Source organism: Amyelois transitella, chromosome W (genome assembly GCF_032362555.1).
Source record: "Amyelois transitella isolate CPQ chromosome W, ilAmyTran1.1, whole genome shotgun sequence".
In the NCBI taxonomy this organism is placed as follows: Eukaryota; Metazoa; Arthropoda; class Insecta; order Lepidoptera; family Pyralidae; genus Amyelois; species Amyelois transitella.
In genome coordinates, this window is record NC_083536.1 from 2,119,768 (window position 1) to 2,191,856 (window position 72,089).

The 72,089-nt window shown below is 37.2% G+C and overlaps 3 protein-coding genes and 1 pseudogene across 3 annotated transcripts; 1 reads left to right on the top strand and 3 right to left on the bottom strand.

The window, feature by feature from the left end:
* The first annotated feature begins 4,323 nt into the window (after positions 1–4,323).
* Positions 4,324–8,957, top strand: LOC106134695 (uncharacterized). The gene is made up of 2 exons (XM_013334799.2): positions 4,324–5,522; positions 8,852–8,957. Exon 1 carries the CDS (start codon positions 4,554–4,556, stop codon positions 5,448–5,450), a length of 897 nt encoding a protein of 298 aa, XP_013190253.1. The 5' UTR covers positions 4,324–4,553; the 3' UTR covers positions 5,451–5,522; positions 8,852–8,957.
* A 2,223-nt stretch (positions 8,958–11,180) lies between these two features.
* On the bottom strand, positions 11,181–24,523 carry LOC132904046 (uncharacterized). Its single transcript, XM_060953974.1, has 3 exons — positions 23,977–24,523; positions 11,956–12,125; positions 11,181–11,240 (listed from the first exon to the last, which is right to left on the bottom strand). The coding sequence occupies exons 1-3, from the start codon at positions 24,521–24,523 to the stop codon at positions 11,181–11,183; spliced, it is 777 nt and encodes a 258-aa protein (XP_060809957.1).
* A 1,976-nt stretch (positions 24,524–26,499) lies between these two features.
* LOC132904047 (uncharacterized) lies at positions 26,500–35,609 on the bottom strand (annotated as a pseudogene).
* Positions 35,610–68,536: 32,927 nt separating this feature from the next.
* On the bottom strand, positions 68,537–69,285 carry LOC106139110 (uncharacterized). Its single transcript, XM_060953975.1, has 2 exons — positions 68,661–69,285; positions 68,537–68,553 (listed from the first exon to the last, which is right to left on the bottom strand). Exons 1-2 carry the CDS (start codon positions 69,283–69,285, stop codon positions 68,537–68,539), a joined length of 642 nt encoding a protein of 213 aa, XP_060809958.1.
* Positions 69,286–72,089: the final 2,804 nt, after the last annotated feature.

Genomic DNA, 72,089 nt, shown 5'->3' on the forward strand with positions numbered 1-72,089 from the left:
TACGGATCAAAGGTACTCCTTGTCCATATCCTTCCGCGACACCAAGTGGTCCTTCGAGCCGGATCCCTATCTGCTATCCTCACATTACTCTTCTTCAACGCAATACTTCTCACACGCTATTAATATCGTATATTTTACTTAATTCCAACGCACCACGCAACGCATCTCATTACTACATACTTAACTACCTACATTACGCTACACTTTCATTCGCTTAAACACTCATAAACTCATATGTTTCTCTTAAATATAATAATTTATTATCTTATATATTCACAATAGAATATATATTACGCATAACAAATATTCGTTCAATTGTATTTTTCGAGATAATTTGATATTTTTTGTTACGAATTTGCGTCAAATTATTTATCGACATCGCCGCCATATTTATTTTCACCGATTTATTTTATAAATTTATTTTCTAGTTTCATTAAAGTAATTTTTTACATATTTTCAATTTAAAATGTCGAAACAAAAGTCTGAATGTGCATATTCTCCCGAAATTGTTCGATTAACAGCAAAAAAGGAACATCTTTTTGCTATTATTCAAGACGCATATACACTTAGTAAAGATATTTCCGATGAAACAAACAAAGAGCAGTTCTTGATAATGATACAGTCGCTTGAAAAAACTAGGACTGATTTTATGCAAACGCTCGATGATTTAGCCATAGCTCAAATCTCTTTTGATCCAAAATCAAAACCGGATTACTCCAGTATGAAATCTTTTGACCAACTTTATTGTCATATTAAAGCTTGCGAAAATAAATACAACTGTAAGATTTCCAGGTGCGATCAAAAGTTTGAATTGTTGAATAAGAAATTACCCCCGCTTAATTTGATATCATTTGATGGTACCCCCACAAAATGGTCACTCTTTTATGAAAACTTTAAGAGTTTAATTCACGAAAATCCCCGCTTGACGGATGCGGAGAAGGTTCAGTATCTGGTAGGCAAACTAACAGGTAAAGCCCTAACAGTATGTTCCGGTATACCTCCCACGTCAGACAATTATTTGATTATTTGGAACGCGCTTTTGGAGAAATACCAAGATATCAGAGTCCAAGCGTCATTTTATATTGACCAAATGATTAATTTTAAGACTGGCCAATCGCTTGATACATTCTTGGAGCAATTTTGCTCGGCCGAATCTGCGTTACGCAGATTAAAAATCGATAACTTGTCCGATTATATTTTTACGCATATAGCACTCAATAAACTTGACAAAGAAACAGTAAGGTTATTTGAGCAAATGCATTCATGTGTTGAGATACCCACTTTTTCTCAAATAACGCAATTTGTCAATCATCAAAACAAGATACAAACGCTTCGTTCGTCTGCCTATACTATGAACAAAACGCTACCCTCGAACGCTAATAAAAATACTAACAAAAATAAAGCAACGCATAATTATTTCGCTAACACCGAGCAGATAAATACCAAAACAGACATACGTAATTCTAATTCTAAAAACTCACTATCTTACAATTGTTTGATATGCAATTCTCAACCTTCACACGCATTGTATAAGTATCAATATTTCTTGAATCAGACTCCAATTTCCAGAAATAATTTAGTCACTAAGTACAATTTTTGTATTAATTGCCTCGGATTTCATAATATTGCAGTCTGTCGTTCTCAACGTAACTGTAATATTTGTCAGCAAAGACATCATTCTTTGTTGCACATGCATGATACTCAAAGTGCTATCACACCGTCTAGTCACAAGGCGACGTCAGTGAGCTATCCGTCTCACTCGCACGCACCGTATTCAGCCCCTGTTGCCGATACGCTCACACAGTCGAATTCTATGCAGCAAGTACACGCAGACTCGAATATGCGCGCAAATTTAAATAATGTTGCGCTGTCGGTTGTTACTTCGTCTCGTTGTAATGAGCTAGGTAATACCGTTGTTTTACCTACTGCTTCCGTTTATGTTTTTAATAAGAATAAGCGACATAATTTACGTCTATTTTTAGATTGTGGATCTATGAGCCACTTCATCACAAAATCTTGCTGTGATCGATTAAATTTAAAAATAACTCCCGCTTCCTCCTCGATTAAAGGTATCGGTCAGACCGAAAGTGTATCATACGGAGTCACTACTCTGAAATTCCATTCCCGTTTCGATCCTATGTGTTCGTATGATATAATTGCGCGTGTTATTGACTCGATCACCGACCACCTACCCAACTATGAGTTAGATATTTCTAAATTAACTCACTTTAGTGACTTACCAATGGCTGACTATAATTACCACACGCCCGGCGAGGTGGATTGTTTAATTGGTAACGAGCTCTTCCCGTTTCTGTTAGGAAGTGACAAAGTGACTTCACCGCATTCTTCCGTAGTTGCGTTAGAAACTACTCTTGGATATGTAGCCATGGGTAAGGCTGCTGTTACGCGCATCAAGCCCTGTCGCAATGCTAATAATAAAACTTTTGTTTTACTGAACAAACCTCAACGCTAGAATCAATTACTCAACGCTTTTGGGAACTCGACAATGTCCCTCATAAAATTCATATGAGCCCTGACGATCAGGCCTGTGAAGAAATCTTCAAGTCAACTTATTCTCGAGATAGTACCGGTCGTTATACTGTGCATCTCCCGTTTAAACATAATCCTTCAGAATTAGGAAATTCTCATTTTATCGCTAAACGCCGTTTACTGAATTTAGAGAAAAAACTTGATAGTAATCCTGATTTACGTACAAATTACAACGACACTTTGCAAAGTTATATTGATAAAGGTTACTTATCTAAGGTTGAAAATGCATCGTCAGATGATAGCTCTTATTATATTCCGCACAGAGCTGTTTATCGCCCCGACAAACTCACTTCGAAAACTCGTATCGTTATTGACGCCAGTAGTAAAACTACTAGTGGAAAGTCCCTTAATGACCTTCTTTATACAGGTCCAAATTTACAGACAAGTATATTTGACCTTTTATTAAATTTACGCATGTTCTCTGTGGCCCTATCTGCAGACATTGAAAAGATGTATTTTCAATTGAAACTTACTCCCACTCATCACGTTTTTCAACGTATTTTATATCGATTCGATTCTAGATCTGATATCGATACATTCGAGTTCAATCGTGTATCTTTCGGTATATCAAGTTCCCCTTACCTTGCCATGAGAGTCATTCGCCAGCTAGCTGCCGATAGCCGCGATCAATTTCCTCTCGCCGCCACAGAAGCTGAAACTCACATGTACATGGATGATTTCATCACATCTATGGATGGCGTAGACGTCGCTCTAAAGGCCAAGTCCGAGTTGATCCAAATGTTTGCCTCTGGTGGTTTTAATCTCACGAAGTGGATTTCTAATAGTCCCGACCTCTTGGACAAGTCGTCCGCAATGCAAAGTGAAGACGTCATACAATTTGATACTAACGCTTCAACTCCACATAAGATAGTAGGAATGCAGTGGTTACCTACTACTGATCATTTTCAATTCTCAACGAACGCTGATATGCAAGAGTGCACCAAGCGCTTTATTCTCTCGATTACTGCGCGCTTGTTCGACCCATTAGGGCTACTAGGCCCGGTGGTCACATACATGAAACTGCTCGTTCAAGAATGCTGGATGGCTGGCCTTGATTGGGACGATCCAGTGCCTCCCGCGATCTTAAATAAATGGACACAGTTTCATAATGAACTTGCTTATCTAGAACAAATAAAAATTCCGCGACATGTCGGATTACGTTCTCCGCATGTCATTCTAGGTTTCGCAGACGCAAGTGAAAGGTGCTATGGCGCTAATGTGTACATTCGCGTTAGTCAAGACTCATACTCACCCGGCTCTGTCCACTTGCTCGCTTCTAAGTCTCGCGTAGCTTCAGTATCTAAAATGCCACTCGCACGACTAGAGCTGTGCGCCGCTCTTCTTCTCGCTAACCTTCTAGACGCCGTTAGACATACTCTTTCTCAGAGATGTCATATCAACGAAATATACTCGTTTTCAGATTCATCTGTGGCGCTTACGTGGTACAATATAACTTAATAGTAAATCAACTACCCCCACAGTTTAACGTTTATTCATTTACAAGAACAGTAATTTACAAGATAAGTTTTGTTCTACAAGTATTGCTATTCGAGATCGATATCGAGACTTCTACAGCAAATCGTGTGCTGAGCAGACGTGTTACTCGTTAATTTCCCAATAATTGAACTTGATTTATACTAAACTCGCGTTTAAATCAACGTGTACAAGTGCGAAAATACAAATAGCAATATTTATTGCACCTGCGACGTTCTACGGCAAGTTTCGTGGCACGGCAAGTTGAAGCGAGCGCGGGGACCGCATCTTCACCTCCGCGAAAGGGTCAAATATATTATTCTTCTCACTCCGTTGTGTGCATACGCTACGACCGCAGCTACGACTAGTGCCGAGTGATACCGAATGATTCCGGCTGACGCATGAGCTTGAAGCTACGACCCAATACCTACTACGAGTCTACGACAGGGGCGCCTTTGTACTGCTACGAGAACGCTTAGCTACTTGTTACCGTTATTTTGTTTTGCTTTGACTAATAGCAGACTTAAAGTATGCCTAATTTAATGCGCTCTCCGCCACTAAATAAGTCAGTAAGTTTTTCGGAAACGGACATGGATAAGGTGGGCCAGTTTTCTGGATCTTTGGAGGATGTTATTAACATTACGCAACGAGATAACAAACGGCGCCGGATTACGGACGAGTGCATGGATAGCACCTCAACAGATTTACGGACTATAGTTAGAGAAGAGTTATGTAATATAATGAAACCCCTTCAACAAGAAATAAAAGAAATTAAAGATTTTAATAAACAAATTCAAAATTCTATGGATTTTCTGGTGGAGCAAAATAAGGAATATCAGACGAAGATAAATGAGCTTGAAGTGCAATCTAAGAAAAATAGAGATTATATTAACATCCTGGAAAGCAAACTCGAAGATATTCTTATAGCGAGTCGTAAAACAAACTTTGAAATAAAAAATGTTCCAAAGATGAACCCTGAGACTAAACAGGACCTCATAGAAAATGTCACAAACTTGTTCAAGACTGTGGACTGCTCATTACGAAATTGTGACATTAAGGACATTTATCGAGTGAGAGGAAATCATCCTGAAAAGAAGAATACTCCAATTATTGTGGAGACTAACTCTGCTATTTTAAAAGCGGAATTCCTAAAGAAGGTAAAATTTTTTAACATGAAACATCAAAATAAATTATGTGCCAAACACATGGGCTACAAAACGCAGGAGGATACTCCAATATTCGTATCAGAACACCTCACAGCAAAAGGAACACGTCTCCATTTCCTAGCCCGTGACCTCGCTAAGTCGAAGAGTTACAAATTTTGTTGGACGGCTTATGGAAAAGTATTCGTTAGAAAAGATGAAAATTCTCCAATAATAAATATTAGGACTGAAGAGCAAGTCCAAGGCTTATTCCAAGATAAATGACTATTTTTGCAGCTTAACGTGTGTATGAATAACGATGAACTATATGTACGTCTATGGTTAAACTTAATGAAGGTAATATTTTTTATCTCAATGTTCTTAACAAATTTGAAAAGACAATTATCACTCACAAAATTCAAAGTCACTCAACAACTACTTAAATATCCATACTTGATTTATAACAATAATAAATTAAAGCAATTTTGCTATTCATTTGTAATACATGCATGTTTACTATTTAATATTAAAAATGTCTATGTGTACACTGCCTTACTTTTGCCTAGTCTGTTGTTGTTAATTGCTAACTCTAGGGGTAACATACATATCACTTATGATAATTTCAGTCTCTTATTCTCACTTATATGGAAAACTTTTATTAGATATCAAAATAAGCTGATACAATCATATAATAATAATTCATTTATAAAAAAAATTCATTTTATTACATACCATCAACACGGCTTTTGGACTATATATACATATATATATAACAGTTATATACATATATATATAACAGTTATATATAACAGTTATATACTTGAAATATACAATTCAAATATATATTTAATTTATTATAACGGATCTGTGCACTTTTTGAACTTTCGGATTTTTTCACATTTGGTGAAAGTATACACCTTCTGTCATTTGTCTAAACAGCCCTTATGTAACTATTTCTTAAATACATATTTACGTTTAAAACCGATTGAACATCTAAGTATGCAAATAATGATAGTAAAATCGTACAAACCACAAAATTCAGTAATTATTAAAATGAAATGCATTTACTGTATATGTCACATCGGCCTTATTTTGACGTGCAGCCTAACTTATTATCATAATGGATGAACGATTGGTAACGTTAAATGACATAGACAATATGGAGATAGCCACTTCCACTATTTGTAGCCCTAGTGAATTTAATTCAACTATTAAAGTAGACAAAAGGGACCTTACTGTAATAACACAAAATATAAGAAGTATTGATCACAACTTTGACGATTTTACCCTTACTTTGGCTACTTTAAAGACTGATATAGATGTTGTTATATTGACAGAATGTAGATTAAATGATAATAAAAACATACCTCAAATGATAGGCTATTGCATGTATCATAGTACTCGTCACTTAAACCAAAATGATGGTGTTGTTCTCTATATTAAAAATACACTTAGGCACGAAGTGAAGGAAATCATACTTACCCATGCTTCCTGTATTCAAGTCGATGTACTGGGCACTGTCATTTTAGGTATATATAGGTCTCCATCACAACAAAATGCCGAACCGTTCATAAATTCCCTAGAGTCCCATCTAATATCTTTAAATTCTAGAAATAATATAGTTGTCGCGGGTGACTTAAACATAAACATTAAGTTTAAAACTAAAGAAGAATCTCATGAACGCAAAAACAGAATACTGTACCAGAATATGTTATCTAACTATGGGATACTTGCAGGACATACTTTTAAAACGAATGATAAAAATTGCATAGATCATATAATGCTCAAATTAAATAAAGTAAAACATACCGCACGTATAGTTATTTTAGAAACTAGTATAACAGACCATAAAACTGTTTTTCTCTCCATCTCCTCAGTACCGCGTTGTTCACAGGTGAATAAATCTAGAACCAAAACTGATTTCGGAAGTGCCGTAGTTGCGTTGGAAAAAAGCAATGTTAATGACTTACTGTTCTGTGATGACCCCACAATAATAATAGAGAAGTTAACTAAATGTATAAAAAATTGCTTGGATCAAAATTCTGTTACCACTAATATACCTAAATCTAAAAGAATAATAAAACCCTGGATCACCCCAGGAATATTGCGTTGTATAAAAAATCGGAACAAATTACAGAAAGAATGTAAAAATAATCCTGGGAATGAAGTTACTAAAGTCATTTATAAAAGATATAGGAACTATTGTAATAATCTGATTAAAAAATTAAAACGAAATTATGAAAAAGAACTTTTATCAAAATCTTTAAATAATAATAAACAACTTTGGAAAAATATTAGAAGCATTACTTATACTAACAAAAATAATAGTCAAAACTCTGAATTGTTGCATATTAAACCCTCAAATCAGGAATCTGTTAACTATATAAATAAAGTGTTTGCAAATGTTGGTAAACAATTAGCTACGCAGATTCAGACAAGTTCTGAAGCTGAACTTAATACAATGTTACATAATATTCCACAACAACCTAATACATTTGTGCTACTGCCAACGGATTGTGATGAAGTGAGCGGTGTACTGATGGGTCTCAAATCGGACAGTGCTCCTGGATGGGACAACATATCCACAAAATTCCTGAAACTAGGTAAAAATGTAATTGTTCCGATTCTGACTCACCTAGTAAATCTTTGTTTTTTGAAGGGAATATTTCCGTTGCCACTAAAAAAATCCATTATCACACCTATACATAAGAGAGGTAATAGAAACGATGTCAGCAACTATCGGCCAATATCTATTCTACCAGCTATATCGAAAGTTTTGGAAAAATTAATTAACATTAGATTAATAAATTTTCTTGACAAATACCAAATACTTTCGTCAAAACAATTTGGCTTCCGACGAGGAAAATCGGCGGAAGATGCAGTAATTGAGCTGACAACTCTGGTTGCACGTAATTTAGATCTAGGCGTCAAATGCTCTGCTGTATTCCTGGACCTGAAAAGTGCTTTCGACACCGTTTCTATCCCCATTCTTATACGGAAGTTAGAACGAATAGGTATCAGAGATGTGGCACTCGCTCTGTTTTAAGACTATCTGAGTAACAGACAGCAAACGGTTAAAATTGAAAACTGTGTGAGTGAGGTAGAAAATGTTACATATGGTGTTCCTCAAGGGAGTGTACTGGGTCCCACCCTGTTTCTTTTGTATATAAATGATCTCTGTGAAATGAATATTCCAAATGCGAAAATCTTTTCATATGCGGACGATACTGCCATTGTCTTCAGTGGCACTACATGGGATAGTACACGTACACACATTGAGACAGGGCTAGCCCAGGTAGCACGCTGGCTCAAAAGTAATTTGCTCACTCTTAACACTGCAAAAACTAATTACATCTGTTTTGGTATTGACTCACGAAATCAACCTAATCAAGGTTACCGTATAAAAATCCATTCTTGTAACCAAAATACTGATCTTCCTGACTGCTGCTGTCCTATCATCGACAGAGTAGATAAGGTTAAGTACTTGGGTGTACTGGTTGATCAAAGATTATCATGGTACCCGCATGTAGATCACGTAATAAATAGAGTGAGAAAGTTGTCCTGGATATTTAAATCATTACGTTATGTGGTACCCAGAGGTTTAGACGTACAGTGCTCATCCAAAAACCTTCTGAACAATATTTATATATCACTTGTGCAGTGCATTCTTATTTATTGTATTTCAGTTTGGGGAAATGCTGCAAAGACTCATTTTATAGGATTAGAAAGAGCACAGAGATTCCTGATCAAAATTATGTATTTTAAGAAAAAGCGATATTCAACTGAACTCTTATACAATGAGTGTAATCTGCTTACGGTTAGACAGTTGTATATTTTGCATTGTGTACTGTATAAGCATAAAACTACAGAATATGATCCTAAAGTTGAAACAAGAAGAAGGAGATACATAGTAGCTAAAATACCACAAACTAGAACATATTTTGCACGAAGACAATTCTATGTAATATCAGCCCAATTATATAACAAAATTAACAGAGTAAATAATATATATAGAAAATTGTATAAGGAATGTAAGTTTGTGATTACTGGATGGCTTAAAACGAAAAGTTATGAACAGACTGAGGCTTTACTATAGTATAAGGATAAATGTATATTAACATAAATATAAAATATAGTTTACCTTAGTATACGAATCTAACACTTTTTCAAATGCACATTATATATTTTTTTAATTACCTTACTCGTACTTTACAAGGTTATTTTGCTTTTATGAAAGAGCGGAGTCTCCTGGCACAGGCTTGCACGCTTAAAAGGAGACTCCAATCATATTTCTTGTGTCATGTGCTTTAAGAAATAAACGATTTTGTATTTGTATTTGTATTTGTATTTGTACTGAGATTAACTCAAAACTTCCCGCTAAGCATTGGTTTCATGTAAAAGGCATTGAAAATCCCGCAGATATTATATCTCGCCCTGTAACGCCTAAAGCTCTAGTCAACAATCAATTTTGGTTTAATGGTCCCAATTGGCTAAGCCTTAGTTGTTCTGATTGGCCATTGAAACCTTTTACGATTAATCCTAATGGTTGTTTAGGAAATTTAGAGACTAAAACAATAAGTTTAGTCGTTCAAAGTCCTGAAGATATTCAGACTTCTCATCCAATTGAAATTATGGCTGAAAGAATTTCAAACTGGTTGAAATTATTACGCTCGGTTGTTTATATGTTACGTTTTATACAAAAATTAAAATCTCAACAACCTATTTCTGTACAAGATTTAGAATTTTCTGAACTTTATATAATCCGCTTTGTTCAAAATAAGCATTTCTCTAAAGAAATTACCGCTTTGCGAAATGGGAAATTATCTGATAGTTCTCTACTCAAGTTAAACCCTTTCATCGACAAGGAAGGCCTTCTAAGAGTCGGTGGGAGATTATCAAACTCTGAACTCGATTTCGGTCAAAAGCATCCCATTTTATTACCTTCTAAAAATTTAATAACTCAATTGATTATTGATTATTATCACGTAACTAACCTTCATACAGGACCTTCACTATTACTCGCTCTTATAAGACAAAAGTTTTGGATACTATCCGCCAGAAACTTAATTCGTCAACGCGTACATAAATGCAATATTTGTTTCAAACTTAAACCGAAATTCACTTACCCTCGCATGGGAGATTTACCTACCTTTCGCATTTCAAAAGTTAAGTGTTTCGTTAATACTGCTGTAGATTATTTAGGCCCCTTTTTTATTACACATATTCGACGCCGTGGAATCAAAAGCCACAAGGCATATGTTTGTCTATTTGTGTGTCTCGCCACCAAGGCGTTACATTTAGAATTAGTTTCTGATCTCAGTTCAGAATTGTTTGTCGACGCTTTCAAACGCTTTATAAGTAGAAGAGGTCCGGTTTCTATGATCTATAGCGATGGCGGAACCAACTTTATCGGCGCTAAACGAAAACTTAGTGAAATTTATGATTTATTACAGTCCACAGCTCACCAAAATTATATCAGTAATTATTTATTGACAACTAAAATTCAATTTAAACATAGCCCGCCGTACGGTCCTCATTTTAACGGTCTAAGTGAGGCTAATGTTAAGAGTGTTAAAACTCATATACTCAAAACTGTAGGCTCTCAGATCTTAACTTACGAAGAGTTCACAACTGTCTTAGTTCAAATAGAGGGTTTGCTGAACAGTAGACCCCTTTGTGTGCTAGGTACTGAACCTGAAGCAACTGCTCTCACTCCAAATCATTTTTTAAATGTTACTCCTATAAAATTTCTTCCCGCTGAAAATTACCTTGAATCGCCTGATAATCGCTTATCACGTTATCAATTGTTATGTAAACTCACGCATGATTTCTGGCGCCGTTGGAGCCAGGAATATCTCACTTCCCTTCAACAAAGAGAAAAATGGACTAAGTCCTCAGAAAATATAAAACTGGGGACTGTAGTCATACTCAAAGACAATAATACGCATCCTCATTGTTGGCCCCTGGGAGTCATTACAGATGTTTACCCGGGTAAAGACAATATAGTTCGAACCGTCAAGGTTCGCACTTCTTCTGGGAGTTATATACGTCCAGTAATCCGGGTTTGCCCATTGCCTACTCAGTAAATATTATTTCCTAGATTTATATATTTTAGGTTGTAAGTTTTAATTTTTTTTGTTATTACTTACGTATCTACTAAAAAAACTTGCAATTGTATTCATTCCTAGTTCCTGTATGTTGTTTCATGTAATATAGAGGAAACCTCTAGGCCGGCAGACTTGTCTTCGCCAATTATTTATTTTTTAATATATTTTTTATAAACGCAACACTACATACACGCACTCTTTCACGCACGCACTCAATCCTATTCCTGTCCCACTCTCACTCCTTTCACAAATGTCAAAATAATTTAAAAAAAAAACGTTCTAATTTCGTCTCCGCGCGCAACTGCACCGCTCTCTGCATCGGTTGTGAATATTCGCAAAATTCATCAAAGACGCTAAAACTTTATTAATTACGCACCCCGGGGTTAGTTTGTGAAGTGCAGTGATTTGTGTTTCCCAAAAACTACCCTTTGGATCGTGGAAGATACCGGCGCTGGACGAGAGCTCGAGTTACGGATCAAAGGTACTCCTTGTCCATATCCTTCCGCGACACCAGTCAGTTTGTCATCAAAAAAGACTCCGAGATCCTTAATCATATTCTTTCGGCAAAGTGTTTATCCTTCCAGCTGGTAGCAGAAATCAATTTTGTTGTGTTTGTTGGTTAAAGAGATAACACAACATTTTTCTATGTTCAAGAACATTTTGTTGACTCTGCACCAACTTACAATTTCATCAAGATCCCGCTGAAGCAGCTTACAGTCCTGGATGTTGTTAACGTTATGGAAGATTTTAAGATCATCCGCATACAGTAAGCAATGACAAGAGAGCCTATCAACCAGATCGTTGATGAAGATTAGGAAGAACAGTGGGCCCAAGTGGGAACCTTGAGGGACACCTGAAGTAATATCAATGGGGTTTGAGACATATCGTTTAACAGCCACAAGTTGGCTTCTGTTGGCAAGATACGATTTAACCCATCTTAGCACTGAGCCATGGATACCAAACCTTGCAATTTTTTGGCATAACAAATTATGGTCAACCTTGTCAAAAGCCTTGCTATAATCCGTATATATACTATCCACTTGTCCCCCCCTATCAAAAACCTCACAAAGATAATGTTTATATTCTAATAAATTACTAATAGTAGATTTGTGTTTAATAAAACCATGCTGTTTATCTGAAAGCAAAGGTTTTACTTGATGGTAAATACGATCATACACAACAGATTCAAATATTTTAGTCGGTTGGGATAGGATACTAATCTGCCTATAATTCTTGCAATCAGAAAGTTCTCCAGATTTATGAATTGGAATTACATGCGCATTTTTCCAATATGACGGAAACACGCCAAGCTGCAATGAAATATCAAACAATAAAGAAAGTGGTAGACCACCTCCTGCCTGGTACGAGTGAGGAACTCCGAGACACTTATTGGAGATCCTTTTAAAATAGTTTTCTTATTCCACACAGTGGTTCTGGCATCTATTGATTTAAATCGGACAAGAACTGGTCTTGCACGATCCGGCTTAGTATTTCCTAAGCGGTGACATACCTTGATATGACTACTTACATCAGTGAAACCGAATTAATCAGAAAGAATGCTACTCAGTGTATGTGTGATATTTTCATCAGAGTCCTCCTGTATGCCATTAAACAGCAAAATCTTCCTACGAGCCCTCATCTCAATTGAGTCAATTCTGCTGCTCAAATTATGGATCTGCTGTTGTAGCAGAAGGAAGATTGAATGCACAATATTCTTGAAATCGGAGTACTCTTCCTGCAACTGACTAACCTCCGCTGCAGGAGTGATGGTGAGCCGCTTCTCAAAATTGGCCATGCGATCAGCCAGTGACTTCTCCAATAATATGCATAAAATTTTAAATGGCCTAAAGTATTTTTTTCTCGAATACTTATTACCGTCATATTATAATCGAAAGGTTTTTTTTTCATTTACTTATTATTTAAACCCCTAAATTATTATCCAAAAAGTGCAAAATAACGGCGCGAAATTCAAGATAGCAAAACGCGCCACCATTGGTCGAACAAAATGTGACGTCATGCGGCACAACATTGAATTTATCGGTATCGAAGCTCCTATTGTGTAGTGAGAAAAATAAATATTTAAAGCTGTTTTCTTGTGCTGATTGTAGTGGAGTTTAGTTTAGATTAGTAGTAAATGTAGAACGATGACTGAAGCTGGTTTTGTCAAAGCACAATCGGACAATCTACCGAAAATAGATGCATTTATGATGACATCATATTTTGCATCAAATCCCGATTTTACGAGCGCAGAAATCAGAGGAGTGAAAGCTGCAAGGTAATTATTATGTTACATAAAATATTTTAGCCCATAACATGGATTTTTATTAATAAATGCATACAGCAGTTCACTTATAATACACCAAAACATAACCTATACATATCCAGTTGTCATTGCTCTGAAACTTATATTTAACCGAATTTTCTAATGTTTAATAGCTAATGCAAAACGTACTTTTTACTAATTCACACTATGCTGTACCTAAATAAAGTATACTTACGTTAAAATGATCTTCACAACAATATAAACGCGATTTAGGAGATACATTATCCCTTCTCATCACCTTACACCACAGTTTTCGTATATTCGTATCGTCTGGAATACGAAAAAACAATTTGTCTGGTGTTTTTCGAGTAGTATTTGTGCACTTTGGTACTATACAGTACTTATAAGATGCCTTTTTGGCTTCTTCCATGATTTTAAAGTTATCAATACTGTAAATAAGTACGAAGTAACTGAAAAGTTCACAGTAAATAAACACTGAGAGTGCCGCGTGACGTCACGCAAAGCGCGCGCAAAATGACGGCGTTTGAACTGCTCAAATAAATTCAAAGTTTTAAATTTCATTTTGAAAAATATCTAGACTTTTTTGAAGCTTAATTATATTTTTTTCTACATTACAATGAAGTAAAATATTGATTTATGACAAAAAAAAAAAAAAACATGAATATCCCCTATTGCTTCTGTGTCATCTGTATTTGCTCCAATTCAAAATTATTTGATGTCTCCATTATGATAAGTTGTGTTGTAATGTGGGAGTCCAGATAGGCAGGCTAGCGCAGAATTAATTATATGTACGGTCGCGTTCATAATTGCAGACATAGTTCGCAAAACATTATAGCTTGCAGTCACCACTATCACTCACACATTCACACAAATAACACAATAAACAACAAGCGGTGAAGCGTTGGGTAACGCGCCATCAAGAAGAGGGTAGTGTAAAAAGTCGACCGCGCAGCGGCCGTCGTCCGCTTATCAACACAGCGACACGCCACACAGCGGAGATCCATGGTGGAACACTATGAAAATAATGGCTTCATACCGACCAGAATATTTGCGGAACAGTTCGACACATCAGTGGTTACTGTTCGTCGAGTTTGCATCGTGAGGGACTACACCACAGACAGCCAGCAAGAAAGCCGTATTTATCCGAAATAAATAAGCAAAAACATTTAGAATTTGCTCGGCAGTATTTGGATTTTGACTGGAAAATAGCGATATTTACGGACGAAAAGTTCGTTTACGTCATCGCAACACGGTAGGCTTCATTTATGGCGAAGAAATGCAACTCGGTATGAAGAAAAAAATATTGTGCCAAATATGGAGTCTGGACGCATATCTGTAAATATGTGTGCTGCTGGACCTGGGGAACGGGTGTGGATAGCAGGACGCGCTACAGCTGCTCATTATGTGCAAGTGCTGGAAGAAACCATGTTACCAACTGTGCGGTGTATTTATCCGATTGATGATATGCCAACAATATCATTTGTGCAAGACAACGGCCCTGTGCATCGAGTCCATATAGTGCGTGAAAGGTTCTGCCAGTTTATATTAAAACTACTAATTACTTAGATAGTATTTTAAGGACAGCTTCAATATCTTTTCTTTATGAAAACGAATAATTGAGCTGTAACCTTAATAACAGGAGATAAGTAGATGATACAATTAGTGTTATATGCTGTATGTATAGCGTTATATAATGATCATTATGTAAACAAAACTATAGGTAAACTGTTTCAATAAAATTTACTAATTTTAATTATTGAATGTTTTATTTTGCTCCCTCTTGTTTAATATTTCTTGCTGATTTCCGTGTTTGAAGACACGGGTATCGTAATTCTTAGAATCAGTTAGTTAGTCAGTCAGTTACTTAGTTCAAATGGCACCTTGAAACATTAAAAATTGTCAGTAAAAATATTTTTTTATTTTTTAATAAACAAAAAAAATAGTAACTAGAACAAGCGAGTGTGAGCAAGCGAGATTATCTAATATATCTTAGATCTCACTTGCTCACTCGAAGTAATAAAATTGCTACCCAATAACTTTTAAAGGAACCACTACCTGTGTTAGGGTCGTGTGCAGACAAACTTTCAACCTTATTGAAATGACATAAGTCTGGCAGTCGCAGGCTTCCCTCTATAGGCAAATCTTATTCAAATAATGAGAGACGACGATATCTCGATCGACAATTATCGGGCCCAGTTCGGCCATCGTTGATTACCGTCTCTTTCTGTTTTGTTATGTTATATGTCATAGAATAATAAACTGTTTTACTTAGTAATCATTGGTATTAAAGACCGTATTCATTTGATGGCATATTTATTCTTTTTAAATATTCATATGTGTGTGTATCTAGTGGAACCACAGTGCACGCTATTTTAACCCGTAAGAATTTTAAAACTATGACTGCAGATATGAACGTGATCGTACATAAACTTAAAGTTATTGATTATATGTAAATGTCAAAATTATATATTGTTTATTATTTTTAATCTTTTTAATAAACGGAACAGCTGATTTTTAGGTCTGTTATCTGCAACTACCCACAGCAAAAAAAAATATACAATCATCTAAATAGATAAAGCAGTGAAGACCTTGTAATCCTGAGAGGACTGTATTCATAAGTCGCTGGAAAGTTGAAGGGGCGTTTTTAAAGCCGAAGGGCATGCGTGTAAATTCGAAGTGTCCCAATATACCGTTAGTAGTAACGCTGAAGCCAGTTTTGGCAGTGTCCTTGAGGTCTAATAATAATTGATGAAATCCGGAAACTAAATCTAAGGTACTGAAGTACTTAGAGTGACCTAGTTGATCAAGGATATCTGTTATAAGAGGAAGAGGGTAAACCTCTGAGACAGTGACGTCATTAAGACGACGGTACTCAATAACAATTCGCTATTTCTGTTTACCGGAAGCATCTAGCTTTTTGGGACAACCCAGACCGGGGCATTCCAAGTTGAAGTTGATGGACGAATTATATTTTGATCAAGCATTTTCTTTATTTGTTTCTCGACTTCATCTTTATGGACTTCAGGAAATCTATATGATTTTACATGAATAGGGGCATCCCCTGTATTTATAGAATGTTGAATTGTTCTAATAAAAGTTAGTGTTCACCATCAAGGTGAAATATGTCGGTGTAATTTGATATACAATTAAGTAGAGCTTTTTTCTCTTCAGGATTTAAATGTGAGCATCTTATTTGCTGTAAGACTTTTTGTGAGCGATTAATATTTAAATCATTAATTTGATGAATTAGCTCATTTTGTTTGTTATCACAATTAGACAATTGATGCTCAAACGGATATAATTTTACTTGAAAATTACTAAGTTCAATATTTGACTCAGTGGTATTCAAAACAGAGACGTTTACTCTATTATTAGATTTAATTTTTACTATACAATTAGCTAAAAATATACCGTTATTAATTTTTTGATCTAATATTAGGGCTTCACTTTTCCCTTTAAAATCCGAAAGATTCGAAATTGAACATTCTATGACCATTTCTGACCTTGCAGGAATAATGTAAGATGGTTTACTAAAATTAATAGGCAAAACATGACCTTGTAGTTTTAAAGTACTTGTTGAGTACTGAATATCAATTTTAAAATGTTGAATAAAATCGTTATCTATAATACCATAATATTGTAGGTTAATAGATTAAATACAATTTTGTTTTTAGGTGAAATTCAATATATATATATATATATTGTTAGGAAATTATAACACGGGCGATAACTGAGTAAGTAGAACTTTATTAAATCAATATTAATTCAACTATATGACAATATTTCGTGAGGAGCAAGTTCACAGTACGAAGTCTGACAAAGCAATAAATCTCGGGCGACTGCGCGGTCACTTCGTTAGCTCGCCACAGTAGCGCCCTCTTCGTAAATCGTCACCGTTGTATTTTTGACTTCCGGCTCGATGCAGTGGCGCCATCTTTTTCAATTTTTCGAAGTCAACAGCCGCCGGATATCACGATTGCCAACACGGCCATTCTGCGCGGTGCCTGTCCCAGGCGCCTCCCGAGTCTAGATTAAATGCTGAAACATAAGTATATATTAGACTGCGACACTTAATAAAGGTGTAAGGTAATGCGGTCATATTGTTGCTAATATCACACATAAATAATTGTTTCCACATTCGTTTATGTGTTAGAAAACTACTTGCACTTAAAGGGACTCTGCCGCACTTAAGAGACCAAGTTAGTCTTCCACCCTGCACAATAGAGCCACTTGCACTCAAAGGGATATATACCACACTTGAACGTACCAAGTTCACTCAAAATTGTGCCTATGTATGTAACTTCCAATATATTTACAACAATTCTTAATGTGTGACATAAATATAAGTTAAAGCATTTTATCTTGACTCGCAATTTACTTACGTGTACCTCTTTTTTTTTTATATTTAATAAACTTAATTATTATGCCTGATGATAGGGTAAACCGTATAGCTATTGCCCACTTAAGGACTTCAAACACTTTGGCTTCAAACAATAAAAAAAGTATTATAAGTTTCAACCATTTATTATTTTTTTCTTATGTCTAAATAAAATCTCCATCAAAGTGTTAACGGTTTTTAGTCAAAACTTACATGGCTTAGAAAATAATAAAACAAATTTAAAATTATCCAAAAATGTACAGTTATTGCCCATTGCTTACACTAATTGCCCACATCACAGCACAGTAATTGCCCAGTACCTTAAAATTATAAATTAGACTTTGAACTTTTGTCACTCCTTCTGATGTTCTTCAAAAATGCCTTCCACCAACCATCACCTAGCCTATTTTATAAAAACGAATTAGGGCGCGGGTTTTCTTCCAAAAACTTTTGCATGGAGTCTAAAATATCTTCTTTATTTCGAGGAAATCCTTTTCTAGCCGATATTATTATACAATCCTCCAAACGACTTTCTTCAGACAGTTAATATAAGTGACTAGCTGTGCTCGCAACTTCGTCCACGTGGAATAATTATTTTGGGCATTATTGAAGCCCTCAAGGATGAATAATTTTCCCCGTTTTTTTCACATTTTCTATTATTTCTTTGCTCCTTATAGTTACAGTGTGATATTATATAGCCTTAAGCCTTCCTCGATTAATGGTCTATTCAACGCAAAAAGAAATTTTCAATTCGAACCAGAAGTTCCTGAGATTAGCGTGTTCAAACAAACAAACAAACAAACTCTTCAGCTTTATAACATTAGTAAAGATGGTCCTGTAGCGATAGATTTAAAGCTTACTTAATTGAAGTTGAAGCGCAGTCAGAGTAAGAGAAAAGGGGAAGGGATATAAGAAAAATTGAAAGATTTTCATTACTTCTTAGGTTTCCGTACGTCTGAATACAAAAACGGAACCCTTATAGGATCACTCGTGTGTCTGTCCGTCCGTCGCTTACAGTCAATTATCTCCGAATCTATTAGACCGATTAAGTTGAAATTTGGTACACATATCAATTCCTGTGACCCAAACACAGAGATGTGACATGAGCAGATGAAATCTGTATACGGGGGGTCATTTTTGGGGGGGAATAGGAAAATTAAAAAAAAAAAAATCTGAAAACTGCATCGTGTGGCATATCAAATGAAAGGTCTTGTTGAGAAGATCTTAAATGTATTTTTTGTAATTTTAAAATAAATAGTTTCCAAGTTATTCAAGAAAATAGACGAAAATTGAACCCCCCCTACTGAACCTAAAATTTTGAAAAAAAATACAGAAATTAGTTTTCTCCTTATAGATTATAGGAAAACCTATAAGAAGTCCATGATATTAAAAAAAACATGGTAAATCACTCAATATTGTGCGTACCAACTTACATTTGCAGGTGGAATGTGTGGGAGAACATATTTTAGTTACCACAAACAAATTTGGGTCAGATTTAAAAAAACATGATAGGTAACATCGTACGGAACCCTCTTCACGCAAGTCCAACCCGCACTTGTCCCCTTTTTTAAGTGTATAGGAACAAACGGGCCAAAAAATACAATAAACTTGACTCTTGTCAAACAGACATTTTTAAATTTACTTGTCCGCCGAATTTATGGCGGGACGAAGGAGTTCCGTATGAGTTTTTATACATACGGTTGTCCGTTTGTTACTTACATATAATTTTATTTATTTATAGTATTTACAACTATTTAAATGTGATCCCTACAGTCCTAAACTGGTTTTACCTATGTCCCAGATTTTTAATATAGTAGAGGAGACTGGAGCTCGGAACACGTTATTTTTCAGCAATTTGCCTTGTAGACAAATTGTTAGAAGCATCTTAAAGAGCCTCGATAGCTTTCTGTAAATTTTCTTTGCTATATTGCACTTTTGGTGTCTTTGGCATACTGTAAATAAAACAATAACAGCCAATAAGATGTTGTGCATAGCGATTGGCTACCCGCACCCACGAAATAATGTTAACAATATTTGCTACATTGTCAATATTATTGCGTGCATTTGGCAAAAATATTGACAATATTACATAGTGAAAAAAATATTGACAACACCAATCAATATCACAATATTATTGCGCGTATGCAAACCATTAAGCTAATAAATGTGACGGCAACATTACTGACTTAATCAAAAAATTGCTGATAATGATTGCCCTGGGCAATAACTATAGATATTAACCATGGCAATCACTAAAATTATGGTGGGCAATAACTAAAAATATGCCGAAATACATATAGCGATTGCCCACCGTTAAAAAACCGTTGAATCTAGTCTGATTTCAAATATTTTCATTAAAAACATAACATAATACTTTTGATTTCGTCATAAACATACACCAATAATGAAATATCAAATAAAATGCAAAAAAAAATAACCTCTAAGCAAGTAATTCCTTAAGAAAATTGCTAAAAAGCTTACCTGTTTGAGTAACATGTTCACCCGCCTTGACAAAATCTACCATTAATGTTTTTTTTTCTTCAGTGTAAACACTTATCAATTTTAAAATCTACTTTTAATTGACCATAGAGTAACCTAGTAAATTATATTTGAAACAAGTGAGAACACAATCTTTGATTCAGATTTTTTTTCTAAAAACGGGCAATCACTGCCTGTGGGCAATAACTCTCTGGGTTACCCTATATTTTACTTGTACACATAATTATATTTAAATGATGTAAATAAATGATTTTGTTTTATTTATTTGTACTATTTTAATAAATTGTTCATTAGGTAAGATAGAAAAATAGTATATTACCTTGCCAACACGCATATCTATTATATACATATAATCACGTAATTATTCAGAATCATTCCAGTTATCTATTTTTATCCACGGCTTCATATTCTCAGCCGCTATCACGCCAGTATACTTTTTAAAGGATCTTTCACTGCCTTTAAGGTCCGTTACCTCATATCTGTCATTTCCCATGAGTTTTTTGACTTTGAATGGACCTTTGAAGACCGGTAACAGTTTGCGACTTTTACCATCATTGCTCTGACTTTGAATTTTGATAAGTACCAAGTCTCCCTCGGCATAAGTACGTGCATTTATTCGACCCCTATCAAATCTTTCTTTCTGTACCTTGGCATTGGCTTTTAAGTTAGCGTCTACTCTCTCTCTCGCAAGCTAGTCACATCGAAAATGTTCTCATCATCAAGTTGAGGAGCTAAACTATCACTGTCTGTGCGTAATCGGTATCCAAAAAATACCTCACTAGGGACGGCTTTTGTAATTTTATGAATTGTACTATTTAGACCTTGCTGTAACACCTTTATATACTGATCCCAGCCGTCTTCAGTTGTGTTAGCCCCAATAGCTTTTAAGGATTCTAAAATTGTCTTATTGAAACGCTCGACTTGACTTCTTATCAAAAGAATGTACCTGCGGGCAATTCAACAAGCCCGATATCAATGATTCTACCTTGCTTTCACCCACTCCCAGTGCCGGTAATTTGCTTGATACTTATTCCAACTCTGAACCCTGTATACCTCATTATAATTATAATACAGTGCTATTTTCAGACGGTATTGGTAGCAATATGGGTAAATATTTTTGTGATACCCTAAATCAGTCTTTTATAAATTACTGCATGCCAAATGCATCTTTTACCCAAATTATTGAGAGAATTAATAATGTAAATTTAAATAATAAATCCACCATAGTAATATTAATTGGTGATAGTTTTAAAATTGGCAGGAAAGATATAATTAACTGTTTTGAATCTTTGAATAAATTAAAAGTTAACCAAATAATTTTATGTGCTTTTCCATATATGAGTTGCCAGTCTCCAAAACTTAATAAAAACATTCACCTACTCAATAATTTTATGCATTCATTGACATGTCGTCACAGTGACAAATTTGTGTTTTTTGACATAAACAATTTCATAGGTGATTGTTTTAAGACCAATGATAGAATATTTCTATCCAGATACCATAAGAACAAAATTGCTACATTGGTAGCTAGTAATATTAATGTTTGGACGAGTTTACATTGTAAGCGAAATATTAATTATAAGTTGACTACAAAATTGCCAACTCTGTGTGATGGTAACTCTGTTGACTTGACAGTTAATTTAAACTGCACACTCAGACAACGGGAAACCCTCGAGGGTTAAGAATTATCCATCAAAATATACAAGGTCTTCCCGGCAAAGAATTAGAAGTACAACTAGTTTTAGAAGAATTAAATGTGGACATTTTATGTTTGACTGAGCATTGGCTCATGGAGGGGGAGATGATGTTCAGCCTAAACAATTATAATATTGTGAAAAAGTCTGCAACTAGAGTCAAACAGAAAGTCTGCAATTAGAGGTGGGTTTATGATATTTATCAAATGCGGTCTTCGCTGTAAAGAGCGAACAGACATAACCAGACTTTCGGTTGAGCGGTGTGCCGAAGTGACCTGTGCCGAGCTAGATCATCATATAATTGTTTGTGTGTACAGTCCCCCAAACAGTGAATTTAAACAATTTTTAAAAATAATGGATCAAGTGTTACATGTTACCTCAAAATGTAATAAAAAATTAATTATTTGTGGTGATTTTAACATTGACATTTTAGTTAAATCAACTGTAAGTATACAATTTATTAATTTGTTTAAATCTTATAATTTAGAGTATGTTTTTTTCGAACCAACCCGAATAACATCTACATCTGCCAAGTGTCTGGATAATTTTTTTGCAATAATCTTTATATACGGAAATCAATTATTCACAAATTGCCCTCGGATCACACCGGTCAATATGTTACCTTTGAGAAAGAGTCCTTAAACAATTTAAATAATGATAAAATTATGTGTAGACCTCTTTCTTCCAAAAACATAAGAAAATTTAAAATAAACATTGCAAATCAATTAAATACTTTAACATATTCTGGAAATAATCCTAATGAACATTATAACAATTTATTTAATATGATTTCTGCTGAATACTCAAAAAGGTTCAAGCAGAAACAAGTCAATATTCGTAATAGATTACAGTTCAGTGAATGGGCTACATTAGGTATTCACAAGAGTAGGAATAAGTTATATGACTTATATGCCCAGAAACAATACAATTTTGACCCCAGTTTTGTAGAATATGTCAAAAATTATTCAAAATTATTTAAAAAAGTTTGCAGGCAAGCCAAGTCTTTTCACATAAGTAGTAAAATAAACAACGCACCAAATAAAATTAAAGAAACATGGAACATTATTAATAAAGAATCTGGCAAAATCAAAGATAGAGACAGTATTAAACAAATATCATCCGGTAACAAAAGTATTTCTAAAACTCAGGACATAGTAAATGCTTTTGATAATTTCTTTGCAAAAATCCCTGTGGAGCTAACTTCTGACGTTGACTCTTATTATTTTTTTATTATTTATTTATTTATTACACAATAATCATAATGAAACTTAAAAACAATATTCCGCAAAACTGTTTTCACAGTTTGTCTGCGGTCAGTCTCATTTAAGCTACATACTTCTATAGAATTTGAGAAGAGTTTTTTTAATTGATGCGTTGGTCCCACATACAGATCTAATGTCTGCGGGCAAACTGTTCAATAAGTAGGGCAAGCGTTTTTTTAATGTTCTATCGCCATAGTAATTACTTACTCTGGGTACCTCCAGCTTGCCCGCAGTCACAGACCTAGTACTGTGACCATGACTAGTGACATTTAGCTTCTGATTGTTATGATTATTCAATATTATAAGATATTTATGCTTTACACTAGCTGGAAGAATCTTACATATTTTAAAAAGTAGATAATAATCTTTTTTAACTTTATTTTTAGTTTTACTATTGACCAGAAACTTTAGAAATCTAATTTGAATTTTTTCTATTTTATCTAAATTGGTTTTAAATGTAAGTCCATAACAATCAAGAGTATAGCTAATTATAGGTTCTACTAGTGATAAATATAAACATTTTAAGATATTCCTAGGAACTTTAAAACTTAAGTGATAAAATTTACTTAACAATATTCTTAATTTACTGCATATGTAATTGACATGTTGTGTCCAGGAAAAACGATCGTCTACAATAACTCCAAGGTAGGTTATATAATTTACACGTTCTATGGGTTCACAAGTACAGTATATATTTTTATTATGAATACAGGAATAAGAATGAGCTGTTATAGGCAATGCTGATGGTTGTTTGGAAAGATCAATATAGGGAGAGTGTATTAACATATATTTAGTTTTAGAGGTATTCAATAGAATTCCGTTGTCGTGCGACCACTCAACGACCGCGTCCACATCACATTGTACCAAAGATAGGAGTTCCGCCAGGTCAGCGCCGGCGAGCAGCATGCAGAGGTCATCCGCGAACATGTGCGCTGTGCAGTGCTGCAGTGCACCACACAGGCTGTTAACGTGCATTAGGTAGCTCACGGGACCACACCCCGAGCCCTGCGGTACCCCGCAGCGTACCGCCGTCATCGCGCTGAGCGCATCTCCAACCCTGACACGATATGAGCGCCCGGTTAGATAGTCGCGGAACCAGTCGTTAAGTGGCTTGTCGACTCCACATTCGCTCATAGCTTTCAAAAGGGTATCTGTATCGAGGGTGTCGAACGCTTTTTTATAATCAAAAAATACTGCAACAACAATTTTTTTATCTGCTAAATGTGAATTGATTTCATCTGTAAAAATGGACAATAATGAGCTAGTACTTTTACCCTTCTGAAAGCCATGTTGACAGTCATTTAAAATATTATTTTGTGATAAATAAGATCCGAGTTGAGTTGTTATGCTCTTTTCAATTATTTTGTCTATACTAGATAAAATAGCTATAAGTCTGTAATTTTTGTAGTCTTTACGATCTCCTTTTTTATGAATTGGTCTTACTATTGCCTCCTTTAATTTATCTGGGAATTTATGATATTTTACAGATAAGTTAATTAGTCTAGCTATAACGGGACTTACTCTTTCGGATATTAACTTCAGGTCACACATGCGTACGAGATCGCTTCCAGCTGATTTTTTCGCATCCATTTTATCTATAATACCTTTAACTATTTTTGCATCAACTGGTTGCCATCTCATACACCTGTCCGACTTATATACATAACTTGTTCGATTTAGCCATTTATATTTACAGTCATGTTTAATTGAGTCTATCTCTTTAGAAAAAGTTCTTGCAAACTCATTACATATATATTCAGTACCACCTTGGATCCTCATACTATTAACTATATTTGTATCTAAAGATTTTTTACTCTTCCCTAGCATACTATTTATTTTTTCCCAAATTTTCCTAATATTCTTGTTACAATCTATAATACACTGTTTATCATAATTATTCCTGGATTTAGCTATCGCCTTATGACATTTATTTCTATATTTGGTATAAATTAGTCTATTTATCATATTATTTGGTTCTTTGCTCCATATTTTAAACAGTCTATCTCTTTCTAATATCATCTTTTTTAATTTTTCTGTCACCCAGTTTTTATTTCTCATACTATTATTAATCACTATGTTCTTATAACATTGACTATATATGGTAGTAAAAGTTTCGCATAAAGCAGTGTACAATTTTATAGGGCAGTCAATTGTTAACAGGTGTTGAAAATCAGTAGCTAAAAGTTTTTCCCTGACTAGGCGGTTATCTAACACGCGGCGCGCAGCAGTGGAGGGACCCGCGGCGGCCGGCCCGCCTGCGTTATCTTTGCATTTTATCAATACAGTCACATAATAGTGATCCGATATTTTATGTTCAATTACCGCCGAACAAATTGCAGCTGAACTATGTCTAGCATATATATGATCCAAGCATGATTCTACTACTTTACCATTAAGTATTTCCTTTCTTGTTATATCATGAATACATTTAGTAAAACCATATTCTGTCATTAAATTTTCGTAGGTAATCACATTGTTATCTTGACTGTTCAACAAATTTATATTTATATCTCCACATAATATTACTTTGGAATTAGTTGGTAGACTATTTAATAAAATATTAAGTTCTGATAAGAATTGTACAGTTTTATCCTTTTTATTAACTTTTGGAGGTCTGTAAATAGAAATGATATGTAACTGCTCACCTGCAATATTCAGCGTTATGTAAACACATTCTGCCGCGCTCATCGCCAGCGCAGGCGTTGTCGAGCTATCTACCTCATGCTGGACTAATCCCGCGCGAGAATACACTAGAACTCCTCCACCGCTTCGCCCCGAACGTGTATAGTAACTTAAATTAAAGCCATCTATTTTATAAAAGGATAATAAACTATAATTTATATTAGATTCTGTTAGTACTATTATATCAATTTTATGTAAATGTCCATGCAGTGAGACGAGTAATTCGTCAAAATGTTTTTTAATTGAACGTATGTTTACATGTAATAAACAAATATCACAATCACTATTAAATCTAGAAGAGTCATAGAAGTCACTTATGTTGCTTACACGAACATAGTTTACTGAATTGTCGACGTGGTCTATGTCACTTAAAGGTGTGAATTTTAATAATAAGGATAAACACGATAATCACTGCATTAAATACCTATTCACTTTGCTAATTCACGAATATCGCTGTCCGATTTCACCCACAAAGCCTTATCGCCCTCTGACTTCTTGACAAGAACTTTACCATTGGTGACCCAGATGTATTTATATAATCCTCGAAGTTCCTTTTTTACATTCCATAATAAGGCTCTAGTCGGTTTGGTCAAGTCTTCATTGACATAAATTCTGCTTCTCAAGGCCCCACCCACGATGTTATAACTCGTCTCTTCCAGTAATTTACGTCTCTGGGACAACCATTGATCACGCGTTCCCGTGCCTATAGTTTTAAACTTCACAATTATAGGCGCGGGCTTGTATCCCGGTTTAGGAGTATACGTGCGGGTCATTGACTCGATGTCCTCGCAGCTGACGTCCATTTTGCGCGCGACCAAGGCCACAATGTCCTTGAGATTTTCGCCCGGTAATTGCTCAATACCAACTATTTCAATATTGTTTTTGCGAGTTGTTTGTTCAATATTTTGTAATTTTTGCTCCAATGCCAAGTTGCACTTTTCAAGATAGGTGCACTTATTATTCGTATTGATCATCATCTTCTCAAGCTTGTTTATTTGCTCCTTAGACACTTCGTGCTCCGCAAGCAGCGTATCGTATTTGTCAGAAAGGACGCTAATACTGTGAATGATGGTGTTCATTTGTTTTTCTAATGAAGGTAGAACAATAAGTGTTTTTTGGATGTCTTTTAACGTTTTACGTACTGTTTTTTCATCTTCCCCTTCTGTTTCATCATCCGTATCATTCTCCTCGCAGTTATAGCAACAAGTTCTGTTCCTTCCTGCCTTGATATCTGCCGCCAATCCCTTAACACAGCTCTTATGAAAAAGTCCTTGACAGGGCCCCTGGCATACGAAATGCGAACCCTTCTTGGATAGCACTTTCTTGCACTTTTGACACTCCATATTTATATTAAAAATACTATATTACAATTTTATACAAATTATGTACTATACCGCAGCCGTCGCGTGCGCAATTTGAATAATCGATACGTGAATAAATCGATGCGTGTGTTCGGCGCGGCGCACTCACCGAGACTGATGATCTTGTCCATTGCGCGCTGAAACCCTACTTAATAATAACACAACTCCCATCAAATCTGTCTTTAAATTTAAATAATTATGTTAACTCTGATAATATATTAAAGGCGTTCAAACAACTTAATTTGAAAAAGTCTGAAGACCATTGGGGTATGTCTGTTAGTATCATAAGTCAAATCATAGATATTATTGCATCTGATCTAGCTTTTATATTTAATGAATGTATTGATGAGGGTATTTTTCCAAATTTAATGAAATGTAGCAAATTGATACCTCTATTCAAAAAAGGGGAGAAAACAGTCCTTGGCAATTATAGACCTATTTCTATATTGCCAGTTTTGAGCAAGGTGTTTGAGAAGATGATGCTTAATCAAATGCAACAATATTTTACAATCAATAACATTTTCCATTCCCAACAATATGGGTTCACTGCCGGGAAGTCCACCACTGATGCGGGAGTAGCACTTGTTACTCAAATCTATGACGCGTGGGAGAGTTCACAGGATTCAGTTGGAGTCTTTTGCGATCTCTCTAAAGCATTTGATTGCGTAGATCATCAGACACTTTTGCGTAAACTTCGTCAATATGGGTTTGACCACAAATCAACTAAACTAATGGCATCCTATTTGACTGATAGGCTTCAAACTGTAGATATTAATGGAGTAAAGTCAAGCGGATCAAGCGTCTCAATGGGTGTTCCTCAGGGCTCAATTTTAGGACCATTCCTCTTCTTGGTATATGTCAATGACCTGCCTTTTATGGTGGAAAAACAGGCGGGTATAGTGCTGTTTGCCGATGACACTTCTTTAATATTTAAATTAGATCGCCATAGCGAAAATGTAAGTTCGGTTAATAATATACTGTCGGCCATATCTATCTGGTTCTCAACCAACAATCTTCTTTTAAATGCTAATAAGACCCAATGCATTAAATTTACCCTTCCAAACGTAAGGCAGGCCAATACTGACATAATACTGGAAGGCCAGAAATTAGAATTTGTTGAAAATACAAAGTTTTTAGGAATCATAATTGATGCAAAGCTACAGTGGGGTGCTCATATTTCTAAACTATCCAATAGACTTAGCTCTGCCGCTTATGCTGTTAGGAGGATCCGACAATTGACAGATGTAGCTACAGCTAGGCTTGTTTATTTTAGCTATTTTTATAGCTTGTTATCTTATGGTTTACTTTTATGGGGTAGCGCGGCTGATATACAAACTATTTTTATAATTCAGAAAAGGGCCGTTCGCGCAATTTACGGCTTAGGACCAAGAGACTCGTTAAGACAACTCTTTAAGAAAATAAACATACCTACAGTAGCGTCCCAGTACATTTTTGATCTTATAATGTATGTTAGGAAAAATACCTCTTTTTTTCAAAAAGTTAGTGCCACAACTGATAGAAATTTACGTAATAAACATAAATTAGTCATGCCGTTTCATAGGCTTAGCAAAGTCAGTAAATCATTTATGGGGAACTGTATACGATTTTATAATAGGTTGCCGGAGTCTGTTCTTGATATGCCCAACCGAAAATTCAAAGAGTATGTAAAGAAAGTACTTTGTGAGAAGGCTTATTATAGGACTGATGATTACCTTAATGATAAAAACATCTGGCTCGAGCTTGGCACAGGAACCTCGTAATTAATTGTAGTTTAATTTGAACTTAAATCAAAATTTCAGTACACTCTGTACATAAATCTTTTTAAAATTGGCAATCCATAAAATATATATATATATTTTTTTTTTTCTTTTTTCAATATTAAATCTCATAAATATATAAATCTCCCGTGAACAATGTATTCTCCCGTCCACATTCTATTCTAAGTATAATTTAATATTGTGAAGTTGACGTTGTTGAAGAAAATGCTGCAGTGCAGTTTGTTACCGCTTCTTCTGCACTGACGCCTTGGAAGCGGCAGTAAACTTAGTTTTTAAGTAATTTATTTGACGTCAACCAAGTTGTAAACCATACGACAATTATTAAGCGATATGGAGGTATCCTATAATAATGAATAAAAATTTTGAATTTGAATTTGAATTTGAATTTGAATTTGACCATTGGAGCGAGGCATACCCGTGGCCACAGTATGTAAGCGAATGTTTTTGTCTTTGCAATAATGAATAAACTGATTGGAGGTAAACCCAGTTCCTGCGTCTGTGATAAGTCTTTTAGGGTTTCCGAATATTTTTGTAATATTTTCTAATTGTTTTATAATGCAAGAACTTTTAGTTGTTCGTACAGCAGAGACAAACACAAATTTTGTAAAGGCATCTACAGTTACCAACAAATATTTATTTTTGTCTTTAGTTTCAATAAAAGGGCCTAAATGATCAAGATGAAGTGTATGGAATGGTTGTGCATACTTTGGCAAGGGGTACAGCTCACCTTCCTTAGGACCGCTTTTGTTCTTATAATAGATGCAGTTAAGGCAGTTTTTTATGTACTTTTTTATAACGTGACGCATTTTAGGAAACCAATACTGATGACCTATTCGTTCAATGGTTTTATCTACTGAAAAATGACCTAAGTCGTCGTGGTTACATCTTATAACTTGCCAAATACATTTTTTTGGGACCACCCAACGTCGACCACGTGATTTATTTATTTATTTATTTATTTAAACTTTATTGCACAAAAAACAAAAATGTACAAAAGGCGGACTTAATGCCGTTTGGCATTCTCTACCAGTCAACCAGCTGACCAAACAGAAAAACACTTTTGGTTGGTGGTGCGATAAAGTGCACATGCATACTGACAAAATACATACATTACAAAAAAATTGCGTAAATACATACAAGATATACATACATAATATACACTAAAAATACATATACATACATAAAATATATAATTAGGATGACCCATCATTAATCTGCCGAAGAAAGAACCCCTTCACAGCATGTTTGAACGCAGAGCGACTAGGAGCTCTCCTAATCATTTCAGGAAGAGCATTCCAGAGCCTTATAGCCTGAACCTGGAAAGATTTCTCCAAAAAAGTAGACCGGAACAGAGGAGTACGCAGAGTCAGGTTGTCTGAAGAGCGAAGAGAACGGGAATGGGTGGAACTCAGAAGCGGGAATTTAGATTTTAAGTAAAGAGGAGAGTGAGCATCATTGAGTAGAGAGTACAACAAACAAAGAATTCTGGCTTTACGACGTTCAGGAATAGGAAGCCATGATAACTGCGAAAAAAGAAGAAATATGATCGTATTTACGGATATTAAAAATAAAGCGAATACAGTTGTTGGCTAATCTGTCGAGTTTAATGAGAAGGACTTGAGTAAGATCGCAGTAACACACGTCGGCATAATCAATAGTAGGAATGACTAAGGATTGGACGAGGGAGATTTTGGTTCTCAGAGGAAGGAAGTTCTTTAGTCTATAAAGAGAACGAAGCATACCAGTTACTCTACGGCAGACCTCAGTGACGTGAGGAACCCAGCTAAAAGTTGAATCGATCTGCAGTCCAAGGTCTTTTACGCTGGGGCAGTAAGGGATCGTAGCATCATTAAATTTAACGGGATTGATAGCCTCGAAATTAATATTACAAATTTGCCGGGAGCTTCCTATAATTATAGCCTGGCATTTACCCGGGTTTACAACCACTCCGTACTTAGTCGACCAGTCTGCAATAATGCTAAGATCCCTGTTAATGAGCGCAACCGAGGAGTCAATACCCTCACAATCGCATGAGTGGTAGAGTTGCAGGTCGTCTGCATATAGATGAAAAGAGGAAGAAAGGAGTAAAGTAAGAGAGTTGATGAAGATGGAGAACAGGAGAGGGGACAATATGCCACCTTGGGGAACGCCAGAAACAAGGTCACGCCAACTTGAGATATTTTGCTCAACACGGACTGCTTGCTGTCGGCCACGAAGATAAGAGGCGAACCAATCGAGGACCACTGGAGAGAGATTAAGGCGAGCAAGTAAAGCAAGGAGAACATCGTAATCTACCGTATTAAAAGCATTGGAGAAATCAATAAGTACAAGGATGGTCACCTTGCCGTGCTCCATGCCATTTCTGATGTCCTCAGTCACCTTCAACAACGCAGTACCCGTGCTGTGTCCCGGGCGGAATCCCGATTGAAATTCACTGAGCAGTCCATTAGAAAGAACAAGAGAGGATAGTTGAGAATTCACTGCTGCTTCAAGAATTTTAGAGAAAAATGGAAGAATAGATATAGGACGATAATGATTTAAGCTGCCAGGATTATTAGTTTTAGGTAGAGGAATCACAAATGCCTTCCGCCATAAGGAAGGGAATACACCTGAACTAAGGGAATAGTTAATGATGTGAGTGAGAGCCGGAAGAATGAAGTCCAAAAGAAGAAGAATCATGCGGAGATTAATTCCATCGATCCCCATGGCTTTTGTTTTTATGGAAAGGACAATTTTTTTTACGTCTTCAATGGTCACTGTAGAAAAGGAAAACGTGTCAGGTAGCAAAGAAGGTAAGGAGTTTAAATAGGAAATCGTTTGCAACCTAGATGAAGGATCCAGAGAAGTAGTGGAAGTAAAATGATCATTTATCTCATCTAGAGAAAAGGAGGAATTGAATACCTTGGAATTACCCTTACCTACACCTTGGCTTTTGAGGAACTTCCACACATCAGCAGGAGAAGAATTCGATATGCTTTCATGGAAATACCGACGTTTCGCGGACCTCACCACACGATTACAAAGATTTCGTGCCCTCTTAAATATATCCCAATTGTCATCAGAACGATCACGTTTAAATTTTAAGAACGCTCGATTACGTTTTGCCATGGCCATGCGCACTCCCCTGGTCATCCACGGACAAGGAGGTCGTTTAATTTTTACACGACGGAATGGAGCATGACGATCAAAAAGAGAAACAATTGAGCTATTAAGAAGGCCAACCTTGGATTCCACGGTATCAGCAGCTAATATGGCATCCCAGTCAGTGCCAGCAGCATCAGTACGCAGCGCTTCAATATCCAGCCCAGCAAAGTTGCGCATTAAAACTGACTTTGCCTTAATCTTAGTGGTGTGAATCCTGTAAGAAGCGTAGATAAGGTCATGTCGAGAAAATGCTGGAGCAGGATGCTGACCATGAAGCATGATGTCCTTCTATAAATTTTACTACCTAGCAGTTCATATTTATCAAAAATATCTTTGTTATTATCAATATCTCCTGATTCTAAAATAGATTTAATTTGTTGTATTTTAGGGTCCTGTAGCTGAACCGTTAGCAACCAGTCTGCTTCAGTTATTGACAATATGATCTCGCTTTCCGATTTTTCTCCGGATGGCACGGGGTTTCTGCTTAGCGCGTCCACGTGCTGCATTCGAGACCCTTCGCGATGAACAATATCATATGAGAATTCTTGAGTAGATAATACCCACCGTGCTACCCGGGGAATAATCTCCTTTTTTGTCAACGCGTACCGGACTGCATTACAGTCAGTAATTATTTTGAAAGGTGATCCTAACAGGTATAGCCTAAACTTTTGCAGGGAACAGACAATGGCCAATAATTCTAATTCAAAAGAATGATACTTTTTTTCGTCTTCCGTTGTCTGCCTGCTATAATAATGCACAGGTTTCTCTCCTTCGTTTGTTACTTGCACAAGTATTCCGGCAATACCATCCCTACTGGCATCCGTATATAAAATGTTTTCCTTGCTCGGATCAAAAATTGACAAAACACTATCCGAAGTCAACTTGACTTTTAGTGATTGGAAAGCTTGTTCTTCGGCAGTGCCCCAAACCCATTCAGTGTCTTTTTTTAATAATTTTGTCAAAGGCGCAGAAATCATGGCGCAATTTTTAATAAACTTTCTAAAATAACTGGTCAAGCCTAGAAATTGGCGGAGTTGGTGCACTGTCTTAGGAGTTGGAAAATTTTTCACAGCGTCTAATTTGGTTTCGTTTGGCATAACACAATCCTGTTTTATTTTATATCCCAAAAACTCTATTTCTGGTTTGAAAAAATGGCATTTCTTTATATTAAGTGTTAACCCGTTGTTTTTGAAAATTTGCAATACCTTTTCTAATAATTTTATATTCTCTTCGACCGTTTTTGTAACTAAATAAACGTCATCCAAATACAAAATAACGTTCTCGAATCTTAAATTGCCCAAAACCTTATTCATCATTTGTTGAAAACAGGATGGTGCATTTGCCAAACCAAACGGAAGCCTCAAAAACTCATAATGCCCGTCCTCAGTAATAAACGCAGTTTTTTCGATAGATTGTTCTTTTTCGCTCATCATAATTTGGTAGTAGCCACTTTTTAAATCCAAGCAAGTAAAATATTTACAGCCCTGCAACCTATCAACCAAATCCTCGATGCGTGGCATCGGGTACTTACATATCCATTACAGTAATTTTATTTAGCTGCTGATAATCAATACAGAGCCTTTTCTCACCATTTTTTTTGCTGACAAGCAACGCAGGACTAGCATACGGAGAATGGCTTTCTCTTATGATATTATTATCCAGCAGCTCATTTACCATTTCGCGTATGACTTTCCTATCCGAATGTGAGGCTCTATAGGGTCTGCATTGAATCGGTTGAGAAGTAATCAAATTAATTACCATTTCATGGTCACGAACTCTGCCTAACTCTTTTACGTTCGTTGCAATGCAATCACTATATTTATGGAGAAGGCTCATTAACTCATTTTGATAATTATTGCAATCGACTTCAAGGTCGGTTAAAAAGTTACAAAATTCAGTAAATGTTTTTGCATAATCGAAATTAAGAACATTCCCTATACGCGAGTACATTAGGTCAGGTCGTTCGGTCACATTACTTCCTATGAGAATCTCACAATCCACTAAATCATCAATAATATAAAGGTCCACATTTTCCAAAGAAACAGAATCAATTTTTAAATTAACAGTTACCTTGTGACAAACTGATTTTACATTTTGTTTTGAAAATCCTTGCAAATGAACGGGGGAGGGTAATTTTATGTACTGTAAAGATTTTGTTTTTGCTAAGGAATCCGATATTAAAGAGCAACTACTACCCGTATCAATAAAAGCTTCGTAATTGAAGTCGTTAATGCACACAGTTTTAACAAACTTGTTTCGTGAGTTTGACATTGACACTGCCTTAGTTTCTTGTTTTTCCGAGTTTAATGCGTTTTGTTTATGATAACACACAGCTTCTAAATGACCGCGTTTGCCACAAAATGCACATTTATTAGATTCACATTGATTCCTTTTTTGATTACCACCACACAAATAACATTTAATGGGTTTACGATACTGTGTTTGGCTAGAGTCATGTTTAGTGGGTATATTTTGGTTTGAAGTCGTCGCGGAAGGCAGGGTAGACGTTGAAGGAGTGGGTGTTTGTGTCATGGACAAGCTAGTTGGTTTATTTATATTATTCATATTTATATTGGTTTGCTTTAATACTTTTGATTTATAAATACGGCCATGTAAAAAGCTAGCTAAGCTATCGCAAGTGGCAAAATTGCTCGCTTCGACTGACGCGCCTAAACTGCTATCACCTAAGTTTCCAATAATTATAGAAATTATATCTTATTCCGAGAATCCTAATGAGAGGCGATCGATTTTGCATTTTTGGTCAAAGTAAAACTCATATAACGACTGATGTTCAGATGGTTTCTTATCTATTATTTCTTATAGTAATTCGAACATGTAACGACGAATTTGAAAACTTGATGCTAATTTATTTTTCCAATCTCCCCATAGCCAAGAAGGCCATTGATTTTCAGTACGTAATAATGAATCATACCAGACTTTTGCCGACCCTTTCAATTTATTTAGAGCTTGATATCGAATCATTTCGTCCGACCATGCAAACGTTTGAGAGTAAGACTGGATAATACTAAGCCATGCATTTATATCATCTTTAAGGGGGTCAAATTCGGGAATTATATTATTCAAAGTGAAATTGTTATTTGAGCTTACAGTTGGGGTATCAGCCTTACGTGATACCCTCTTCCTATGTTTTCGTGGCGGTGACGGAGTCCTGGCACTGCTTGTAGTACTAGAACTCGAAGTAGAGCGTGCCCTTTTCCTAGACTGCCGCTTTTTCTGCTTCCTTCGCCTTTCCATGATGCGCAGGTCACATCACACTTCTGATGTTAGGAAATTATAACACGGGCGATAACTGAGTAAGTAGAACTTTATTAAATCACTATTAATTCAACTATATGACATATTTCGTGAGGAGCAAGTTCACAGTACGAAGTCTGACAAAGCAATGAATCTCGGGCGACTGCGCGGTCACTTCGTTAGCTCGCCACAGTAGCGCCCTCTTCGTAAATCGTCACCGTTGTATTTTTGACTTCCGGCTCGATGCAGTGGCGCCATCTTTTTCAATTTTTCGAAGTCAACAGCCGCCGGATATCACGATTGCCAACAATATATATATATATATATATATATATATATATATATATATATATATATAATCAAAGTTTATGTTTATAGTACCAAGAGACTCACAAGATGAATCATTGTCACTTAAAACTTTAAGTGTGACTATCTATGGTTGTAACACTGGGTTTTTTAAGCTAGATAACTTAATAATAGAAACTGAAGATCCAGTGTATTTGTATTGGTGTGAATTAAGCGGGTTATAGCCGCAGTTTTCAAAAAAAACCAAAATCTTTTAAACTATTTAATAATGAACTAAAGAATTACATAATATTAATTTAAATATTACTACAATGTTAAAATATAACAATACAAGTGAGACCGAACCGATGTGAGGATACGGAATGAGTTCTCTGAAGTTGCCGGGCGGTCGGACGATGGACGTTGCGCAACCCGTTCCCATGCAGCGAAAACGGTGGCCGGAGTACTCGGAACCGCGGGTGCTGCGTCATGACTTCACATAGCTGAAGTGTTCGTGACATCTCCCCCCGTAGAACAGCGACTATTGAAGACTTTGGTCAAGAAAGGAGCTGGATGTTGAGCAGGATCTATTCTGGTGCTATTTATAGTAGCATTCATTTCATGCATTTCATTTTGTCCCAATGCGATAGTGTTAGCAGTCATTGCAATTCGATTGGCACGGTACTTGCGATATATTAGGGCAATAATTAGTGCAGTTGCATCGAGTAACACAGTGTAGATTGGTATCGTAGTATGGTATAACCCATTGTCATTGGTGCTGTTTATAGATATAGGTGGTTGCATAGAGATCTTCGTGCTGACAGCGTGTAGCTCATTGAGATTGATAGAGTTCAGCTTGAATGCAGGTGATGGTTGTAGGCTTGGCAAATCTTCAGGAATGTCGATAATTTTTAGTGCTTGTCCTTTCAGGTGATCATCCGTATTCGTGATTGTAAAATCAGTGGTTGCTAGATAACAACTATGCGGGACGACAGCTAGGTAGCTGCCTTGTAATTCCTTATATAGGTCTTGTCCACAAGATAGATGAACTTTAACAGGGCGCGGAAAGCTAATAGCGTAGTGTCTGTTGTCTAATTCTTCGAATGCTGGTCTTTGAAGTGTGATCATAGTTGGTTTGCAGGTCTCTGATTTCTTCTGAGTAGTTATGAGTTGCTGGATGCAATCCGGGGATGATTGACTTTGCATGTTGTAGTCTTGTTCACAAAGATACCACTTATGGGTCTTCGGACATTCTGTCTCTATGTACCTGAAGTCTTTCTCGTATATTGCTAAGAAATGGCAAGGTGGAACTAGGATTTCAGAGTGATTATTTGGGATAATAGACAATTTATATAAATCATACGTTTCAGAAAGGACAATAGGAAATTTATAGACTATAATAATTTCATTTTGTAAGTAGTAGGATCCGACTTTAATAATGTTATAATATTCTCTCGAATCTATGTCCATAATTCTACATACATACATACATACATAAAATCACGCCTCTTTCCCGGAGGGGTAGGCAGAGACTACCTCTTTCCACTTGCCACGATCTCTGCATACTTCTTTCGCTTCGTCCACATTCATAACTCTCTTCATACAAGCTCGGCGGTTTCGGGTACTTTTGACCTGACCCTTTACCAGGACGTCCTTAATTTGATCAAGATACGTTCGTCTAGGTCTTCCCACTCCGACCTTTCCCTCCACACTCTCCTTGTATATCTGCTTAGTCAACCTGCTTTCATTCATCCTCTCCACATGACCGAACCATCTTAACATACCCTTTTCTATTCCTGTAACTACATCTTCTTTCACATCACAACATTCCCTTATCACGCTGTTCCTTATCCTGTCACTCAATTTCACACCCATCATACTCCTTAACGCTCTCATTTCCACTGCATTTATTCTGCTTTCATGCTTCTTTTGCCATACCCAACTTTCACTCCCATACATAATGTCGGGACCAACACGCCCCTGTGCACAGCCAGTCGAGCCTTTTTGGATAGTTTCTGACTGCTCATAAAGGCATGCAAAGCTCCATTCACCATGTTCCCCGCGTTCACTCTCCTTTCAATATCACTATCATACTTGCCATCTGATGTAAACTTTGATCCTAGATATACAAACTCTTTCACTTGCTCCACTTTTTCTCCTCCAATCAAAATATTACATGCTGTCATTTCTTTCTCCATTTCAAAAACCAGTGTTTTAGTTTTACTTACGTTCACTTTCATTCCTTTCTCTTTTAAAGCTTCATGCATACAGTTTACCATCTCCTGTAACTCCTCCGCTGATGACGCCAGTATAACCTGATCGTCGGCATAGAGCAGACATTTGACGAGTAACTCATTCATCCTTAATCCACTTTTAGACTCTTTCAAATCTGTCAAACAGCTATCCATAAATAGGTTGAACAGCCACGGTGACGCAACACATCCTTGCCTAACGCCTTTCTCAATCTTAAACCACTCAGTGTGCGCTCCGTTTATCCTGACACAAGCACTCGAATCCTCATATAAGGATTTCAGTGCTCGTATCAAGAGACTGCTCACCCCATGCATAGAAAGTGCTGACCACAATTCATTCCTCTCAACTCTGTCATAGGCCTTTTCCAGATCTACGAATGTGCAATAGACTTTTTGACTCTTGGTCAAAAACTTTTCGGCTATGCACCGCAAGGAAAAGACCTGATCAGTACATCCCATTCCCTTTCGAAATCCCGCTTGAGCATCCCATATTTTGTCATCAGTTTCATTCCTGACTCTATTAATCAATACCTTAGCATACAATTTGCCGACGACGCTAAGCAGGCTTATACCACGATAATTTTTGCAGTCCAGCTGTGACCCTTTTCCTTTGTAAAGTGGCACGATAACAGCCTTACACCAATCTTTTGGTACTCGGCCGCTTCTCCAACACAAATTGAAAAGACAGTACAACTGACTAGCTACTACGCCTTTTCCTGCTTTAAGCATCTCGACCGACACTCTATCACACCCAGCAGCCTTTCCCGCTTTCATACTCTTAAGTGCTTCCACAATTTCGAACATTTCAATTTCGCCTTCCATCTCATTCTCTTTTTCTTCGCTATAGCAGAAATCTTTCTTATTTCCTTCCTTTTTTTCAAATAAACTTTCAAAATAGTCCTTCCATATCTTTAGTACACATTCTTCTCCTTTCACAACGCTACCATCCTGGCATCTGATCCTAGTCAGCTCTCTGGTTATAGTATTTCCTCGGGCTGACCTTACGGATTTCCAGAATACTTTCAGATTTGACTGAAAGTCTTCTGATAGCCTTTTATCAAAATCCTCTTTATACTCTTCTTTCTTTCTAATCACAGCTTTCTTAACCAAATCTTTCATTTTCTTATATTCCTTACGTGATTCATTCACATCTTCATCTATAACCTCTTGCATTCTTAAGTTAGCTTTTGCTGCTAACAAATCCAGCCATGCTTTCTTCTTTAATCGCACAAGTTCTTGCACATCTTTACTCATCCACGCATTTTTGTGATTTTTTCCTTTCCTTCTTCTACTTTCACCACACACTTCAACAGCTACTTTCACAATTCTTTCTTTAAATTCCTTCCATCCATCTTCAATATCGCTCATTTCCTCTAAATCTTCAAATTCAAATTTCATATAAATTCAATCCATAATTCTACTAGATCCATATAAATTCCGTAATTTATCTATTAGTTCATGTAAAGATTTTAGACTTAAAATAGAGTGGTGCATGGTGCGGGCTCTTATAAAAGCTAAAACGTTTTGCAACTTAACTAGCTCTTGTGCAATATAATCAACGTTATCTCCTAAAATAAGAAACATTTGTGCTAGATGTGCATATTTAACTAAATCGTTATCCCTAGTGGCATCCGATTGACTAATCTTAGAAAAAAGTTCGTCTATCCTATTCTGATTACTAGTTATACTGTCTATTATTTTACCATAACGGGCCATCCAGTCCTTAGTAAGGCTGTCATGACTATTGTATTCCATAGCAATTTTATTCTCATTGTCTTCTAGAACTTTAATAGCTTTGTTATATCGTAAAGCATCAGTATAATCTAAGTTACCGGTGATGCTTTTCACCACAGATCCAAGCCCATCAATTAGTCCTCTTTTTACGCGGTTAGTTTCAAATGTTTCTAACTGATCAGAGACACTTTGAAGCTTATTTCTTAAATAAATGACATGAGGCTAAAATAACGATAGGGTTTTGTTATTTAGTTCAGGACTCATACTAGTTATCTGACTCTTTACTGAATTTACTTTTTCTTGTAATTCTAGAAGATTTATGCTCTGAATAAAAGAATGATGATGAGATGTTAGCTTAGTGGGACCCAACTTGAAGGGCAGTATACCGGGGCTACCTCCGAGGTTTTCAAGTTTTATCTCCTGTGTGAGGGCTGTGCGAAGAAGAAGCACCTGAAGCATCAGGAGGATCCTGCAACAAATTTGCACTCCTTGGTACTCTTTTCAATCTAGATTTAGCAACGGGACCACTTTTCTTACGGGTATATATATGAATAGGAAGATTAGTCATGACTTTGTCAAGTGTATAGCGTGGGGCCAGTTTTTGTCTAGACGCCATCGGATTTTTCACAAAAATCTGCTGGTCTGGGGAATAATTGACTTCTGCTTCACGGGATTTATTATGTCTATTAGTTATCTCTGCGCGAGATGAGACACCAGCTTCATGAATTAAATCATAGACTATCTTCATTCTATTCTTATGATTGGTAATGTATTGTTGTAACAAATGAGCAGATAGATCGATGTTAATAGGGTCTCGAGGGTCAAAGTGCCCAGTGATTAACTCTATTGGTTTACATTTAGTAAAACTATGTATACTATGGTTGTAACCTAGAAGGGCGTATGGCATTAAATTAATAGTAGATTCATTATTATGCTGGATTTTTAAAATACGGAGATGTTCAAGGATTGTTGAGTGGAACCTTTCCACTATACCATTTTCATTTGGAGTATGGGGTGCTATCCTATGATGCTGAATTTTATGAAGTTTTACAAATTCTGAAAGTAACTGATTTGTGAATTCCGGCCCATTATCAGAAACTAGTGTTATAGGTTTACCATGGTGAGTAGAAAACTTTAGTAATGCTTGAACTACGCTTACCGCAGTACCATCTCTCAAGTAATAGACCTTATACATATTTGGAAAAGGCGTCTATTATCGTCATAAATTTTTCATTTTGTATAGATAAAAGATCTACGTGAACTAATTCAAAAGGTTTGCTAGCAGGTGTGACTACTTAGCTTGCCTACATATCCACACCACATCATTAATAAATTTAGTTATGTGTTCGCGCATTTTTGGCCAATAGTACTTGTGAGATAGTGCTAAATAGCATTCGTTTATACCGTGATGGTTCGTCTTTCCATCATGGTATTTACTGATAATTTCTTGTTGCTTAAGTTATTCTCTAACATTCTCTTCTTCTCTTTTAGCTAAAACAAAGTTCATAGCTGATTTTTTGAAGGTATTTTGTATTATAGGTATTATAGAATACATAGCCGTAGGTGGATGAATATGCCAGTTTTAATTTTAGGGTGAACGTATTCACGTATAGCGTTTATGACATCATCCTGAAGGTTAAACTCTGAAATTTGTATAGAAAATCTAGAATGCGTATCAAATGGTTTGGTAGCGACTGTTTTACCTTTAATATTGTTAACCACAGTAAGAACCATTTGTCTAGTGAATTTATTTAAGGGGTCATCTGTGATCGGGACTTTCAAGATGGGAGCTTCTGCATCTGTATGAGCTGTGAGAGTTTCGGAACCAGCAATTTCCGGTACTGTTACTGTATCAGGTCCATCGAGAGGGTCTTGTTCCGATGGGTTTACAGCTATTGAGCTAGCGATCTCATTATTAATCTCAACGCGAGATAATGCATCTGCGTTAGTGTTGCGTGTTCCTGGTTTATATGCAACTGTGAAATCGTATTCACTCAATTTTAAACGCCATCTTGTAAGTCTCGAGTTGGGCTCTTTTAGATTCATTACCCATTGTAAAGGCTTATGATCAGTTAAAATTTTAAATTTTCGTCCAAATAGATAAGGTCTAAAATACTTAGTTGCCCAAACTATAGCCAATAGTTCTTTTTCTATAGTACTGTAATTTAGTTCACTTGAGTTCAATGTGCGTGAAGCATATGAAATTAGTTTATCGGACCCTATTGGGCCTTGTGATAGAATCGCGCCTATTGCGACATTAGAGGCATCAGTCGTTAGCAAGAATTCCTTATTAAAATCGGGGTACTGAAGAATGGGGTCATTTGTTAAAAGGGTTTTACAGTGTTCAAAACAACGTGTATAATTTTGATCTAAAGTAATTTTGCTACCTTTTTTTAGGCACTGAGTTAGGGGCTTTGTGACACGAGCAAAATCAGGGATGAATTTCCTATAATACCCTAGTAAACCGAGAAAACGCTTGATTTCAGTAGTAGTCTTAGGCAAGGGATATTTAGCTATGGCTTCTATTTTACTAGGATTAGGTTTCACACCATCTGCGCTAATAACATGACCAAGAAACTCAGTCTCCAACTTCAAAAATTCGGACTTGTCAAGCTGAATTTTGAAATTAGAGTCTCGTAGTTTTTTGAACACTTTTTCTAGATTTACCATGTGCTCCTGGAGGGAAGTACTATACACTATTATATCATCTAAATATACTAGGCACACATCGTTTTGAAGATCTCTGAGCACATTATCCATCACCCTTTGAAAGGTTGATGGCGAATTTTTCAATCCCATGGGCATCCTCAAGAATTCGTAATGCCCATTTTCAACGTTAAATGCAGTTTTATGGATATCCTGAGGGTTCATTTCAACTGGTTAAAACCACTAGCCAAATCTAAGGTAGTAAAATATTGGCACTTGCCTAGCTTATCCAATACATCGGTTATATTTGGGATAGGGTACTTGTCATCAATTGTTTTCTCGTTAACTTTCCTGAAATCTACTACTAATCGCCATTTGGTCTTGCCTGAAGCATCGGCCTTTTTGGGAACGACCCAAATGGGTGAGCTCCAAGCGGACTCAGATGGACGTATGATATTCTGCTCTAACATTTTAGTTATCTGATCTTTAACTTCTTGTCTATGCACAAAGGGATATCTATAACTCTTAGTATATACAGGAGCCTCATCCGTGGTTTTAATGCTGTGTTTTATCTTATTAGTGAACGTTAAAGGTTCACCTTCTAGGTAGAATACATCGGCATAACGCTCACAAAACGCTCTTAAATTAGCTAGTTCTTCAGGATTTAAATGTTCAGTACGGAGTTTAGGTAAAACTAGTTCGGCGCGTTTAGCTATTTCAGTATAATCGTTACTAGTAAACTCAACATTAAATAATTCTATTGACACGGGACGATCCATAGAGAAAATGACGTCATTACCTGTTGGATTAGTGACCTCAACCCAACCACGACTGTCTTTTACTTCAGTTAAGCAATCCGATATTAAACAGTTACACATAGTTTGGTTAGACACTAATACATCACCATCTTTGGCGTTAATTGGTACTCTTACTAATTTTGAAGACTGAGCCAGGATTATATCCTCATAAAGATTAACATTACGCGAATCATATAATTTTATAGGTATATTAGCATTCTTAGTAGATAATATATTGTTCTTTAAATCTATATTAGACTCCCAACTATTAAGTAAATCTAGTCCTATAAGGCCGTCAAAGAATTGATGGAAGTCGTAAACAAATAGAGTAATGTTATCTTGTTCATTAAATTCCGAAAAACATGGTAATGTAATGGAATAGTTATTTTTACTAGTCGCATGAATACTGGTCACTTCGAAAGGTTCATAGTTTAATGGGATGTTGCCAAAATACTTTTCTATCGCTAAAGGACTTATAAAAGATTGATTAGCACCAGTGTCTATTAGTAATTTAAGTGGGGGTTCATTAATCTGGACATAAGCAAGTTGCCTTTGGGTTTGGAGATTAACTTCTATTTTGGCTTTTCGGATTTGGGGACCTTCGGAAAATTTTCATCATTTGCAGAAATCGGATTAGAGCTTATTTCTTCGACAATGGTAGATTCGGCATAGTTAGGGTGTTCATAATTATCGGCAAGGTAATATTCAGGCTGATACTCGTAATCATTGTACATAGCATCATAGTAATAGTCATTGTTATAGAGTTGTTCATAATCTAAGACATCAAACGCATTATCAAATTCATTGAAATTGACTTCACGAGACTTGAAATAATTTGAGGGTGGCGGATTACCTGATTTACGCCAGTCATGCCCTGATGATGGTAATGGTTTAGTGGCAAAGTGACTGACTCCACTCATAGGACGCGGAAAGTTATTAGCATTAGATTGCTGTGGTTGCGGTTTAGGGGGCAACCGGAACATATTACTCTGGGCCCTATAATTTGGAGGGGGCGCGCGAAAAATCTGTTAAGTACGGCTAGGACCAGCAAAGGGAGTTTGATTAGGCCTCCAGCCCTGAAACTGATATGAAGGCGGGACCTGCCTTGATGGACCGGGCGCATTAAACGGATTATTTTGTTGTTTAGGCATTTGAAATCCTTGGTTTCCAATAGGTTTAGGCATAGTAAAATTATTCAAAGGTAAATTGAATTGTCTAGGCTGGTGTGATTGCCAATCATTCTTACTAAGACCTCCTGAGTTGCGCTGTTGTAAATAGAGAGTATTAAGCTCATCCTGAACAAACTCTAATGCTTTCTCCATGCTCTCAGGTCTCATGCAACGAATTCTAGCTCCTAATGGATCTTTAAGGCCTCGTAAATAACACTGGAGAGTTAGTTTTTGATATAATTTACGCTTAGCTTCAATAGTAGTCTCGATAGTTTCATGTAGATTTATGTAGGTCATTATAGTACTAAAGAGGCTTTGGCAACGCTCATAAAATTCTTGGGGACTGCTTGACCCTTGAGTCTGTAGTGATAAGTCATTGTAAAGGGCTGTTTCATCGCGATGGTCTGCAAAGTTATTAATAAGAGCTTGTCTAATGCTACTCCAATTTTCTGGTATGCCACTAGAGTTAATAAGCCTAGCAGCTTGTTATGTGACTTTATTTAATATTCCATTGATAAGCGCTGAGTTCGTTAGCTCATGACCGGGCGCTACACTAAAATATTTAACTACTAGTTGATCGCATAAGTTAAGAAATCGTGTAAGTATGTATGGATTTCCATCAAATTCTGGTAATAACCTCAAGGATTTATAAATAATATCTACTCCGTCATTAGCCATGGTTTCACTAATATTAATATTCCTATGCCCGTCTAGCAAATTTATTCTATTAGCACTTCTCCTACTAGGACTAACACTTCTAGATTCGCGAGGATGAAAGATGTTTGAACCGGGCATTAAACGATAGCATATAATTATATATAAGGAAACTAAAGCGTAAAACTACACACATAAAATATAAAAGGATTATTCTATGGGATAATCTATTAGGAATAGGAATTAGCAAATACTTGAAAGATTCAAAGTACTTACAGCATGATTCTGGTATCTTTGATGATCGATGTCTGGATCACTGCAGCTTTTTCCCGCACGTAGATATCAAAGTCACGCAGCGGCTATGCGGAGCCGACAGGATTCGATTTTAGAGTCCTTTCGCGCCACGCACTGCGTATATTTTGACTATCCTACCGACTGCGCCAATTAAGCGGGTTATAGCCGCAGTTTTCAAAAAAAACCAAAATCTTTTAAACTATTTAATAATGAACTAAAGAATTACATATATTAATTTAAATATTACTACAATGTTAAAATATAACAATACAAGTGAGACCGAACCGATGTGAGGATACGGAATGAGTTCTCTGAAGTTGCCGGGCGGTCGGACGATGGACGTTGCGCAACCCGTTCCCATGCAGCGACAACGGTGGCCGGAGTACTCGGAACCGCGGGTGCTGCGTCATGACTTCACATAGTTGAAGTGTTCGTGACATGTGTATTTGTATTGGTGCCGTGTGGTTCCCGGCATCAATACAAATAAGAATAGGACCACTCCATCTCTTTCCCGTGGATGTCGTTAAAGGCGACTAAGGGATAGGCTTATAAATTTGGGATTCTTCTTTTAGGCGATGGGCTGGCAACCTGTCACTATTTGAATCTCAATTCTATCATTAAGCCAAATAGCTGAACGTGGCCATTTAGTCTTCAAGACTGTTGGCTCTGTCTACCCCGCATGGGATATGGACGTGACCATATGTATGTATGAAGATCCAGTGTCCACTAGGAAGCATAATGGCTTCTCATTAAAATTAGTTTTTAAGATAACGTGAGGCAATGAAATTCGATAGTTTATATTATTCATCGTGTGAACCTCACGAGAGTAACCCCCAGAAAAAGAACTCGAGTTTTTACGAGATAGTAGGTTACATTTAGAATCCTCTTTGGGAATTGAAAAGTTATCTAATTTATTTTTATTTAAGTAATTAGAAACCTGTGTTGAATAAAATTTAGGAAAACTAGGCATACGATGTTCTTTACTAATAATTTGAGACTGAGTAGGCGCAAAACAAACCTGTGCAACCTTGAATTGACCACAGGTGCTACCTTTATTTAAAAACTCAGTGGGTAAAGACCTTTGGTTTCGTATTTAATCTGTGGTTGGACATTTCCTTTTTGAATGTTGAGGGCGCCACCGGACTAATGTGTGGTAGAAAGTATCAGTTTTAGCCACCGAGAGAAAAAGTGGCGCTAGAGTAGTCTGCTTCAAGCGCGCTCGCAATCACAATCGAAACTTTTAATAAATTTTGTTTTAAGTGTTTTTGGACAGAGTTGTGTGTGTGGTATATCTTCAATTACCCGGAGGCCTCCGTGAGGAACTGGGAAATCTGCCGTGCAGAGGAAAGGTGAGTCGTACTCAAATTTCATTGGGGATTTGTCCAACCCGGGCAACCACGAGTTTGTTTTGTTTGTTTGTTTGTTTAAACGCGCTAATCTCAGAAACTACTGAACCGATTTGAATAATTCTTTCACTGTTAGATAGTCTATTTATCGAGGAAGGCTATAGGCTACATTTTATCTCGGATTTCCTATGGGAAACGTCAACAATGCAGGTGAAAGTTGAATGAGTCGGCCATCTGCGAGCTTTTTTGCCACAAAAAAGTCCGCGAAAGCATATATCTATCTTTTAAGGTTTACTTACAATAACCACTTTTATGTTCATTTTTTAAGATTATTTTTTCATTATAAACATAAGTTATTTTGAAACCAATTTTCTTTCCTTATCCAAATAAATATGTTTATTACTTTCGGCTTTTCATGTAGACTAAAATTGCCATTTACAGTATATAAATCAGACAAATAGGTTTTGAGACATAGTCGTTATGAGCAATTTGCAGCGAAATATTTAATACGGCGTACCAGCGTTCTTTCTAATACGCGTGACCGCCTGACCGCCCCGCCTCAAATCAAATCTAAATCCAGCAGTGAAAATCGTATTAAAATCGGAGCAGTGGTTTTGGAGATACATACATGCTAACACAATTGTATACTGCAGCGCATCCTGGTGATTTGTAACCGTAACACCTATCTAAGAACATGCACCAATCAAATCTAAATCCAGTAGTGAAAACCGCATTAAAATCGGACCAGTAGTTTTGGAGATATATGCTAACATTGGTTTGCACAAACAAACACACAAACGCACAACCTCTCACCCTAAACGCATATATACGGTCTCCGTTCGGTCGAGGGTAATGATGTGGGCCAAGTCGTCGCCAAGTCGCATAACAATTAGCAGCTATAATTGATAAAGCCGAGGAGGATGTTTTCAAAAATAAATATGATGCCCAAAATAACTATTCCACGCGGACGAAGTCGCGGGCACAGCTAGTATATGATATGTCTGGAAAGATTGAGAGTAACTTAGATCGATTGCCTTCATTTTTGGTCCAATTCTCCGATATGGGAAGTGTTCGGAGGCGATTTGAAACGGCCATTTTTGATTTATACGAACTAGAATTACAAAAACAACCGAAGGCAAAATTAAATAATCGTGAACTCGAAACTTTCGACGAGATGTACAATGCGTGTCAATTAATCGTAAATAAATACAAGACAGATAAATCCTCAGTAGATTATTCAGTAAAAAAGGATTTAGTGGTTCCAGCATTACCTAAAATACAATTATTTCAATTTGACGGTCAAATTGAAAATTGGACAACCTTTTATGACACGTTTGTATCATTAGTTCATAACCGAAACTTTACTGACATCGATAAATTTCATTATTTACTGTCATGCGTTAAAGGTTCAGCTTTAAATATAGTTAAACAACTACCTATTACATCTGCTAATTACGCGGTAGTTTGGCAAAGTTTAATCGACAAATATCACGATAACAGAACTCTGGCGTGTAGGTACTTTGATAAAATTCTTAACTTTACGCCGCTCACTAGAGACACGACGGCTAATCTCACATTATTTATTGAAACTTTTGACCATTCATTAAAGGCTATTCAAGCGTTAAATATAAAAAACCTGAATGATTTTTTAATTTGTCATTTAGCATTACAAAGAGAACGAGTTCAAAATCGTAACAATCGTAATAATAATAACTCTAATATAAACATGACTTGTCCACATTGTAATCAAAGTCATATGATATATCGATGTGACCAATTTCGTAAATTGTCCGTCGATGATCGCAAGGACCGTATCCGTTCATTGAAGCTCTGCACTAATTGTCTTAAACCCGATCATGAGTCTAATTTGTGCAAAAGTACAATGACTTGCGGAGTGTGTGCTTCGTCGCATCATTATTTATTGCATCAAGATACAGGTAAAGCGGAACGTACAATCGCAGCGGCCGTGCCGCCAAGTACTTCGTCCGCGCAACCGTCTCCGTCACACACACTTGCCAAGCGCTCGTTTCTTCTCACTCCGTGAGTGACCGAACGATTCATCACGCACTACATTGTGTAGATGAAAATAAATACGGGGTAGTGTTAGGAACTACACTTACGCACATCACTGATATTGATGGGCAATATCAAAACTGCCGTGCAGTCTTAGATTCCGGAGCTCAAAGTTCATTCATCACTACAGAGTGCGCTCAGAGGTTAGTTTTGCCGCGTAAAAGATGCCCATTTACTATTAATGGTTTAGGCGGGAACATAGTGAAAAATCAAGGGATGATTTCATGCACAATAAAACCAAAACATTCAGACGGTCCTACATTTAACGTCAACTTAATCGTAGTATCCAAGGTCTCATCTGATATGCCTAATGTCAATTTTCCTAAACATGTAATTAATGAATATAATTCCTATCAACTAGCAGACACATTTTTTTTCTCATTCTACAAAAAATCGCGAATTGATATTTTATAAATAAAAAATAAAAATAAAATCCATTTATTTCAGGCTACTGATAGGCCCATAATACAAGAGAAAATACAAAATCATCCATATTCACATTAAAATCAATCAAGTAATGTACTCCATTTTAAATCAAATTAATTCACTAGCATAAAAATTTCATTTAGTCAAAATAAATTAATTCATTATACTCGTAATACGTCAAACATCAATTATTATCAAATTTCATTAATTACATTTACAAATGTCAAATAGGTACAAATAAACAAATACGCTCACAAGTTCCTTTGAAACGGTGGACAGGGTACATGTCTGTCACAGCAGTGCTGAATGTATGGACAGTCCCATCTACTTGCTATCATTTTCAGCACAGCATTAGGGCTATCCCGCGCCCTGCGCACCAGGGATGCCGCACGCTTGCGCATTGTAGCGTGAAAGCAATCTATGTGTGCGTTAGCAAACATTCCTGATGCGCTACAGACGCGAGGCAGCCCCAACACTGCCCTAAAAGCGTTGTTGAACTGAACACGAAGAGCGCTGAAGACCTTTTGCGAGTATACAGCCCACAGGCCACATGTATAGAGCGAGGTGCAATAAGCTCGGAATAGCGTTATTTTCACCTCAACTGAACACCGCGCGAACCTACGGGCCAGCATGTTCGCCCGTCTCGACAGCGCCCTCCGCTCCCGCTCAATGTCAGCATGGTCCCTGAGGCTGGCCGTGACTATATGCCCTAAATAGGTGAACTGATTCACTCTCTTCAAAGATACACCATTGAGATAAACTGAAGGGATTTTCAATGGGCACTTGGCGCTGGAAGACTCAAACACCATGTACTTACTTTTTAAAACATTGTATTTTAATCCATGGCCATCGACATATTCCTCACAGATCTGCATGAGTTTCCTCAGACCGCAAATCGACGCGCTCAGCAAAACCATGTCATCTGCGTAGCTGAGATTGTTGACACAGACATTATCAATGTGACAGCCGATGTACTGGCTGCTGAGCGCGACGATCAGCGCATCCATATAAAGATTAAAGAGAGAGGTAGAAGTTACCCCCCCCCCCCCCTGCCTCACACCGCATTCCAGCCTATAGGGCTCCGACATAGCCCCCGCCCATCTGACGCTGTTGACCTGGTGCGTATACCAATACTTGAAAATGATTATAAGTTCTTGTGGTAGGTTTATGCTCTCTAATTTCTTCCACAAGATGTCGTACGCTACCAAATCGAAAGCCTTTGTCAAGTCAAGGAAACAGGCATAAACGGGAGTTTTTCTAGCCGTGTAGTGTCTGACGGTATGCTTTAAACATAATACTGCACTTTCAGTGGACAACTTAGGTCTGAAACCAAACTGGTTATCGTGTACCTAGTTTCATGCGTTTGTTCAACTGGTAATCGAGCAATCCGTCAAACACCCTGGCTATTACTGTAGCTTCCCTTTCTGTCTAAAATCCTCGAAGCATCTGTCTTTAATCAGTTTTTAAAACACTTGATTGACAACAATCTTCTCAATCGATATCAGTCTGGTTTTAGGCCCGGACACAGTACAACTACTGCACTGCTTCGTGTTACTGATGACATAAGAAAGGGGATGGAAAACCAAAAAGTTACCATATTGGTGTTAATTGATTTTAGTAACGCGTTTAATACTGTCGATATTGATATTTTATTAACTATTCTAACCCGTTGCAACGTATCCCCTTCGGTGATTGATTGGTTCTCGAGTTGTCTTCGCGGTCGTCGGCAGCGGGTTCGCAACGGTGCGGAGACATCCGACTGGTGTGATCTGAAAGCCGGCGTACCGCAAGGCGGCATTTTATCTCCTATCCTTTTTTCTATTTTTATTAATCTTCTCTCGTCTCATATAACATGCTCTTATCATTTTTATGCAGATGACTTGCAGCTTTATACACATACTAATATAGACGACATAGATAGTTCAATTTCCATATTAAATCACAATTTAAACACTATACTAGGGTGGTCTAAAAACTTTGGGATTCATGTTAATGTAAAAAAGTGTCAGGCGGTTGTAGTGGGAAGTGCCTATCAAATAAATAATTTAGACCTCAATAGTACGCCGCCTCTGATGTTCGACAGCACTCCGATACCTTTTAGTCCGACTGTCAAAGACCTCGGTCTTCTTATTGATTCAAACCTTTGCTGGAACCCATATGTCGTTGAGCTCAGTCGAAAGGTCTACGGGTCCCTACATTACCTGCAACGTCTTAAACATTTTCTTCCCATCAAAACTAAGGTAATGCTGGCGCAAGCACTTGTTATACCCATTATTGATTATGCTGATGTGTGTTGTTTGGATCTAACTGAAGGACAACTTAATAAGCTTGAACGTCTTCTCAATAACTGCATCAGATTTATTTTCTGTCTTCGTAAGTATGACCATGTCTCTGAATTCCGTTCTCAGCTTAAGTGGCTGCCCATCCGACAACGTAGGAATCTTCATATTCTTTGTTAACTTTATAATATTCTTAATAATCCCCTAGCTCCAGATTATCTTAGATCCGAATTTCAACTTTTAAGTTCCACCCATGAAAGAATCCTACGTTCCTCTAACAGGTTGACCCTTGCAACACCTTTTCACCGTACAGGTTTCTATTCAAATTCTTTCGCTGCTACAGCTGTCAGACTTTGGAATGCACTTCCCGATTCCGTTCAAGCTTCTCTGAGCCGCGCCAGTTTTAAGTCGCACGTGGTCCAGTTGTTTCTGACCCAGTCATGAGAGAGTAAATAATCTCTGTATGTAATCTGCTGCAAATATATATGTATATATATATTTATATACGTATGTATGTGTAGTGTAGTTTATGGGTATATATATGTATATATTAAGTATAGGTTTATAGTATAAATGGTATAGTAAGTATGTTTATTATAAATTTTTATTATCACCCACACAAAGGTTCTCTGCTTAACCCAATGGTAGACTGTTAGATAATGCTATTAGCATTAAGTCCGCCTATTGTACTTTACAAATTGTAATTGTTACAATAAAGAATAAATAAATAAATAAATAAAGAGATAGGCCTATAGTTACATTTATCCGCCAAGTCACCGGTTTTATTTTTGACTATAGGCACAACCACAGTTTTCATAAAATCCACCGGCAGGTAGGAGTGACTAATACACAGCGAATAAAGCAAGGCAAGCACTCGTGACACGTGCGGTCCGGCGTGTTGGAGATGTTCCACACTAAGACCGTCATGACCGGGGGATTTGCCCCTTGTCATACCCCTAATAATTTTGGCCACGTCTTTAGCAATAAATTGAACACCTACTGGTCCTACGGGCCTCCCATCGAACACCCCCACAACCGGCCGCAATGCGGGTTTAACAGCAAAATGGTGTCTAAAAGTATCAGCTATGCTCTTATGGTCACTCAGTCCGTCGACAATCACAGGAAGGCCAGGTCTGACATTTAATTTTCTAGTACCTTTCCAGAAATCGCGGAAGTTCCTTTTGGACAGTTGTTGAGCCAAGGCATCCATTTTTATTTGCTCTTGATGCTTTTGACACCATTTCAGTCTTGATTTAAAAATTTGTCTGGTTTTACACATTTCGTTATACATAATACCGACTTTTGGACTGCCACATTCTATCCATTCATAAAAACAGCGCCTGGCATTCCTGTGGGCCTCAGCGATATGCCTATTCCACCCAATTATGCGCTGCTTATGCCCACATGTAGGTACGTGGACTACCCCGACCCGCCAAGGACGCGCCGCGAAGGGCGGTCACAATGTCGTTCGTTATAAAACAAGCTTGAGATATCTGCATTATAGTCACTAAGTATAAAAACAGACTCGGTACCGTATTCATCAATTAACGCACTTACCGCGCTCAAACAATCCGTGAAGTCCGGTAAATTGTCCTTGGAGTTAGTGGGCATGTAGACACTCAACACTATTAATGGCCTGTTGCCTGAATTTATTTTTATAGCACATACCCGATCGTTATCACAACGTAACACAGATACTTCTCGAAATACACTACTATTCCACAACAACGCCACGCCACCATAGGGCCTCCCAATGAGCACACCAACGGACGTGTCGATCGCTGACTTCCCTGTATAGCCGAACCCGTCGTCAATCGAGCCGAGATACGGTATGTCATCCGGCAGCAGCCAGGTCTCCTGTAAGGCTACTAAGTCACAGGTACCACACAGCTCCCTGATACTGTCCACAGACCGTTTGACGTTTTTACAGTTAAAACTTGCAAACCGGTATTGTCTTCTATCCATTATTTAATGATTTTTGGCCGTCAACAAACAATGTTCTATTCACATTCCGTTGTTTAAAACTAATAAAGCGCCTAAACACAATACCATGTGGCCAGTTGCTTTCATCTAAATATAAGGATAATTTTGACTCGGACACGAAGAACTTATACGCCTTGTGATTTCTTTCCAACTTCATATTTATCCTTTCTAACTTTACAACTTCTTGTGTCTTATTTCTAATATATTGTATTATGTCGTCATCCGTCGTATCTCTATGTATGTTTGTAATAAACATCGGAACCATTCTATCAGCCGCATTGAAATTACATTCTTCATCTCTTGCCTTACCAGATTTCCCCGAATATCGATAATTGCTCACCGATTTCTTACGATTAGAAACTTTTTGCCATCCATCCTTATCTTTGTTTACATTTTTACTCGAGGAATTATGTAATGGTGGCTGCGCGTTCTCAGTAACAATCAGCTATTTTTCTATCGTCGGCTGTGCCGAGCTTAAGCGAGACGGGGATACCATCGACGGCGCCGCAGACACTATTGCCGCACTCGTCACTCCAGTGCATTTGGTTTCGCTCGCCTCTCGGACAGTAGCGATTGACGTCATCGAGCCGTCTACAGCCGATCGTCGCTGCGAACAATTGAATCATCATCTATTTCTTTTCGATTCACCTGCACAATTTCTCGATAATGAGGTGATGTTTTGTCTAAATCCTTATTGCCATAGTTACTATACGAGTCTTGTAAATGAGAGATTCCCATAGGGCCACTATCTCCAGGCACCATGTTTAGTGTTCACTTTTAACGTTGAAGTAGGAGGCAATGAGTCATTTTTAATTTGAAAAATTTCGTTTTGCAACTGCTTAACCTGATCTGCTGTAGCGTAGACTGTTTTGAATTCATCGATTGTAGACTGCATTTTCGCCATATCTTTTAACAGTTTTATACAATCGAGCTGCTCGAGTTTTAAACCTGGAAGCCGGTCCAGCCTCTTCGCAACAAATACTGGAATTTCATCTGGCACTGCAGATTAAAAACAAGTTTATTATGTCTGCAAGGTCTCGTTCCTCCTTACTCTTATTTTTACGGGTAATTTTTCGTAAGTCAGTCGGCACTGAGTCGAATAACGTCTTTGATCGTTTGATTTCTTCGCTGCTGTACGTTGAGCTGCAGACCCTCACTAAGGACACTTCATTCACGACCGACACACTGAACTGCAGGTATGCCAGCATTTTGTCAATTACGATGTTACAGTTAGTACATTTCACAATATTCGTCATTTTTTTTTTTTTCATTTTTTTTATCGAACACTATAATGCACGGTCACAATTAAGACCGACCGCGACGGATGCGCGCGCGAACTGAGGATTTATTGGGTAATGACATTGTGCCAGATCTTATCACGGGTAAGCCGATATTAATAATTTCAAACATTCCAAGCGTAATTGAGACCGTTTTTGGTTGTGTTGTAAGTGGTAAATTATTCCCACACAGAGAGAATAACTCCCAAAATTTTCATTTATCTGTCTCGCATAATGAGGAATGTTCATTGGATAAAATATTGCATAAGTTTTGGAAACTGGAGGAAGTGCCGTGCACACCTGTCGTTAGTTCTATGGACCAACTTGCTGAGAATATTTTTGTTAATAATCATTTTCGAGAATCGAACGGGCAGTATGTCGTACCACTACCGTTCGTAACCGACCCCGCGCCACTGGGTGATTCCCGCGCCGCGGCCGAACGTAGGTTATTGTATACCGAGCGTAAACTTGAGCGTACTCCCGAGTTACATCAGAAATATAACGAATTTATGCGTGAATATGAAAAACTTGACCACATGGAACGTTATCAGGGCGATATTCCTAGCAAATATATTATTCCACATCATAGTATTTTACGTCCAAGTAGCGCGTCAACTCCATTACGTGTCGTGTTCGATGGATCAGCCAAAAGTAGCAACAACGTTTCGTTAAACGATAATTTATTGATTGGGCCGAAGTTGTATCCTGACATTACTGCTATCATATTAAAATTCCGTTTTTTTGAATATTGTTTAGTGAGTGATGTTTGCAAAATGTACCGAGCTATATTATTAAGAAAGGAAGATAGATGTTATCAACATATTTTGTACCGGTATTCGCCTAACGATCCCATAAACTTATATGAATTAAAAACGGTTACATACGGACTTAGCTGTTTACCCTTTTTGGCTATCCGCACACTGCACCAATTGGCTGAAGATGAAGGGAAACGTTTTCCACTCGCTGCTCAAGTTTTACGTGAATGTGTATACATGGATGACATTTTGTATTCTTGTGAGTCTTGTGATAAAGCGTGTTTGGTTCAAGACCAGCTAATAGGTATTTTTGAAAGCGCAAATTTTACTTTAAAAAAGTGGATGAGTAACTGTAAGGATTTACTGTTGAGAGTTCCTGAAGAGAATAGGGAAGGTTCTGTAACATTTATTAAAGATGATATCGATAGTAGTATCAAAGTATTGGGTCTAAAATGGATTCCCACTTTAGATTGTTTTATTTTTTCAGTTAATAAGACAGACAGCGTTTCTACTAAGCGATCCGTTCTGAAGTTATTAGCGTCTATATATGACCCCGTGGGTTTTATCTCGCCATGCACTTTCTTAGCTAAATTAATAATGCAGGATCTTTGGAAATTAGGTATTGGTTGGGATGAAAAGTTGCCCGATAATATTAGTACAACTTGGCAATGTTATATTTCAGAACTTCCGATATTGGCGGAGTTACGCATTGAACGTCATATGTTATTACCGGGACAATCGGACTGTGACTTAGTTGGCTTTTGTGACGCGTCGTCTAGTGGTTACGCTGCCTGCGTTTACGTCATCAGTCGCGATTGTGACAATAATGTTAAAGTTCGCTTAGTTACCACCAAATCTAAAGTCGCTCCCATAAAACCCATAACAATTCCGCGATTAGAATTAATGGGCGCTGTTTTGTTGAGTAAATTAATAAAATCTGTCTGTGATATTTTTACAAGAGTTAAAATAAACAAAATTACTGCTTTATCAGATTCGACAATCGTGTTGTCGTGGTTACAAACGGAACCATATAAATTGAAAACTTTTGTTTGTCACCGTGTGACACAGATAACAGAAGTTTTACCTCCTCATTATTGGCGTCATGTCTGCAGTGAAGATAATCTCGCAGATATTTGTTCCCGCGGAGCATCTCCGTCGCAACTTATCAGTTGCACTCAGAAATGGTTATACGGGTCAGATTGGATGAAAAAGGATTATAAGGATTGGCCTATTTGTACCTTCGTTATCGAAAATAATAGCAAACTACCAGAAGTGAAATTAGTAAATTTATTTTCAAACAACAGCTTTTATCAAGAAACTAAACAAGAATTTTGTATACGAATGTTTAGTCTGTTTTCATCTTTCACTAAATTACAAAGATCGTGTGCTTGGATTTTAAGATTAAAAAATAAGGATAAAATATCCACAAATTTTTCGACAGTTGAATTAAATGAAGCACTGGACAGGTTAATTCGTTTAGTTCAGAGTGCATATTATGAATCTGAATTACAGTTATTAAAGAATAATAAACATGTAGCTTCGCTTCGAAAATTATCGCCATTTATTTTCGCCTCCGGCTTTCTCAGGGTAGGGGGTCGTATAGGTTATTCTGAACTTCCATATAATGCTAAACATCCATGTCTGTTACCGAAGGATAGTCAATTTACTAGATTATTGATAGAATATTTACATAAAAAATATTAACATGTAGGTCCACGTACCTTACAAAACATTATTAATGAAAATTACTGGATTCCATCCGCTCGTAGTGTAATAAGATCCGTTTTATCCAAATGTAAAATTTGCTTTAAATACAAACCGTCTTTGTTACAACCTGAGATGGCACCGCTACCACCTACCTGGTTGTTACCCCACAAAGTATTTGCTCACGTTGGAGTAGATCTCGGTGGTCCATTCTTAATCAAAACTAGTTTATATCGTCATGCTAAAGTTTCTAAAGCTTATTTAGCATTATTCATCTGTTTTTCCACAAAAGCAGTACATCTAGAGGTGTTATCTTCTTTGTCCGCCGAATGTTTTCTCGCTTGTTTAGATTGCTTTGTTGCTCGTCGGGGTCTTTGCTCGGCACTTTATTCAGACTGTGGTACCAATTTTATAGCATCGAGTAAGCATTTGACCGAAATTCAAAAGTTTTTGCGTGATAACGAGAATGACATCACTAATGGCTGCGCCAAAAGACAATTAGTGTGGAGGTTTAATGTTCCAAGTGCTCCTAACATGGGTGGACTCTGGGAAGCTGGCATTAAGTCAGCTAAATATCATTTATTACGTAGCGTAGGTGAAAAGTCCTTAACGTTTGAGGAACTTACTACTGTATTTTGTAAAGTTGAAGCAGTTTTAAATTCGTGCCCGTTGTGTCCACTGCCAGCTAGTGACAACCCTAATGAATTTAACGTCTTGACTGCCGGACACTTCCTAATCGGCAGAAGTTTAACCTCCTTACCAGAGTATAATTTCCAAGAAGTGCCCGAAAATAGACTGTCACGATGGCAGTATGTACAAAAGTGCTCTCAAATTTTCTGGAAACGCTGGAGTCACGAATATTTAAATACACTTTAACAAAGAGCAAAATGGTTTAATTCATCCACCAACCTAAATGTTGGAGATTTAGTTCTGGTTAAAACAGATAATGCCCCTTCATGTAAATGGCCATTAGGGAAAATAGAAAAATTACATCCCGGTCCTGACGGTGTCGTCCGTTGTGTTACCTTGCGCACTGAAAAGAGTGTTCTGCAAAGACCAGTCAATAAACTTGGTCCATTACCCTATACCAATTAGTTTCTTGAACTTTAAATACCAAAGTAAATCTAAGTTTTTAATTATTATTATTTTTTTAAATATATTGTTATATATACCTTTGTCAATTTTCATGACTTATTATCTCTTTCAAGTTTACTTTCTTAATTATTAGAAACCATTACTTTGGTTTCGGTAGGGGGTATGTTTCGTATTTAATCTGTGGTTGAACATTTCCTTTTTGAATGTTGAGGGCGCCACCGGACTAATGTGTGGTAGAAAGTATCAGTTTTAGCCACCGAGAGAAAAAGTGGCGCTAGAGTAGTCTGCTTCAAGCGCGCTCGCAATCACCATCGAAACTTTTAATAAATTTTGTTTTAAGTGATTTTGGACAGAGTTGTGTGTGTGGTATATCTTCAATTACCCGGAGGCCTCCGTGAGGAACTGGGAAATCTGCCGTGCGGAGGAAAAGTGAGTCGTACTCAAATTTCATTGGGGATTTGTCCAACCCGGGCAACCACGTTACATACCTACTCTAATTTATCTCCTTTATTAAATACAGTCCATTGTTATCCCACACCTTTTAAAATTATTATTTTTTTTATTCATTCGTGCAATAGAAAAATTAGAAACACGGGGTTTATAAAAATTTAGGTGTTATACGATTTCGCGTGTCATTAAAGTTAAAGTTATGTTTCGATAGACACGGAACCGAAACACTATTTAGTTTAAATTTTCTGAATCATAAGTGTCAGTGTCTTGAGTGTGTTAGAAAAAAAAAAGTAATATATAACTTGATCTCTTTTTTTTTTTTTTTTTTTTGTAAAGCATATTTTAGGTAAGTATTATAGGGTAACACGCAGAAAGCAATTAAATAGATTTTACTAAGAAAGTGAAAGAAAAGCAAGCTGTGTACAAAAAAGGTTTATTACATAATCATAATAATACTGTCCAAAGTTAAAGCTGAGTAATAGCTTCATCACAAATGTATTTTTGCTATTTCAAACAAATTAATTTTATGTAGCAATAATAATTTAGTAATTATATTTCTAAGCAATAAGAATAAACATAAAATAGTACATCATTAATTTATCAGGGAATAAAGTATACTTAACTTATTATTGAGAAACGTCCACACTGATCGAGCGCCCGATGGCAAATTGTGTCGCCCAGGGCGTACGGTCTCTTTTATACTATTCTTGATTGTATCACGTGTTGTTTACTATTAAGTAAAAAGCACGTGCTACCGTCATGAATCGTAGCAAACAATATTTTAAATAATCAAACAGTATTTTTAATCTCTATAGTATAATAATTAATTCGGTAGATAGCTCGATAATTTTTTTAACAAACACGTGTTATTAGCCTAGGAACTCAAAATCATACTCATTATCATATTAAATCATAAAAAAATAAAAATCATAACTAATTAGGTGTAAATTTTTAAACAATATAACAAGTGCATACGGTATGCACATTAGGTTGATTATTGTGTGTTTACTAGGACCAGATGCATGCGCACCTGATACGTTGTTGTTTTTTTTTTTTTTTTTTTTTTTAAGTTTTCCCCTGGGTGTTACACCACACCCAGGAGGAGTTTATTGCCAGTATCACTTTGTGTGGATGACAAAGTCATTTTAAAACATTGTTGTATACATGGTTGATCTGCTTCTTTACTAGGTATTGCTATTTATCACTATTTTACACAATATTGTTCCTTTGTATCAATTCTTTTATACCTTACATTTTTATATCTATAGTTACTAGTTTGATTAATTTATGTGGCTTCTTTTTATTTTCTGCACTATTTGATATTTCTTTTATTCACTATTAATAACTGGCTAAAACATGTTATCAATCAATTACATTCGTGTCAATAATCACGATTTGCTTATTAACATAACAATTTACTAATATCCATAATATTTCGTCAGGTGTTTAATACTCCGAGATTTCAACAATAATTTTGTCTTACATATAAATTATAAAAATATAAAATTATTAAATATAAAGCAGTTAAAATTTTGCATGATTTGCTATTATTATAAGTCTTTGATTTATTATACCTGTAGGGTACTAGTCAAAAATTATTTTACTAAAATACCGTCTTTATGTTTAAAATAGAGGGTAGTGTCATAATTTTTATTACCCTACTTTAAATAAAAATAAACAATTACGAGTCAAATTTTAAAATGTACATACCTATAACTACTTATTACACTAACACCGCCATATAACCCTTACGTGTAAAGACAATATAATTTTGCGTATTTTTAGTACTTCGTGTGTTTTCGTGCCAGCAAATAATAATTATTTGCTGACATGGAACCACCTATGCACTATTGTTTACGTGGGAGCCGAGCCTCGTTTTCCGGTTTTCTCGCGCGTGTCGCAGCATACCGAACATTATTGCCTAGTTAATGATACCTGGTCCATCAGTTTGGCAATCTTGGTGCTGCGGCACGCCCGGGAATCCGAAGAACCCATGCTCACACGTACGCAATTCTGGATCTGGCGAGAGCCTCCCACCTTTGCCTGACCTGACACGCAGAGCTGAATGCGTTGTGATTGTCACTTACCGCACTCCGGTCTGCCCGGCAGTTCAGGCACGATGGGACGGCTCCCGCCATCCAGCTCTGACACACCTCCCTCCGGTGCTCCCCACCACAATGGCTGCACCTTTCAGCCTTTTCCCTGCAGTGGCGCCTGCCGTGGCCATAGCCCAGGCACATCGAGCATTGGACCAGCGGAGAATAGTCCTCCGCCTGGATCCGCTGCATATCGATGCGCACTGAGCCAGCATCGACCACGGCACGCCACATCTTGGGAGGGACGCTAATAACCAGGTGCTCCAACAGCTGGTTCCGGGTCTTCTTCCTGAATCTGCATTCGATTACCTTGTCCTCTTCTTTAAGCTCCTTGAACATCCTACTGTTTTGTTGCATCAGTTTCTCAACGATCTCTTCATTTTTATTTTGTTTGATGACATTCTTTAGGATAATCAAGGGGTTCTTGTTTTCCACGTCCCTTGCTTCTAGTTTTTCTATTGTATTTATTCTCTTCCTTAATTTCTCTCTTCCTTCCCTTGTCTTACAGCTTAGGATCAGTCTTCTATCTCTCGTTTTTCTCACCTTTTCAATCCTGACCCAATCCCCGCCTACTCCCGCTACTTCTCTAATTTGCTCCAGCACCTCGTCACCCGTTTCCACTCCCTCCTTGTCATTGACAATAACGGAGTGTAGGGTGACGAGCGGTTCCGTCGACTTTGCCACAATCTGGGAGTAGGTTGGAGCCTGCATACTTATGCTAGTTCCTTTTTCAATCCCTTGGTTGATCGATCCCTTTAGTTCGTGCAAAGTTCTTGAGTTTTCCTCTATTCGATCGACTAACCTCTTCAAATAATCCTTTATATCTCCTACACCTTCTTCATCTTGCGGGGCAAGGGGAGGGGGAGGGGGAGGAGATGTCTGCGTCCTTACGCTGGGTCGCTGTCCCGGCGTCATATTCTTGATCTCCTGGCATGCTCCCAGGTCACAGACGAGGTCATCTGCCTGCTGAATCTTAATTTTGATTAGGTCTTTGGTGGTTCTTTTCAGCCTTAATGCTGACTCGACCTCTTCCTTGACTGCATCCAGGAGATCCCTTATTTGACCGCACAGCTCGTTCCTATCCTCATCAGTAAGGATTTTCCTACGCTCGTCTTTTTTCAGGTAAGGCGTTTTGGGGGGACATTGGATGTATCTATTTCTGGTGGTGGGGGTTATATTAGTGACGAATTCCGGAGGGGAGTCGTCAGGCAGTTGGGTAGGCCATGTATCATTCTCACAATATGTGAGTGTCTTTTTAAATGTCACCGATCTAGGTGTGCGAATCATGGTCGTAGTTTTTTTTTTAAAAAGTAAGTTTGTAAAAGTTGTAAATAAGAATTAAATACAATGCTGTATAGATAAAAAGGCAACTAAAATAGGGAATGAGGCAAAACGCCAGTCAATTTTCTTAAAATCTTAACTCTATGGACTAGACACAAGGTAAGATATGGTGTACTTATTCCTATCGGAGGGTCTCTCAATATTGCACTGCACTTACTTTTTTTTTTGTATTTTGTCACTTCACTCACGCACGTGGTTTGGCTCGTGGTAAATCCACCTTGATCTGGAGCAATTGACCTTGTCCCAATATGTACACTGTGTCACTGTCCACAAATTTATATTTATACGATTATTCTAAATTTTTTAAACTATTTTTAAAATATTTTTTGCAAAAATAAATTGAGGAGCGCATCGGAGCACGTCCGTACTCGACGAGCGCTCGAAGCAGACTGGATACGTTGTTGTTATCAAAGGTCGAGTTATGATTATTTTTATATTTTAACTTGCGGCATTCATTAATTAAATGTCCTCGTTTTTTACAATAAGCGCAAGATTTATAAGAATAATTTGAACGACCTTGATTATTATAGGAACGCGAAATAATATTATTATTAGAGGAATTTACGTGATGAAGATTTGAGCTCGAATTTTTTGATTTATTTTTGAAACATTCGTTGGCCGTGTGACCAGATTTATGGCAAAAAGTGCATTGCTTTAAAGGACGCTGTGATAACTGAGAGGCCTTAAAGAACTTCTCTTCTTCAATAGCATGAGTAATGGCATCTGTCAGATTTTTAGGATTGCGACAACGCACTATATGTGAGAAATTAGAATTCATACCTAAAAATGTATTTAAAGCTAAATCTTCCATTGCAGCTAATCTGCCTAATAATTCTTTTTCATTTTCACAGCTGTAATGAATTTCAGATTGAATTCGCGTAAGACATGCTTCTAAACGTAGAGAATATTGCGTCACATCCTCGGTAGGCATTTGTTTACAACCTTGAAGGTCAATTAATAAGTGGGTCGAGTGCTTTTTCTCCCCAAAAGTATCTTTAAGAAATTGTTTTATTTCAGCCCAGCTTTCAAATTTCTTCAAACAACATGCTAGCTGTGCCTTGCCTACGAGTTGCGAGACAATATATGTATTTAATCATAAATTTTTGTTGGTCTGTACTTGCTAAAGAAATTGCGTTTTCGCAATTAGTTAGAAACGCGGGCAATGACTCGCGGTCCCCATTATAAGGTTTAATAAATTTAGTTAGGACGGATAGTGTAATTTTATCAGCCATCTTTAATTTGAGTTTTGGTAAGGGCTTTTTGAGACTTTCTTTAGAAGATGAGGAGCTATCAGATGTTAGTTCAGCTTCCTCAGATTTTATTTTACGTCTATCCGACATTAAAAGGTTAAGTACAGAGCATCAAAAATACACACAAAATGTATAAAGATTTAAAATTTAAAAATTATAAAAATTTGTGCCGTGTGGTTCCCGGCACCAACACAAAAAAGAATAGGACCACTCCATCGCTTTCTCATGGATGTCGTAAAAGGGGACTAAGGGATAGGCTTACAAACTTAGGATTCTTTTTAGGCGATGGGCTAGCAACCAGTCACTATTTGAATCTCAATTCTAACTTAACCATTGGCATGCCTGGTAGGGTTTATTAGACCCACCACTTTGAAAAACCTATGATATTTTTTTAAATTGACGGCTATTGTTGACGTGTGTTATAGTAGCTTCGCGCAATAAACCGGCGGCCATTTTGACGGACGAACTTCGGTCTCACGTGAGCGTGCGTGCGAGTAGCACGTGTGTAAAGTGCGCGCGGGCCCGTGGGACCCTACCAGGCATACAACGTAACATTCTGTCGGTAAGAATATTTTCTTTATTTTTTGGTATTTCTTTGTTTAATGTGTTAAATTATAATATGAAAAAAATATTGTTGCAGTAGAAATGGCCAGAGGACTGAACGATTTAGAAATAAATCAAAATTTTGGAATTGGAAGACATAGAAAATGACGTAATTTTTGACGAAAGTGGAGACGAGTCCGATCATGTTAGTATTGTTAGTCTGTACTATTATGTCTATATCGAATGATTAACTTCACTGTCTCTAAGGTAATCACTTTCCAGGTAATGTTTAGAAGGATTTAGTGTTCCAGTAAAACAACTTAATGCAGTTCACGAAAGCTTCGCTTATATTGGTACCGAAATTATAATTAGCACATACAGTACATAGAGAAAACGAAAGATAAAGTTCACATAACACAAATTACACAGAGTATAGAAGTACAGGTTATGTGTGTTGTGTTGGTCAGTAGGCTGACACGGGACGACTGGCTCTACTTAGCTATCGGCTACAGGAATGCTGATTTGGCGCAAATACATGAGTGTGTACACCCCTACATCACACCCCTCCTAAAATTTGTTACACAAAAATCGACAAATTTTACAATAGTTAAAAAAAAATGTTGTGTACAAGTCTCCACATCTGTTATTTCTATATTTGCGCTGAACTACGAATTAAATTATACAAAGCGATAGGATATCAACAATATGTTATGACTACAATTTTACAATGATCACAAGTTATTTATAATTTAGAATGCCAGGGTTTTAAGGACTTATCGCGACTACAAAAAAAATACGATACATAAAAAAAATGACTTAAAATTACATAAACTTGAACGATTTCCAGACACAGGTGTAGGTAGCTTTACGCGATAATCACTCTGTGTTTACCTTTCTCTGCCTGCGCTGGTGATGATCGCTGTTCAATGGCTTCCTCCAAAGATACTGTCAATCGTTTATTCAACCAGTTCTTCGTACTTTTAGTGCATCTCGCGAAACAAAAATAAATGCAGCAAACCATACATAAAACTGTACCGACACTTATGCAGATCAAAATGACGTTAAAACTATCCATTTTTGACTTCATATCGTTGACTTGATTTATGTTGTTTTGCGTATAATTTACTTCCTCTAACTTAGTTGAATATTGACCCATGTTGAATGAATGTCTTTGAATAAAAAAAATTGACTATTAGATATTTATTGCAGTAGTGAAACTGATCAAAGATGCGTTATGACTGTGACCGAAGAAAGTATCTTTGCGGAAGGAAAAAAAAATATCTGCCCTAAAATACTTACTATTTCTAAGTAAAACGTACGGGTTTTTTGATGACACGGCCGCTGCGTGAAACTCGCTGCGTTGCCGGGTCAGTCGCGATGCTAGGTTGCGACATCTGCTTACCCGTGTCGATAACTATACTTGGCGCCTGTGTTTGCGCGTCTGAGCTATTAATTAAGTATGCCGGTTTCAATCTATCTATCGAAATTACTGAACGGCGATTTGGTAGTTGAATTTCGAATGTTTTTTCGTTCCTCCTAATTACCTTAAATGGCCCATCGTATGGAGCTTTCAAAGGCTTTCTCACCGTATCATCTCTAACAAAAACATGTGTGCATGACTTAAGATCCGGATGCACAAACCATTTGCGATTATCCCGATGAGTGTTTGAAATTGGCCGTAATTTATCAATTGACTGACGAATATTTTCTATATACGTATACGAGTCGTCAAGTATAGTTTCCGACGAGCTAAAAAAATCATTTGGAAGCCTTAGTGTTTTTCCAAAAGTATACTCAGCTGCGCTTATGCCGTTTTCGCTGCGCCCTACTGCGCGTAAACCATACAGCACTGTCGAAAGCTCGTCAACCCAAGATTGATTGGTTAAACGAGACATCAGTGACGCTTTTAAACTGCGATGCCAACGCTCGACAAGGCCGTTAGCCTGCGCGTGGTAGCTGGTTGTTCTTATCCTGTTAATGCCTAAAACTTTAAGCAAATCTGCAAATAGTTGACTTTCAAACTGTCGACCCTGGTCCGTCGTAAGTCGGACCGGGCATCCATACCTGGTTATCCAGTTGTCGTAGATGACTCTGGCGACCGTCTCTGCTGTTATATCCTTGATTGGTATAGCCTCAGGCCACCGTGTACCTCGGTCTATGATGGTTACACAGTACCTGTATCCGTCTGGTGATGTAGGTAATGGCCCTACTATGTCTACATGAATATGTTCAAAGCGTTGTGCATGCTGAAATGTGCCATACTCTGAAATCGTATGTCTGGTGATTTTCGCTTTTTGGCAACTGACACAATTTTTTGCCCATCTGCCTACGTCAATGTTCATGTTAGGCCAGAAAAATCTGTCCGATAGCATTTTACGCGTGGTGCGTATACTAGGATGACTAAGTTCATGTATGCTATCGAATGCTAAACGTCTGAACGCCTCCGTCAAATATGGTCTTATTTTTGAAGTTGAAATGTCGCAATACACCTCTTTTTTAACTGTGGGTAAAAGTATACGTTTGATTACAACATTATTACTACTTACGTTTCCTGCTTCATGCTGCGCTAGGTAGTTATCAGATTTCTGCGACTCAGCTAGTTGCTCGTAATCGATGCTTGTGGGACAGGAAATAGTCGCGACGCGCGATAACGCGTCGGCGACCACGTTATCGCTGCCTGCTACGTGTCGTATGTCCGTTGTGAATTCGCTTATGAACAAAAGCTGCCTTGTTCGACGAGGTGTTTCTGACTCTGTACCTATTTTCGAAAAAGCGTGTACCAATGGACTATGATCGGTATAGACCGTTAACGGCCTTCCCTCGAACAACTTACGAAAATGTTTGATGGCGAAATAAATCGCTAACAATTCTCTATCGTAAGTGCTGTAACGCTTTTGAGTATCTGATAGACGTTTAGAAAAATAGCCCAGGGGTCTCCACGCACCTTTGTCCAGTTGCTGTAGAACCCCTCCGGTACATGTGTCCGATGCGTCTGTAAACAGTGCTAGCGTAGCGTCGCTGCTCGGGTGTGACAACGTGACCGCATTCTGTAACTGTAACTTACATTCTTGAAACGCTGCGTCAGCATCCGGCGTCCAGTTGATGGGAGATTTGTCGTTCTTTTTAGCGTTATGTAAATATTGAGATAAAATAGCTTGACTTTGAACCGCATGTGGAATATGTTTTCTATAGAAATTTATCATGCCTAAAAAACGTCGTAATTGGTTAACATTAGCAGGTTTAGGAAAATCTGATATGGCTTGTACCTTGTCTTGTAGAGGTCGAATTCCTTGTGCCGAAACGTGAAAACCAACAAACTCTAGTTCCGATACTCCAAAACAACATTTAGACTGATTAATTGTTAATCCAAACTTGTTTAAACGCTCAAATAATAGTCGAAGATGTTCCCTATGTTCTGCCTCACTTGTACTTGCTATGATGACGTCATCGATATAACTGAATACAAAATCCAACCCTTGTAAGACTGTATGATGCATGAACCTTTGGAAGGATTGCGCTGCATTTCGTAGTCCGAAGGTCATTCTCGTAAATTCGAAAAGTCCGAATGGGGTAATTATTGCTGTTTTCTCGATGTCGTCGTCATTAATGGGTATAAAATGATAAGATCGATTTACGTCGATACGTGAAAAAATTGTTTTACCTGCCAGGACGTAGGTGAAATCGTGCAGGCGCGGAATGGGATATCTGTCCGGTTTGGTGATGGCGTTTAGCTGCCGATAGTCACCACATGGCCGGATGTCTCCATTCTTTTTCGGGACGATATGCAGTGGGCTTGCCCACGCGCTCTTGGATGGCCTGCAAATACCTAATTCTACCATTAACTTAAATTCTTCTTTTACCTTCTGCAAACGATCTGGCGGTAACGGTCTTGCTCTAGCGTGAACCGGTGGTCCGGTTGTCTCGATGTAGTGCTTCTCTGAATGCTGTGGAGGTTCTTTAAAAGACATGGGTTTCGTTATGTCTGGAAAAAGTTTAAGTAAATCGTGATACGGATGATTTTCGGATAAAGTCGTGACAGATGCGTTAATACAACTTTGAACACTGGCAATAACATTAAGATTTGTTAGCGTGTCGATTAAACGCCTATTATTTAAATCAACTATCAGTTTATAGTGGCTTAAAAAGTCTGCTCCTATAATTGGTTGTTTAACGTCAGCTATAATAAACGTCCAACGTAATTCGCGCCTTATGTTAAGATCTAGGGTCAATGTGCGAGTACCATAGGTTTTTATTTGAGTCCCGTTGGCTGCAAATAAAACATAATCGTTTGAATCGTGCATGAAACTGCGTTTATTAGCCGTGGGGGGCAATACTGACACATTGGCACCTGTATCTATTAAAAAACTTAGCTTACTATTTTTATCCGTGATACACAACCGACGGTTTGTTCCCTCGATACAGCTTCCCGTCGCCGACTGTACGGTTGCTAGTTTTCCGACTTCCATGCGCAGGGGTCTCTACATTTCTTCGCTTCCTTCCCGAACCGGTAGTGGAAGAAACATAGGTAGTTCTCTTTTCTCGTACCAGATTGATCTCTTCTTTGGCCATAACCGCGTCCTCTGTACCGCTGATTCGACCTACTGCGACTGCGCGTGTTAAACTTCCCTCGTCGTAGCTCTGCGACTTCTAAAGTAAGCTTTGCTATGGCCTCAGATAGGTGATTTGACTGCTGCTCCTGTGTGACGGCTGCCACTTCTATTGGTCGGGTCGTCTCCATCACTTTGTCTGCTACCTCTGCGAGTTTGTCAGCATCTTCCAAGGTGGTGGCTGCTAACACCGTTCGCAATGCCGTCGGGAGATGATTCTGCCATAAAACTAGCAGCGTCTGTGACGATACGCGCGTTCCTGCTAAGCTTTTCATAAGCCTGAGAAGTTGTGAGGGTTTCTGATCGCCGAGCTGCATCTCGCCCATTAGTTTTTGAATGCGTTTAGTCTCTGATTCTTCATAGATGTCTAGTAGATGTTTTTTCAAAGCATCATATTTCTTGTCCTCAGGTGGTGTCTCCAAGAACGCTGCTACTTGCTGTATAACTTGTTTGCTCAGTTTAGCAATGAGTAATTGGTACTTTGCGTTATCGTTGGCCTTTTGAGGAGCCACTGCCGCTTCGAAATGTATAAACCACAACGCCGGCTGGTCCGTCCAAAATTCGGGAATGCGCGCCGCTACAGAAATCAATACAACCTCCGGTTTATCTTCCTCCGACATCTTCGTTACTTTTCACTGTCCGCAGAGAGTGAACTGAAGGGTACCGAGTGTGAGTCAACCTACCGACGCTTGAAATTGAGTCGCCCCGCCAAACGTTACTTGCACTGAAAGTCACTTTACTGCACACGGGTGTCACCACTGTTAGTCTGTACTATTATGTCTATATCGAATGATTAACTTCACTGTCTCTAAGGTAATCACTTTCCAGGTAATGTTTAGAAGGATTTAGTGTTGCAGTAAAACAACTTAATGCAGTTCACGAAAGCTTCGCTTATATTGGTACCGAAATTATAATTAGCACATACAGTACATAGAGAAAACGAAAGATAAAGTTCACATAACACAAATTACACAGAGTATAGAAGTACAGGTTATGTGTGTTGTGTTGGTCAGTAGGCTGACACGGGACGACTGGCTCTACTTAGCTATCGGCTACAGGAATGCTGATTTGGCGCAAATACATGAGTGTGTACACCCCTACAGTATAAGGGATGAATCGGACACGGAAAAGGTAGAAATACCTACTCTAGAGCCTCAACAAGGAAGTAGTGACAGCGATAATGATCAGATTGTCAAATCTGGCTCGTTGATCTATTTATAAAGGCAAAGACAACACAATTTGGAACCGTGCTCCTCCGGATCCCCGCGTCCGCACAAGAAGTGAAAATATAGTCACTGGGACACCAGGAGTTAAACGTCAAGCAAAAAATGCTCTTCTTGAATTGGATTGTTTTCATCTCTTTGTCATATGCCCAGTGATAAAAGATAGGAAGTCTAAATACATTTGTATATCCTGTACTAGTCACATTTGTTTGGAGCATGCAAATTTCTTTTGCGAAAATTGTCGCCGATATGAAGAAGAAAATTCAGATAGTTCCTAAAGCTTTTCGATTATCCAAAGATGATAGTATTTTAGTTCATTTATTAGTGCCTTAAATTAATGAAAGTCTGACTTCGATCTCTGCATTATATGTAAGATTGTTAATTATAGAACTAAGAGTTTAATTTCTATTAATTAAAATTAAGCGATTTTGAATCATTGTTAAATAAATATATTTTCACATATATTTACATATTTTATTTATTATCTGTAATAATAATACATTCTAAAATTCAGTTTTTGCTAGACTGTTGGCTCTGTCTACCCCGCAAGGGATATATAGACGTGATTATATGTACGTATAAAATTTGTAAACTTGTATAAATGTATAATATTAATAAAAGTTATTTTAAAATTGCACTTGCACTTTACACTTTTTTTTGAAACTTTTTAGAAATCACTTAAAACTTTTTTATTTTTTATTTTAAACTAGCTATAATACCCGGCTTCGCCCGGGAGTTGATATAAGATTACACGGTAGGTGAAATAAAAAAATAAACTTTGACGCGATAGTAAAAAAAAATATTGAAAACATTCGCTCATTGTTTACACTATTTGCTTATAAACAACATTTTTCATTTTATTGTCTGGAGTATATATATATAGATTTTTTGTATTTCCTACCCTTGAGTAAGCTACATACAGCTGACCGTGAGAGAAGCAGGGTTCTTTGAGGTTAATGCCACAATATTTTAAAGTTTGTCCTTGCGCTTTGTTAATTGTAAAACTAACAGCTAATTTAATAATTGGAAATTGCAGTCTTTTAAATTGAAATGGCAATTCAGAAGAGATCAGTGTTATTCTAGGTATAAATACTGTTTGCCTTTGTTCTTTCCAGAAATAAGTTCAGCTACAATAATATTATTCGATAGCTGTTTTATGATCATTCTCGTTCCATTACATAGTTTTGGAGAGCTGAGATTTCTAAGTAGTATGACTGGAGATCCAATTTTGAGACGAAGGCAGTGTAATGGCATTCCTGGTACTTGTAAAGAGTTCAGAAATTCTGTAGGGAAGTTGACACTTTCCTCACTGGATACCATCGTTTCCATCGATTTATACATATATTCTCTCTTCACCAGGTATTTTCTTTAGAATATTGAAATTGATATCGTCAACAACATTATTTTTAGTGGCCAAAATTGCTCTTTGAAATAACCACTCTACGTTGGTATAGTTTTGAACAATATTTGGATAAATTTTGTCGATTAGATCGTTTTCAGTAGTGGCTATGTTACAGAAACCACTATTGAGTTCAATGAGGCCGGTCGTTTGGTTAGTAGGATATGTGTCTTCACCTATTTGTAAAAGTATTTTAGCAAAATGTGCTGTTGTTTCATCTTTTGATAATTCAACTCTCATGTTTTTTGTTAAACAAAATAAAACAAAAAAAACAAAATGCGTCGACGCTAACGTTGACGAGGGCTAAAGAGTTAGCGGAGCAAACGGCCTGTGCTAAGCAGGCGAAAGTCATGTGTAAAGAAGAATCTGCTATATTGAAGGAAGAGCCTATACTGCGAGCAAAAGTTCAAACCAGCCGAGGCGATCAACAGCGGCCCGGCGCGGCGCGCGGCGACGTAGCGGATATATCATGTCGTTGCTTGGTTTGCGGATTAAAAAATCACACAAGTGAGAAATGCCGCTACAAGACGTATAAATGTCAGAAATGTGGTGTCAAAGGCCATCTGAAGAAAGTGTGTACAGCGGCTAAAAAATCGTCCGACCATCAGATTCATCATTGCAATTCGACAATGGAATATCAAGCCCCTGAAAACATTGCCTTGAATTGTGAGGAATGTCAAAATTTTAATTTGAAGTATGTAACCGATAAGCCAATTTTGATTAATGTTTGTTTAGGTGGTAAAATTATTTCCATGGAATTAGATTCAGGCTCTGGTAATAGCGTAATTTCCGAGAAATTGTA

Excerpts from the sequence above, each read along its gene's own strand:
- LOC132904046 (XM_060953974.1), bottom strand. The coding sequence starts at position 24,523 with ATGAGCGAATGTGGAGTCGACAAGCCACTTAACGACTGGTTCCGCGAC. Across the intron at positions 12,126-23,976 it reads ACATGTCAATTACATATGCA|GTGTCCCTCAAGGTTCCCAC; the intron begins GTAAATTAAGAA and ends ATATTACTTCAG. Across the intron at positions 11,241-11,955 it reads AGCGGGATCTTGATGAAATT|GCAATGGGCAAACCCGGATT; the intron begins GTAAGTTGGTGC and ends TTTACTGAGTAG.
- LOC106134695 (XM_013334799.2), top strand. The coding sequence starts at position 4,554 with ATGCCTAATTTAATGCGCTCTCCGCCACTAAATAAGTCAGTAAGTTTT.
- LOC106139110 (XM_060953975.1), bottom strand. The coding sequence starts at position 69,285 with ATGTCGGAGGAAGATAAACCGGAGGTTGTATTGATTTCTGTAGCGGCG.